This window comes from Dermacentor andersoni, chromosome 8 (assembly GCF_023375885.2).
Source record: "Dermacentor andersoni chromosome 8, qqDerAnde1_hic_scaffold, whole genome shotgun sequence".
Taxonomy (NCBI): Eukaryota; Metazoa; Arthropoda; class Arachnida; order Ixodida; family Ixodidae; genus Dermacentor; species Dermacentor andersoni.
In genome coordinates this window covers 12,398,617-12,459,564 of record NC_092821.1, presented here as the reverse complement: position 1 = coordinate 12,459,564, position 60,948 = coordinate 12,398,617, and the positions used below count along the sequence as shown (strand labels likewise).

Here is a 60,948-nt window from a genome sequence, read left to right as displayed (position 1 = left end):
TTCTTTTTACTTTCTTACGCGCCCTCTTTTGAGCAAACAATGAAAAAGTGTGGTTTTTAGTTGAGTAAGAATAATAACAGAAGAAATTGTGTGGTTTGTAATTGAAAGAGGAACATAATTTCTTAAAGTAAATTAAGCTACGCAAGTTCCAAACCGATATTGGCATAGATACCGGCCAACTTGATGGTTTTTAAGTTGTAATTATTTACCTGAAGTTTATGTAATAAAATTTGATAAAAGTACAGGAAACAAGCCGACTCAGATATGTTACAATTTAAAGTGTAAACAATGGATGCGCTACCAGCACTTTTCAAGACAATTTTAAGATGCTGATTCAGCCGGAGTTGTCACGGGGTCAAAGTCTGAGTCTTCAGTATGTCCGGATAAACTGCTTGCATTTGTAGTTGTAGAGCTCAGGTCGTCAAGCAATGAATCAGAAGCTTTCGGAGGCGTTTCATTTGAGTCTTGCTTGTCAGTGTCGAGCTGGCTGGCGGGGATGATGAGGTCGGAAACATCTGTCACTGGCTCGTCCGTAATCGTTCCGTTTGCAGAGAATGAGTTGGTTTCGCGTCCCGCGATGCTTTCGGCAGCGCTGCAGTCGGGCCACGGGCAGCAGGCAGGAAAATCACCGCTTCGCTTGCGCAGAACGCAACCAGGGGGCGCCTTCTGGTAGAGGCCGTAATGACAGCTGCATCAGATGTGCGAAATTCTGGTGAGTTTAACGACAATACGCCATACCATACAGCTTCTTCAAAACGTATTTTGCAAGAATGCACTATCAGTTGTTTCACCTAGTTTCTCACATTTTTTCACCAGTGTGCAATAAAAGACGTCTGACGTGGTTCTTAAAAGGTCTCAATAGAAGTCATAGCGCTGGATTGAGACGCACTAGAAAGAAGACAGGAAGTGCGTATTGATTATGAAACAGTTATTGCGTCTCTTTGAATGGGTCCTCTCAAAAGTCACTGACTGCTTTGCCTTGCTTATGTGTCATTAGAATGTGTGACCTGGTCTTACATTTACTGCATTGTAATATTATCAGCATTTTCTTTTGGATGTTCTTCCTGTTCGGGGCATGTATAATGTTCGACCATGTTTAACCTTTTTCACAAACACTTGTACCATTCGATACGCAACTAGGTATGAGCCATTGAGTATGTGCCCGAAATGATGATTTGTGCCACTAAAGATGTGTCCGAATAGACAACTTGGGAATACAGACATTGGGTCATTGTCCCACTGGCTGTGTGCCCAAACAGTCTACTTCAAGTGGAAAACTTGGGTCGTCGTGTATGTGCTGTTGGGCACCTGCCACTGTCTATGTGGCCAATTAGACAACTATGGGCACTGATTGCCCGAATTCTCAATTTCAGTCGTTGTGCATGCGCATTTGGGCTGTGTCACTCTGTATATTGCGAAATAGACAATTGTGGCCACTGGATATGTGCAAATGGTCCTCTGACACTCCCAGGTAGCACACAAAGTCTTGAAAACGTCGTATTAAGGGATTGAACGTCTGAAACAGATTTTTGACCAAAATCGACGCATCAAAGACGTTCCAAACAAGATAGCTTAAAAACGAGGGGTGAATACGTTTTGATAACGTTGGAAGCCAGGCAGTTTAAAAACGAGGGGTGAATACGTTTTGAAAACGACTCAAGGCGCCACCGCCACCCCACGGCGCGTCAGCCTCTTAAGCGGCTTCTACAATATTCAACAACCCATCAACGCGATCCAACCTTGCTCAAGGTGGCGATACCGTCGTCAAATCATGTGACCAAGGTGGCCACGTGATTCGTGATGCCGGGCGAGCCGGGCATAGTCGCGTCGTCATGGCGTCGTCGCGTCACCGCACTCGCATTGCGCTGTGGTGTGTTTGCGGTTGTTCTGAATGTGCTGCCGCTGCCCTTTGCTATGTAAGTGTTGCAGTGTTTTGCTCTCAAGAAAACGATATTCTGTGATCAGTTTGGGTTGTGCGATATGTTTGTGTGGTTTTAATTTGGAAATCAGTAGTGTTTTCAATTGTTATGTGACCAAGGCGGCCATGTTATTCGTAAAGCCGGGCATAGTTGCGTTATCGCACTCGCATGGCACTATGGTCTGTTTGCGACTGTTCTGAATGTGCTGCCGCTGCCCTTTGTCATATAAGTGTTGCAGTGCTTTGCTGTCAAGAAAACGACATTCTGTGATTAGTTTGGGTTGTGCGATCTATTTGAGCCGGGCATAATAGCGTTATCGCACTTGCATTGCGCTGTGGTATGATAGCGGCTGTTCTGAATGTGCTGCCGCTGCCCTTTGTCATGTAAGTGTTGCAGGGTTTTTCCGTCAAGAAAACGACGTTCTGTGATTAGTTTGGCTTGTGCGATCTGTTTGTGTAGTTTAATTTGGAAATCAGTAGTGTTTTCAATTGGAGGGCGCGGAGTGGAGGGCACTAATCAGCTCTTAAAGTTCATTGTCATGTTATGTGAGGCGCCTTTTCACTGACGCTGTAATTAAGGCGTTAAGGGCAGTATAAGGACGAAAGTTAGAGGGACGAACTCGTGCCTGTGTGTCCCTAGCGTCGGGATCGGCCGCTATGCGTGATCCTAACAAGAAAGCATTTTGCAGCATGCGAAGAAAGGCGGCAAAATTTCTGTCTGTGCGCACCTTGCCGATCTCCGCAATAGAGCCGTCATCGTGGTATTTTAGTCTCCCGTTTAGCAAGAGTGTTGCAGACAAGGGAACTGGTTCAAACAGGCTTTCTTTTTTAATGATTCAGTATTAGTACGGTATCCCAAAAGGTGAGGTCAAGTGCTCGCCCTATTTTCTTCCCTCGCGCTACAGCGCACTGACAGAATTTTGCGTGCACCATACCGTGCTTTTATCGTTTGCGCTTCAGGTTCTCGATTGTGTTTTCGCCCCCTTTACCCACGTAATGGGTATTTCATGGTATTACCGGGTACCACATGTGTCCATATATTGTGTCCAATATATGAAACGGCCAAATTCGATTTTATTTGACGCCTCAAATGGTAGTAATGTATTGAGTCCCTTGTAGCTTTGTGCTTGTTATCAATTTTACTATTTGGCGAATGGATACAGCATTTACGCTGCATAACTCGCTTGTGGATACTGCATACGTGAGTCGAGTATGCTTTAGGTAGTACGATTGTTTGCACTTTGGGACATGTGTCGGAATGTACGCTGTGCGCGCTTCGCGCTTTACGGCGGCCTGCCGAGTTCGTGCGGGTGCCATGTGTGTGCATGGAGTTCGCGATGCGCTCTCGCAGTTTATATATATATATATATATATATATATATATATATATATATATATATATATACATGTGTTCTGTTCGCGCGCTTCGCACAACAGGGCATGTCGCAGTTCTTTGTCCTTGTGCAACACATTTTCCTAGCGTACGTCTGTGCATTATTTGATACCGGTTTCACACGGGGCTCTTTTAGCCGCTATCCAGTCCGTTACAAATCGAATTTCTCGGTCGTGATCGGCTCCTCTGCGCAAGCTACGAGAGTGAGCCAGTCGCATCGATAATTTCGATCCGGATCGGGCGTGATCGCGATCGAGAGTGGTCGTGTGACACCGGTTTTACACATGGCTCCCACATAGGGAACACTTTAAGTTCAATGCTATTGAGTGAAGAGCAAGTGCATATATATGCCAGTGGTGGTATGTGGGCAAGTCTCTCTGGTGAAGCCAATACTTGTGCATTCAATACATTTCAATTACCAGCGTAGTGCATCAATGTGTCTACTTCGACAAAATGGAGCACCAGTGCAGATATCTGAGCATACCTGTCCAGGGCAGCAAGTGTGTCTACATTGAAACCACTACCAGCATGTGCAGCAGTTCTATTTACAGCAGCGGGACTGCACAATAATCAGTAGGGTGCTCTCAAGCTGTTTATCTATGAAGCTCTGCCTGGACTGTGTGCCAAATATTTTTGGACGTGAAAGTGGGGGTGAATTGGTAAACATCAGTGGAACTGTGAGTGGACTTTGTGGCAAATGTTTTTGGATGTGAAAGTGTGAGTGAACTGGCAAAGAATTTGCTCTGGGCTACATGTGTTAAACGTTTTTCTCATTCAGAGTGCTTTATTTTACTTTAGGAGACTGGAGATGTGCGCAAAGTGTTACATGTCAGTGTGCTAATTAATGTATTTGCTGGTTTGCAAATTATTCGTTACAACTTTGTTTTTGCCAGAGAGGTACAACTTTGCCTCTTGTAAAGGGCTTTTTAGATAAAACACATACTATTTATTATGACCATTGCTTCCTTTGGTACACAAATGCAGCTTCCAGTGCATTCGTTTATTTCCATGTTTATGTAAGTTTCTAATATGAGGCTTGCATATTCATTTCTCACGTTCTGGAGTGGCAAGATGCAGCATTACTGTCTCATCGTTCGCTGTACTACAGTAGTGTTCACTTGTTACACTGAATCTCCCGTTTGAGTATTCTGTACTAATTTCACTTTTTACTTTTTTGTTGTATGGTTATTTTTTCTCGCCATTACCTTCTGTGATATATCCTAAAGGCAATATTTCCAATTTTGCATTGTTCCGATTTTTTTTATTTCTGTCACAGGAATGGTATGCGGTGGTATTTCTTTTTGTGCTCTTTTCAAGCTTCTAGCTGATAGGTAACATTGCTTGGAGGCAGTTACCATCCGATTCATACTCTTGCATTTTTCAGCCTACTTCTTCCATTCGCTCCGATGTCACCTCTGCATAACTCTAGTCCATCTAATAGCACGTGCACTTTACTATGATAAATTAGACACTTTAGTACACTCCAGGTTTTTCTGTTCATGTTTGTATGTGTACTTAGAATTTTGTTTATGTGCTAGTGAATGTTCACTTTCGAGTTCATTACGAATCCTTTCTGCGACTTTTGTCATTGTTGATGTACCTTTACTTCTATTTGCATTTCTCACACAGTTTGTTCAAACCTTGCATAAGCATTACATTTTAATAAAGTGTTTTTGCTTTGTCACAATGTTCTCATTTCATGCGCTCTTGGCATGAAGGGCTTGGTCTGGCCACCTGCCAAGACGTGGCCATTTGTTCTTTGCAGGATGTCATTCCCATTGTGGTTGTAAGCATCGTAGCTTACTAAAGGCGGTATTAAGGATTTATTATTCCTAACAGGCTCATTTTCGTGCGACTTGGTAGAGGATGCGCCGGCCATGCGGGGAACAGTGCTTGGCACTGCGCCGTGACTCTTACAGTAAACGCCGAAGCTTCTACTCATCTGGGGCGCGATTGGAGATCGTTGCTCGAAACGCCCGATCAGTTTCACCTCACGCGATTGGCCTAGGCCGTGCCAACGGGTGCGGCTGACGACGTCTGCGCGGCATAGGCCAGTCGCGTGAGGCGAAACTAAACGCGTGTTTTGAACAACGATGTCTGATCGCGCCCGTCACCCGCGAAAATTAGCTTCAGATTATCGTAAACCTTTCAAGACCGCTTCTAGACCAGCTTTTTGACAACGTCCTAAAACGTTTAGAAATTGGTTGCGAATAGTTTTGCCAAAGGGATTACTTGTGTGTTTCCCAATCCTATTTCTAGACCAGCTTTTCGAATACGTTTTGCAGACCTGTTCTAGATCGTCTCAAGAAAGTAATTAAGCCGGACATTAGCAGAGATATACGACGTTTTCCCGCCGAAGTTCTCTCATTCGTGTCTTCTTTAACCCGTTTTTATCGTCTTGGATAAACGCTACGAAAACGTTACGTATCTCTTTTGTGCTACCTGGGCTAGGGATCGGCCAAAATAGACAACTTGAGTCATTGAGTAAGAAATACGCTCTCCCGCTATGTGATTCAATGCTAATTGCATTAAAGTAGATTGCCTCATTATATATGACGCCGGTTCGATTCCACCCAGCATCTAAAAACACTTAAACGGTATTTTTTGTCATCGAAGAGCGCCACATACCAGTGGCCAATACCCAGAGGCCCAAGTCGGTGTCAAATATTCTGGAGCGGCACATACCCTGTGGCCCAATTCGACTTCAGAAAAGTTATAGTTTCGCCCGAAAGGAGAAGGCATCGATCGCGATAGCAAATTAGTGGACAGCTATACAAAATAAGGATAGTAGTTTTATCGCCCGTATAAACTTGTAAACACAGGCATACTAATTAAATTAACAGGCCTGGTATCACCCGCAAAAGCACACATGAAAACATCGCACTCGATCACCGCGGATACTCACTGTGAAAACGATGCAGTGAGGAAGCGGGGCAGAAGCAGCGAGCGAATTGACCTTCATGTAGCCACTCGCATCAACGCGAAGTACGCTGTGAAAAGACAGCCCAGCTCGGACTATGTACCCATCGGAGATGCTTTTCAAGATACAGCAGCCCAGCCAGCACGTGCGGCCGCCCGGGCCACGTATAAGGCAAACATATCCCTTGGGCATCGGGGGGGGGTCTCAGAGTTGCGCGCTGATTGTCTGTCGCCGTAGGCCACTTCCACTGCCACGGCGGCACCCAGGCCTCGGCCTCCAACGTTGTCTCCAAGATTTAAGTTCGTTTACGTTCCGACACCGGGCTGCCACCGCGGTGAATGAGATGCACCAGTGGGCACTGACGCCCGTTTGATGATAGGAGCAGACATCACTTGCACTGCGGTGTATCCGAGGCACGTGAAGCGCCTTGAAATGCTTCAAGAAGCGCCTGTGCAACGTTGTGCCAGGGTTGCGTGCAGGCCTTTGTCAACGCCACGTCTCGCTGTCGAAATCCGCGTCGCTCCGTTTTCAACGGCGCTGAAAAAGCCTTCATGGAGAACGTGAACACGCTCCACATCGAAAAGGAAGAAGACGGCGGTGGCATGATCAATAAAATTTATTATTGAATCAAACCGAATTCATTGATGACCGTATTATTCTTTTCATTCCTCCTCTGTTGTCTCATTTATATATTATAGATAATTTTTTTTCTCTTCATAGCATGACAGTCTACTGAACCGTTTTGATTTTCCCTCGCTTAAATGTATGTAACAAAATTAGATTTTTACCTCCATTTTCTGAGCACATAAGCAAAGTCTGCCCGACTCTTGGCCAATCCCCGTGAGTGGGTAAGCGCCAAACTCATCAAGGACATCATCATCATCATCATCATCATCATCATGAAGCCATGTGTTGATGCCACAGCAATAACGACGACACGGTACGTTTTTGTTAACGTTCAGATTGCACATTTCTCAGAACGCGTTGAGCGCGAGCGTTCACACACTCACTTCCGCACCTTCATTTCACTGAACACACAGAAAGGAGGGGACGTTCTAGACAGGGGTTGTCACGCTTGACTCAAGCTGGATCATCTTGGTTTCTGAGATGACCCCGCAGTTAGCTTCAGAGTCTGTCAAACGACCATGGCGCTTACTGCGGTCCGTGAGAAAACGGATAAAAACACCCTATTTCCAGTTTTATTGCTCCCATTGGTCCGTGAAGACGACAGTGAACCAGCAAAAATACTCAGTCAGCCACGTGGCTGGAATCGGTGGCGCCGCAAGTCTCTCAGAGGGGCGCGCATTGTTGGCTTCAGAGATTCGTCACAACGAGCAAGGAGAGGTCAGACCCCCGCTGGCTGAACCCCCGCTGGCTGATCGAAACAGCTCCTCCATGACCCGGAAAATATCGACTGGCCTGTGCTGATAACCGCTTGGCCGGGAGAGAATGGCTGATGGCAAGAGTAATGATTTGGCTTGCAGCAACCAGCTGCGAAATGCTGACATACGAGGTATGTTAGAGTAGCGTCCGACCTTTGGCTGAAGCAAAAAACTGGCTTAACTGGAGCGTTGGAAACTTAATCACCCTCAAAGTAGTCTCCTTACCACTCCACACACTTCTCCCAGCGGTGCTACTATTGCTGGTAGCATACCGAGAAGGCCTGTTTCGGAATGGAGTTTAGCTCAGCTTTCTTTGCAGACATAATGTCCTCTCTTGTCTGAAACTGCGCTCCTTTCAATGGCCTCTTGATTTTGGGAAAGAGCCAGAAGTCGCACGGGGTCATATCATGAAAGTAAGGAGTCTGTTGAACTACAGGAGTCTAGTTTTTTGCCAAAAGAGTCTCACTCAAGTGTGAGGAACGTGCAGGAGCATTGTCGTGATGGATGCGCCAATTTCCTTCTGACCACAGCTTCGCTCTCTTGCGCCGCACAGCATCACGTATGCGACGAAGGATATCCCTGTAGTACTCTTTGGTGATTGTTTGACCCTGTGGTGCGTACATGTGGTGTACCGCACCGCGGGAGTCGAAGAAAGCAGTCAGCATCACTATTATGTTGCTGCGCACTTGGTGGGCCTTCTTTGGTCTTGGTGACGTGGAATGCTTCCACTGTGACGACTGGGATTGGGTTTTCGGGTCGTACCCGTACACCCAAGACTCGTCACCAGTGATTATGGTGCTCATGAAGTCGGAGTCACTGTTTGTGGAATCCAGCATCTCCTGTGAGACTTCTACACGAAGTTTATCCGCAACACAGGAACCCCACAAGGTGCTGTTCTATCACCCACCCTTTTCAATATTGCTATGATGAAATTACCTGAAAAACTCAACGCAATACCAGGAACCAGGCATGCAATATACGCCGATGACATCACTATCTGGACCACCGCTGGTTCCGAAGGAGAGAAACAAGACGCCCTTCAACAAGCGACCGACGTCGTCCAGCAATATGCAAAAACAAGTGGTCTCCGGTGCTCCCCTGAGAAGTCACGTTCGACAGAAATCCCGAAGAAAACTCTATGAACTACCAAACATCACACTCACCCTCGACGACAAAGAAATACCCACAGTAAACCGCGTCCGCATTCTCGGACTCCACATACAACAGGACGGCGGAGGCGCATACACCATCCAACGTCTCAAGCAGACCACCTTCCAGATCATGCGAATGGTCAGCCGTATCACTACCAAACAACACGGACTGAAAGAAGACGACATAATACAGCTCGTCCAGGCCCTGATAATCAGCCGCATTGCCTACGCTGCCCCGTACTTGCCCCTCACTCCCAAGGAGATAGATCAATTAGACGTAATTCTTCGGAAAACCTACAAGCAAGCGCTCGGCCTACCCCCGGGAACAGCGACACTCAAGCTTGAAGCCCTAGGAGTCCATAATACTATAAGAGAAATTATAGACGCCCACCTCAAGCCAACGAGAACGACTAGCCCTCACACCAACAGGAAGAACAGTCCTAGCGCGCCTAGGCTACCCCACACACAGCAAAGGCCACGAACAAGCAATCCATCTGGCCCCCAACTTCCGAGAGCACATCAAGGTAGCCCCTATCCCCAGAAGCATGCACCCGGAACATCATGCCGATCGTCGCCAAGCTCGCGCAAAAGCTCTACAGACAAGATATGGCACTCTCCCCACCACACTATACACAGATGCCGCGCAGTACCCCCAAAAAGCAGCCATGATGGCCAGCGTTGTCGACTATAACCTAAAAGAGGTGGTCTCGATGACGGTCCGCACTGCCAGCGCCCTCGTAGCGGAGGAGACAGCCATCGCCTTGGCCATCACCTCTAGTTCGACCAACGAGTACGTCACAATTATTACTGACTCCCAGGCAGCTTGCCGTAGCTACGCGAGAGGCAGAATATCTTCAATCGCCCGCCGACTCCTCAAACAGGCCTCCGCATTCCCGGACGTTGAAATAGTGTGGACTCCAGGACACGACTCCCTCCGTGGAAATCAGCGTGCGCACGCTGTAGCCCGAGCTCATGCCTCCCGGGCGCCACAAGAGAGGGATACGGACGCATCCATGGAGCCCGTACCTTTACAATACAACGCCATACTACAACACCACAGATTGAACAGACGACAATACCCACCTCCACACAAGACCCTCTCACGTGAAGACGCCGTAACATGGAGACAACTACAAACCAATACATACCCACATTTAAGCAGGCTACACGCAATCCACCCTTCACTATATTCATACAAATGTCCCCTTTCTAATGATTAGGCCTCCCTATATCACACCCCATGGGCGTGCCCCAACGTGAAGGCGGCCCCGCACGTACCCAACCCCACACCCGAGCAGTGGGAGGCCGTGCTGACTAGTTCGGACCCTCGTAACCAGCAGCAACTGGTGCGGCGGGGCCGGGAGACAGCGAGAGCCGCTGGAGCCCTGGACTAAGGGCGCCTCCCGCACAAGCAGAAAGACACCTGCTTGTCCTTTCTTTTTTTAATAAATGTTTCTCCTCCTCCTCCTCCTTCTGCTTTGGCTCCACCGTGAGCAGCTTGGGCACACATTTCGCCGCAATTCTCTTCATGGCCAATTTTCGGTCACAATGGAATGTGCAGAAAAAGTGCTGATGCCCACCTCTTCAGCAATTTCTCGGATGGTCACTCGATGGTCCCGCATCACGACAGCGTTCACTTCGGCAATTACCTGGTCATTTCGGCAGGTTGATGGCCGACCGGAGCGAGGCTCGCTCTATCCTGATGGGCGGCCGTCTTTAAACCGGTTGTACCACTCCTTAATCTGTGTACTGCTCATAGCATCGTCACCGAAAGCCGTCTGAATCTTCTGAATGGTTTCCACCTGGCTGTCGCCCAGTTTGTCAAAATCAGATGAAGTAGCGCTGCTCCAGTCGCTCCACCATTTTCCTTGGAATAAAAAACCGACGGGAGCACTGCGCACTACCTCACTCCAACGCTGCGTCCCAACGGCTGGCGCTATCGACCAGGAGGAAAAAATTCGCGCATGCGCACGGACGTTCAAGGTCGGCTGATGCAAGCGCGCTTGTTTCATATCCATCATGTGTTCGCAAAAAGAATAAGGTCGGATACTTTTCTAAGAGACTTTGTACACCCCGAAACGTCTCATAATGACAGGGAACAGCAGAGCGAACCCCAGAACACGGCTCTGCGCAGAAATTAAGTATGTTGGACCTCGCTTTAGACCCACCAGGCTTCAAAGAAAACATGAATGCAAAAAGAAGAAATACTGCATTTCGATTTGCAAATTTCGAAGTAATTTCGTGCCGACCAAATTAGAGATCATAGATGGAGTCCTGCTAAACGAGGGGGGAGCGTCTTGGGTTAACAAAATAAAGAAAAACAATAATAAATTAGTCAGAATCCCTAACCACAGGACGTGTTTCAAATTAGCCTGCTCAAGCAATCTGAAATACTATGCAGCTTTCCGTTCTTATGTCTAACGGAGCAGTACTGTTAGAGGCTGAGGCTTCATCGTAGCAAGCGGTCATTTTTTTGTGACATTTGATTAAGCCGCATCAGAGGGCAGTGGTCGGTCTTGAAGACGAATCTCGCTCGGTGCAAGTTACACGACAACTACTGAGCTGCCCAAACCAAAGAGGTACATTCTTTCTCTGAAGCGCTACAGGTTTGTTTTACAGTTAGTTTACGGCTGGCATAAAGAATAGGATGTTTCTCATTTTCATCGGTGGCCTATCGCAGTACCACGCTCATTCCCCTGTCACTTGCGTCGGAGTGAACTATGAATTCTTTACCGTACGTACGTCTGGCGGAACTGAACCGTAAGTCTGGCGCGCGAAGCACAGAACGGTAAACAATAATGTTTTCAAACCTTGGAAAGTGTCCTTTTTGTTGTTAGCGCACCACCTCCACCAGTTCTAAGAGTTGGGGTCGGGAATGTAAAATGTGGTAGCTAGCCCATGATGTCGTCCGGCTCATCAACGCTAAGGACGTTCTGGGAAGAAGGAACTTATTCTCACCGAGAACGAGGAGTGCTGGGTTTATTTACAACACGTACACGAATAGTGGAGAACGTTACGCATCACCAGTCTAAGATGACATAAATGAATCACACGGAGGAGCTGACAACGGCTGCTTAAAACCCCCTCCGTCCTCTCTGGATCGTGAGGCCAGCAAGAACTGCCGCCCCCCTTCGTCCATTCGGAGCATGCAAAGTCGTCGAAGGACGCGCGTTGGAGGGTGAGCGTACACACACTCACTCCCGCACCTTGCTTTCACTGGACATACAGAAAGGAGGGTGCCTTCGTAGACAGCTGTCTTCAAGCTTGACTCAAGCTGGTGCGTCTTAGTTCCTGAGATAACGCCGCAGTTAGCTGCAGCGTCTGTCAAACGAACACGGCGGTTACCCGGGTGCGGGAGAAATCGCATAAGAACTCCCTTTTCCGCTTGCTTGCTTGCTTGCTCCCTGAAGGCGACAGTGGACCAAAATGTTACACTCGGTCCGCCAAATGTGTTCATCCTTGGTGGCGCCGCAAGCCAATCCGAGGGGAGCGCATTGTTGGCTTCACGAAGGTATTCGTCGCAGCGGGCTAGGAGAGGGTAGAAGGTCACTACCCCCGCTGGCCGATGGTAACACTATTCATAGTTTTGTTGTATTTTTTCGCCGTCACTACTACGTGACACCAGTTTCACAGGAACAGAATTCAAAAAGGGAGAACAGATTTATTTGTCTACAGTGCATACAAGCACCAGAAATGGTTTTGTGTAATTATGACCGTAATTTCGAGGAAACGAATATTTGCTTCTGTGGGCTAAATTTTAGAGGATATTACATGAAATTCCAGTGTTTTACGTGTCAAACCATAATCTCAATATGACGCATGCCATAGCGGGTGACTCAGGATTAGATTTCACCACCTTGAGTTCTTTAACTTGCACCTGAATGGAAGTGAACTAGCGTTTTTATGTTAGGGCGCAATCGCAATGTGTCAACTTCTGCCGCGATCAGACCCGCATCTCCAAGCTCAGCTATCGCCACTGAGCAACCGCGGCGGGTTGTCAGTTCGTGAATTCAATGCTAGCGGTGTCCTGCGAATGGTAAAATGTTAGGAGCCTCTTAAATTAAGAGGAACCATTAGCTCGCGCCCAACTCCGACGCGGCCTTTTCAAATACATGTAAAACGCAAAAACGTTTTTATTAGATAACCCCTGGACCGATTTTGATGAAATTTGTTGCATTTGAAAGAGAAAGCTAAATTCTAGTGACTGTTGGAAGGGGAATTTCGATTTAGGGCTTGAATTTTCTTAAAACGATTTTCAAATATTTGACCATTTGAAAAAAATAGAAGCACGAAGTTTACAAATTCATAGCTCTGCATCAAGAACTGATATGGCGGTTCTGTAAACGGCATCCATTAGATCATTCAAAGCGGACACATTCAATATGTCATTTTGCATCTTACGTGAATTTGTTACGTTGGTTACAACGGTTTTGCAAAAGTTGTATTTCCCTACGACTAATTTTTTTTTATATTAATGTGTAACATATCAATTTTGTCCGCTTTAGATGTAGTATTCGATGCAGTTCACAGAATTGTATTATCATTTTTAGTGATTGAGTTACGGAGTTGTAAACTTGATAGTATTGTTTTTTGAAAATTTTCGATTTTTGCCAATTTTTAATAAAATATTGACCACCTAATTCGAAAATTCAAAACCAACAGTCACTAGATTGTAAGTTTGTCTTTTAAATGCAACAAACTTCGTCAAATTTGGTGCAGTGGTTGCCGAGAAAAACGAATTCTCCTTTTACATGTATTTAGATAGGAGCACTCGAGCTAAAGCTTCCTCTTAAGTCAGAAGAGCTGCAACTCCACAAGAACAAGAACTTATCCACATAGTTTAAAAACAATTAAAAGCTTCTCAGCGACAAGCTCTTCTTGTTTTGTGTTTCAAGGACATAAAAATAAATCATTCAGTACTCGTGATCCACTTGAACCTATTCATATGCTCTGCATCAACAAACAGCGTCTTCGTATTGATTGCATGTACATATGAAATAAAACTATATCAATCGCAAAGAAACATTAAAGGAATGGACGGCATTGAACGTAGACGCTCACAATATTTCTACCTGAGAAAAAATACATGTCCACAATATTATATCTTGAGTTCTATCGTATCATAGATAAAGCTGTACACGAGTTTCCGCAACACGATTTGTTCTGACTTGGCGGCATGCGTCTATCACTTGTTTATTATGGTTTTTATCACTTGTTTTATTGATAAAGCACTGCGGAGTCTGGCCCGGACACTAGTATACTCAACTAGCAAGCTTCTAAAAAGAAATATAGGAAGAAATAAAAGCAAGGTACCATTAGCAGAGGACGAAAAAAACAGAGATCAGAGCATGACAACATCGAAAGAGGCACGAATAGTGTTGCCAATGGATCGCAAGAATAATACCCTGACAATTGATACGAACGGATTGACAGCTCAATAGCTTTCCTTCTGCATTACCTTGCTTCTTTCAATGTTTATCACCGTTGCGAAATAGTTTCAGGTTGTGCCCGCTGCACACACACGCACACACATATATATATATATATATATATATATATATATATATATATATATATATATATATATATATATATATTGTAATGCGGTTTTTTGAGCAGTCAGGAACGCGACCGTCTCAGTCGAGCGTCAGACACCGACAGCGCGAGCCCCTCTTCGTCGGAGGGCCGATGCTGATAGTACGTTCGTAGGGCGCGCCAGTCTTCATCGCTACAACTGCCCCCTGGAGATGAAGGAGCCATCCCGCGACTCAAGGAGAAGCGAGGACAAGGGGGTCGTAATAGGGTTTAAGCCGCTGGGCGTGCACTGTCTCGCGTCCGCGACGCCTCAAATCAGTAGATGGCGTTAGCGTCTCGACGACGTAGTTGACTGGCGTCGTCTGTTGTGCGACGCGGTAGGGACCGTGGTATTGAGCGAGGAGTTTAGAGCATAGACCAGGAGTGTCTGAAGGTATCTAAAGCCAGTCTAGTGAGTCCGGCTGGTAGATGGAGGGAGGCCGCTCACCATCGCGACGGCATTCTTGGAGACTCTGGTCTTCCGCTGTGAACGAACGGGCCAGCTGACGGCATTCCTCGGCATACTTGGAGGCTTCAGATGGAGGCGTGCCCTCTGATGGGTCAGGCCGGTAGGGGAGAATGGTGTCGAGCGCACAGGTAGGTTCACGGCCATATGCGAGAAATAATGGCGAAAATCCCGTTGTGGCCTGTGAAGCGGTGTTAAGGCGTACGTAACATGGCAAAACAAGGTCCCAGTTGGTATGATGCGATGGAGTGTACATGGATAGCATGTCGCCCAAAGTACGATTGAACCGTTCTGTAATTCCTTTCGTTTGCGGATGATAAGCTGTAGTGGTGCGATGGACGGTATGGCACGCGGTCAGAAGGGCGTTAAGAAGTTCGGAAAGAAACGCACGCCCTCTGTCACTCAGAAGTTCCCATGGTGCCCCATGACGCAGTATGAAGTGATGCAGGAGGAAGGACGCAATGTCGCGGGCTGTCGTTGTTTGCAGTGCCGCAGTTTCTGCATAGCGGGTGAGGTAGTCGACAGCGACAATAATTCAGCGATTGCCAGCTGATGTGCAGGGAAGAGGACCATAGAGATCGATGCCAACGTGGTCGAGGGGTCGGGACGGACAAGGAATGGGCTAGAAAGGACCAGAAGGACGAGAGGCAGCAAGTTTATGTCGTTGGCACGCTGTGCATGAGCGAATGTACTTTCACACAAAAGTATACATGCGACGCCAATAAAAGCGGGAGTGAAGCCTGGCGTATGTCTTGAAGAGGCTGACGTGGGCGCATTGCGGGTCTGAATGGAGAGCGGTGCGTACATCTGTGCGCATATGGCGGGGGACGACTAATAACCATTTGCGGCCATCGGAAGCGTAATTTCGACGATAGAGAACACCATCCCGTAACTCAAAATGGGAAGCTTGGCGGCGGATAACGCATGAAGGGCGTGTAGTTGAAGTGTCAGAAGTGTAATCTATAAGTGCCGCAATCCAGCGATCTTTTCGTTGCTCCACAGCCATGTTGACGTGTGCAGGCGACGAAAACGCCGATTCAATGACTGAAATGCCAGTCATGTCACTTGGTGTGGGCGACCGAGAGAGGGCATCCACGTCGGTGTGTTTACGGCCAGACCGGTAAATGGCGCGTATGTCGAAGTCTTGTAACCATAGAGCCCATCGCGCAAGGTGGCCAGGCGGCTCTTTTAATGTCGATAACCAACATGGAGCATGATGATTTGTAACGACGTCGAAGGGGCGGCCGTACAAGTAGTGTCGGAATTTTCCAAGGGCCCAGATGATAGCCAGGCACTCCTTTTCGCTGACGGAGTAGTTGGATTCCGCTTTCGTTAGTGTTCGGCTTGCGTAGGCTACTACGTATTCATCATGCCCATTTTTTCTCTGTGGAAGCACAGCACCAAGTCCTACGCCGCTGGCGTCGGTGTGGACTTTCGTGGGGGCCATGGGGTCGAAATGGCGCAGTACGGGAGGTGAAGTGAGCAAACGCCGCATTGTTTCAAAAGCATCGTCGCAAGCTGCGGCCCAGGTAGAAAGCCATGTGTCGCCGCGAAGCAGCTGAGTCAAGCGAGCAATGATAGAAGCGAAATTGCGGATAAAACGACGAAAGTAGGAGCAGAGCCGGATAAAGCTCCGAAGTTCTTTCAGGAACGTGGGTTTCGGGAATTTGGCGACGGCGCGAAGTTTGGAAGCATCAGGTAGTATACCATCTTTCCATACGACGTGTTCCAGTATTGCAAGCTGCTTGGCTCCAAAGCGACATTTCTTCAAGTTGAGCTGGAGGCCTGCCTCGGTGATGCACTGCAGGACTTGTTCGAGACGGTGCAGATGTGTTGGAAAATCTGGAGAAAAGACGACGACATCGTCAAGGTATCATAGGCATGTCTTCCATTTTTGCCCACGAAGGAGATTGTCCATCATTCGTTCGAATGTAGCAGGGGCGTTGCAAAGCCCAAACGGCATAACGGTGAATTCATATAGGCCGTCCGGGGTCACGAAGGCTGTCTTCGGGTGATCGGCAGGGTTCATAGGCACTTGCCAATAGCCTGAGCGTAAATCGAGCGAAGAAAAATACTCTGCGCCTTGCAAACAATCCACAGCATCGTCGATGCGCGGTAGAGGGTAGACGTTTCTGCGAGTTATGTTAATAAGACAGCGGTAGTCGACGCAAAATTGAATTGAGCCATCTTTTTTCTTAACCAGGACTACATGTGACGCCAAGGGACTATTAGGGGGTCGAACCACTCCACGCTCAAGCATTTCGGTTACTTGATTTTCAATAACACGGTGCTCCGAGGGTGATGCACGATAAGGCCTCTGGCGCAGTGGTGCGTGGTTGTTGGTGTCGATGTCGTGACGTACAGTCGATGTGCAGCCTAGTGGGGCTTGTTTACAGTCGAACGTAGATTGATATTTCAGTAGAAGGCTGAGAAGCTGCGAGGAGGGCATCTACTGAGCAATGGAAGACGTCTTGCGTAGTCTGGGATCAAGGCAAGCTATAAGTAAGCGAGTTCACGTCTCAACAGGTGTTGTCCAGAGGTGCGTCAAAGATGGTGACTGAGTCGGCAGGCTGAAGGCGTCCAAGGCACTCGCCACGACGTAAGACGAGGGGCGTGGGCTTAGTGTTGGAAACGAGCAGTCGCGTGCAGCCACCGCTGACAGTTAGGGCCGCGGAGGGAAGGGAACGCCGTCGGCGAACAAAAATGTGCGATGGGACAAACAGGGCTGTAGTATCAGTGGCGAAATTATAGCAGGCATTCGCAATCACAGAAAAGTGCGGAGGGATCGTGGTGTCTTCTGTAACGGCCAGTTTGTCACCGAAATGGTCAAAGTCATGTAAACGGGTATCGGGAAGCGGAGAAAATTCAACTTCGGCGCGAGAACAATCATGATGGCCTGATGATCGGAAAGGAAGCCCCACACCAAGATGACGTCGTATGAACGGGATGAGAGGACGACGAACTCGACTGTATACGTGTATCCTTGAATGACGATGCGGGTGGTACATGCGGCAACAGGGGTAATGCACTGGGAACTTGCTGTCCGGAGTGACAGCGCAGATAAGGGCGTCATTACTTTTCGAAGCTTGGGGCGAAGTTCTTCCGTAACTACTAAAACGGCAGCGCCTGTGCCGACTAATGCCAGTGTGACGACTCCTTTTACAGATACTTCGATTACGTTCGTCGGAAGAGAGCAAGGCTTTGTGTGGTTCGACTGGAACGCAATTCTCGCCTCTTGAACTGCGGTAGCTAGTTTTCCTGCTCCAATGGGACCGGACGCCGCCGCATGGGGGAAAGGGAGCGGCGACGAGGGGATGGCGAGCGTCAATCACGGGCAGAAGGAATGACGTTGCTTGGAGACGGCAAGTGCGAGTCATTCGGTAGCGAGAAGGACGAAGCTGGCGAAGCGAAGGAGTGGACAGGTTGGTCATTACCTTGAAGCCATAAGCGACGGTGACAGTGCCGTGCCACGTGTCCAGGGATTCCACAGAAGAAGCACATGGGGCGATTGTCGGGTGTACGCCAGGGTCCCGTGCTAGCTGGTGATCTGGTGGTGTACACTGGAGGGATTGGACGTGGCAGTGCAGCAAATGGTGGTGCTGAGAAAGTCGGTGGAGGTGGTCGTGCTGCAACCACGGCGTAGCTTAGAGGTACAAGCAATGGTGGCGCTGTACGAGGGGACTGAATAGCTTCGGACACTTGTTCCTGGAGCATATGACGCAACGTAGGAGCCAAGGGCGGCGTAGGCCCTAGTACGGCGGCGAGTAGGGATAGCTGGCGGGCGACCTCAGAGTGTATAAAGTCCTTGATTTCGCCGAACAGATAGTCGTTGTTAGTCACAGCGGCTAAACTTGCAGTGGAAGTATCGGGGACAGAAGAACGTCGAGTGAGTAGACGTTGCCTCCTGAGTTCGTCGTAGCTTTGATAAAGTTCGGGGACTTCGACCACGGTCCGCGGGCTTTTCGAGAGGAGCATTTAAAATGTATCGTCTTCGATGCCCTTCATTACGTGACGGATCTTGTCAGACTCAGTCATCGATGGATCGACACGCTTGCAAAGGTCCACAACGTCTTCTATATACTTGGTGAAGTTTTCACCGGGTTGCTGGGAACGGCAGCACAAGCGCTCTTCTGCACGGAGCTTCCGCACCTCTGGGCAGCCGAAGACTTGCGTAACGCGCGCCTTGAAACCTGGCCAGGTGCTGAGGCCGGATTCGTGGTTGTGGTACCACACGCTAGCGACACCCGTGAGTAGAAGTTCACATAACTGAGCTTCGCAGCATCGTCCCATTTATTCGGGGCACTCACCCGCTCATATGTCGAGAGCCAATCTTCTTTGTCGTATTCGTCGGAACCACTGAAAATCGGAGGATCGCGTTGACGCACAGAGCCAGGACAAATCAATGTTGGCGATGCCGAAGGAGTTGTTTGGCTGGCGTCGTCAGGCATGACGGCCGGCAGTGTCAGATTAGGTAGTTCCAGGGTGGTTGGGGAAGTACTACCCAGCACAGCTAAACCAAATATGTAATGCGGTTTATTGAGTAGTCAGCAACGCGACCGTCTCAGACGAGCATCAGACACCGAGAGCGCGAGCCCCTCTTCGTCGGTGGGCCGATGAGTATAGTGCGTCCATAGGGCGCGCCAGTCTTCTTCGCTACAATACACCACACACACACACACACACACACACACACACACACAAACACACACACACACATATATATATATATATATATATATATATATATAATGATTTAAGGAACAGTTCTGTAGGCCCGGTGCATAGGTATAAAGAAACGACGGAGCACACTTACGAAAATTGCATCTTCGGCCGTGCCTCGGCCGAAATGTTAGAACATTAACAGATGCAAAGATGCAATTCTCGTAAGTGTGCTCTTTCGTTTCTTCAAATATATATATATATATATATATATATATATATATATATATATTTTTTTTTTTTGTGTCTATGACTTCTTTTTTACAGGACGAGGCACAAGCCCAAACAAGCTGCTTTTTGTTAGCGTTTTATCTGCGCTCCTTAAATATGCATCTACCATGTAAAATAACGATTTAATTTGGTTTCACTTGAAGACAATAACAATAGATTGTAGCGCAAGTTAATCTCCAAGTACTTTCTCAAAATTATGAGCAGCAAAAAGCATCTGCTCCTTGAGGAGAAATAAGGGCAGGAAATAACTCTTGTACAGCGTCTGCCCTGTCAACACGGTTTCTTTCAGCCCTTATCTCTGCTCAATGAAATTACGTGATGGCCCAACCGTCAGCGTTTACATTTGCAAATGCCTCGCCAAAAGCTTGTTGTTTTTGTTTTTTAATCTGTGACACCGCCATAAGTTTAATTCGGAAAAGTCTGTGCTGACGAACGCGTTCCCAAATATGCCAATAAATTTATACACTAGAAGAGATTCCACTGCTGGTTCCACAAGCAAATGCATGAAAGTCATGAAGCTATTAGAACTGATGCATTATTTTTCTGCACGAACGTGATGCACCGCTTCACTACTGCGAAAATAAATGCCCTACGGTAAACCAAACTGAACAGCAAGAACATTTGGAACCAACAAGTACGAAATATGGGTGAATTATCATGCTTGCAACTGTTTAATACATTAAATTCTGTACTTTCACTTCATTTTACCAAATGATTATTCGGTTTTGTAGACGAAAGAAGTTGCCGGCGGACTCCAAAAAAAAGTTTAATATGTATATTGATAAGGCTACTCAGTCACCTACGACCACGGCTACAATAAGATGAAAAATGAGACGCGCGTTCCGATATCGCTCTTTCTTTCCTGCTTGTGTGTGTATAACGACAGCCTCGCAAGTAAAGGTTTATTTAGGAAACAGCAACTGAGATCCTGACTGCCCATATGTAATGCAGGATCTAGTTCGTTAACTTGTGCCCGCCTGGAAGGTAATGGGATGGAAATTATATAACGATTCAAGCAGCGGTGTTAAACGACTCACCGTTATTGCCGTTGTCAGCCGCAGCAAAATCCAGCTGCCGTTTCGATGCAGACCTGTTCCAAATGGCTCACGACCGAAACCCAACTGCCGGGCTTACATGTCCGCTTGCAAACACGTAACTTCACCCCAAGTTAAATAACGCGAGACATCGAAGCGCAAGAAACTAGTTTTAGAAACAAAGAAGCAGCCAGTCTGAGCGTACGAACAAATGAATCCGTGCCGCCGTGCACTCGAAAATACCGGCAAAAATTTTAAATCCAGGCCAGAGGTCACGTGAAAGATCGATGATGCTGAACGCTATTTGCGTTTATAATGACGAAGAAACAATAAACTTACTAACAAAGAGTACAATATCTAATTAGCAATGATAATTTTGCCCTGTTTTTTATGTAACAAAAATGCTTCGGTAATTGTAAAAGAAAGTTTGTAAGATAAAATTGCGCTTATTACGTCGCCTCTACCGGGAAATGTTGAAACTAACGTAAGCATACCGAAGTGATGCTACTACGCTGGCTTTGTTAGCAGCGGCGCGCGGTCGATTTTTTCGCGCTCTGTGGCCATTTGTTGAACTTGAGAGTGTGCTAGCCCTGGGCTCTCCGTGACTGGATTCGAACAAGTTGGTCGCGCCGCAGCTGAGTCGCAGCGATCGGCGCGATGTGGGAGGGGCAATGTGTGACGTAACAAACCGCCGTCAAAATAGGCGCCTATTTTACCGCGCGTTTTGAGCTCTGGTGAGCAATGTCGCGCCAGTTTGAGTTATGCTTTCAGAGAGCGTACCAGCGCCTGCAGCTTAGGAACTTCATAAATACTTCTTTTTTTTCTTCCACTTACACAATTCGTTTAAAAGGAGAAGCTGCACGCTATCCAGGTCGGGAAAAGGACGCGGCTTCAACATAAGGCCCGCACCCACTTGATCGCCTCCGTCGTCAACCTCTTCATCGCTACAAATTGTGCCCTATGCTTATGCATGCACGCTAAATAGTAGCTTTTTCTTCCGCAAAAGCGAATATTCATCCAGTAAGAATGTTTTGCTGCCATAGTAACAACGAAACACTAGAGTGCACTAAACGGAACCACCCACCGACGCCGCAAAACCAGTATATGCAATGTTGTGCAACGTCTCAATCACAGCATCTGCAAGCTGTCGTAACGCTTTTAAACGTAAAAAAATGGTCTAATTATTCTATTATCGAATAATAATTGGAAAAATCGAATATTTGACTCGTTTCCATGTTTTTTTTTATTTAACGATGTAGGCATGAATACTTCGTGAGCAGGGGGCAACCTTGCGCATTGCTGCGACGGAAATCGCGATGCCACAAACGCATGTGAAAACTGTCAGCGAAAATCGCTTTGCGACGTGCGCAGCAGAACGATTTCTCTTGCCCCAATCGCGCCATGTGAAACAACCTTAAGGTCTCTACTAGTAGAGTGTACTAGAAGGGGCGAGTGGGTCCAAGAGAGGCCACGGAAGGCGGTGAGAGTAAAGCAAAAAACGTTTAAATCTGCGGTGGCGCTGCCGTCGCCTTCTTCTGAAGTTCCGGCCAATCCGGTGCCTCGGCGGCCCAGCGGTACGGCACGTACCAGTGATGGTTACGGCGGCGCCAAGCTGTCGTCTGCTCAGCGCTGGATTAAGGGGGGCTACGGATGCTGCAGCCCATGGCCTCACGTCGGACAGTAGGAGAAGGGGGCCCATTTATTCTAACCTACTTAGTATATGGGACCATGGGCAACGGAACTTCGAGCCACATATATGAAGCGAGAAAACCAGAACGAGCAGACGGGGCCCCCCGCCTAATGTAACAGCATGCGTTTAGCCTGACCATTTGGGGAGAGCTTGCCGGGTTGCAAAAACAGGAATTCCCCGCCACCTTGGCGGAGCACTCTTTCTTACGAAGCGAGGTGCGTTTGCTTGTCAGTCCATCTGTCCAGTACTGTCTGGAGAGGAGGGGAAAAGGGAAAACACCTAAAACATGTAATGTGGGATGAGGGCCTAAACTTCCCTTGCCCCTCGTCACAACCACGCCACCCTCCACCTCTCAAATAGTTACGCAGGTGTCCTTCTCAGTGAAAGGATGTGCTGCAGTACCCAACAGTGCCTACTTTTCTTTACCGTGATGGTAATTTGGGCGGGGGAGGATGAGTGCAATATCAGGTGATGATGAGTCTGATGCAGAGTGTAGACAGGAAAGGCAAGAAGAGGTCACAAGCGCTTTTGTCCGCGTGCCGTGGGGCATGGAATGTTAACTGTTCGGGCTAAGGTTGCGGAAGAGTGAAAGGGGAAGTTGGAGAGCTGGACACAAAGGCGTGTCTCCAGGGCCCATTCCTGCCTAGTGGCTGCGCATCCTCGCGCGCGCTCGACGGAAAAAGTAGGTCAGACTGGCCGCCGAACTTTCCAGAGAGGAGTAGAAAAAGATGACTCAGAGGCGACGGAGGGCGCGTAAATTCGCCCGCGCTAGGAGTCGCCCTCTCCCCTTCGTTTTCGCGCTCGGCGTCGACGGGGCGAAATGAAAATCGGGAACCTCCCAGAACAGACACTTGCTCCTAGGCAATAAGAAGACGACACCGGAACGGGAGAAGGAGTGAGTTTGTACGGAGAAGGAGAGGATTTGTACAAGGAACGCTATGCGTATGTGAACGCCTGCTTTGGCGCTAGTAACAGACAGACGCGGCGCGCGTCTATAAAATGAAGTTTATCGCGGGCTGCGATTCAGCCCCGAGCCACCAGTTAAGCTTGCATAAGCCCGCCTGCTGAGGGACGCACCACTCTCGGCCAGACACGGACAATCCAGGCAGCGTGCGCCAGTCATCGGGACGGCCACCGTAGGACACCTGAGGTCGCGTCGGACTGACTAAGTGCCCGGTGAACAATTAGCATCTATTCATGCGAAAATGCTCGGTCGAAAGCATCAAAGTGGTGCGTCTAAACGAAAGGCGAAGTTAGCAAGAGAAGAGCGTGAAAAGAAGTTACCAAAGATGACAAAGTACCTACTGAATGCAACTTCCGCGGAGCAGTATGATTGCTCTACCCAGAGTCCGTGTCATACTCCCAATAGTACCGACTGTACTTCTGTGCAGGACTTGCCAACTCCATCCGCACGGTTTCCTAGCAAGAAGCAAGGTTTGACTCATCTTGGTTGTCTGGATCCTGTGAAAACGGTGCCAACCTCGGTCGTCCATATTTCTGAGCAACCGACGCCAACCGAGCCCTTTCTTATTCCTGAGTCAGCAACGTCTATGCTACTTGGCCGGGCCCCTGCCACAGAGCTCCAAGTGTCCGGTCCGCCAAGCCCGATTTCTACTACTGCTGATCAACAGGTGCCAAACCTCCCGATGAGCCTCCTTCCACTGACGAGCGCCAGGAAACAACACACCAAGAGCCGACTAACTTGTTGCCTGTTAGTTTAGCTTCAAATATTCATATTCCCATCCACAAAGTCTGCCTCGAGAGGACGAATGAGACGGCTCCTCGTTGCGGCAACACACAAGTACTGACACCCCCGCAGCAAGAGATACGTTGCGAGATTATCCGAAGTGACCCTGCTAAGTGGCCGGATGTTTTTACTGACTGCTTTCGGAGTGTATGCTTTCAGAAAGGGCCATTTTATTTTCAAAATCGGGCAGCAAAGTTTCTGTCTTCCGAAAGGCAATACAAAACTCAGAAACGCTATACGTCATCTCATCTTTTCGTGCGAAAGGCTGTAAATGGGGAGGCGTACGAGCGACACTGGTTAATGTACTCGGAGTCCAAAGATTCCGTTTACTGTTCCATGTGGAAACTATTTTCGATTTCAAGCAACCCCAGTGGTTTCACCACGCACGGCTTTTCTGATTGGAAAAGAGCAGAAGAAAAGGTTTGCGCACATGGAAATAGTGTCGAGCACCGGAACTACGTGGTAGCATGGCTCGCCTGCTCTAACTGGAGCAGCACAATTGACAAGGAGCTGGTTAAGCATCTTTTCGCTGAGACCGCTTACTGCACAGAGGTGTTGAAGCCCGTAGTCATTGTAGTTAAGCTTCTAGCTGAGCGCAACCTAGCGTTTAGGGGCAGTGAGGATATTTTTGGTTCACCGAGAAGTGGCAATTATATGGGAGTGCTTGAGGCCATTGCCAAGTTTGATCTCTTTCTAGAGGAGCACATCAAACGCTACGGGAAGAAAGGAAAAGGTCACCAATCGTATCTGTAAAAACAATTTGTGATGTATTTATCGAGCATATGGCAAAGGCTGTCAAGGAACGTCTCGTCGACGAAGTGAAAGGCGCAAAATACTTCTCTTTAATTGTTGATTCGACTGCAGACCTTACTCACGTTGATCAGCTGTCAGTTGTTTTACGATACTACTTAAATGGGAAAGTGTACAAACGCATTCTTGGGTTTGTTCCAATTGAATCGCATATCGGCTTGTATCTTTTCGATACCGTGATGTCCCTCTTGACGACCAATAGCATCTCAATTGATTGTATGGGCAAAGCTTATGATAATGAGAGTCATATGTGAGGAGGAGGAAGGTGAGGAATAAACTTTATTAGTAGAAATGAGCCGACGGTAAAATCGTCCGAGGTGGGCGGCGTCCTTGGTCCAGGATGCCGTGGGCCTGAGCCGATAGCTTGGCCCTGCTCACCAGGCGATGCTAATCTGCAGGGCTCGAGCTTGTCAGCTGGGCCTCCCACTGCTCGACGGTTGGTCCGGTGATGGGCGGTGTCGATGGGTTTTGTTGACATTCCCATATCATGTGGTAGAGGGTATTGGGCGTAGAGCAGAAGGCGCATTTGTGAGTATAGCTTGTAGGACACATGGCGTGTAGCAGGGTGCCGTGCGGGAATGCGCCGGTCTGTAGTTTTCAGAAGGTCACCGCCTCTTCCCTTGTCAGCTTGGGATGCGGCGGTGGATAGATCCTCCTACCCAGTCTGTAGTGGCTCAGGGTATCGGCGTATCTTTTCGGGACGCTATCTTGTTGGTCTACCGGTGCTCGTGAACCTGGTGGGATAGCCAGGAGAATGTGATCTCGGGCAGCGGCATTAGCCGCCACATTACCCGCCAGGGACTCGTGTCCCGGGGCCCACACAATGTACAGTTCTGGAAAATTGTCTCGTTTTTCGAGGATGCTGAGGGCTTGTTTGGAAATGCGGTCCTTTTGGTAATTTCTGCATGCTGTTTGTGAGTGGGTGATAATTGTGATTTGATCTTCCTCTCGCTGGCCAGTAGTGACCGCCAGGGCTATCGCCGTTTCTTCCGCCCAGTCGATATCTGGAGTGCTTACCGAGGCCGCTGCTACCTCTTGTTCTTGGCCATTGATCACGCTGATAGCGTGGGCCGCTCTGTTCTTGTACTTTGCCGCGTCGATGTATCGGACTTCTCCTTGTTTTGGTCCTTCGTAGGCCTTACGTAGAGCTTTCACTCTCGCTCGCCTCCTTTCTCTGTGGTATTCAGAGTGCATGTTTCTCAGGACGCTGGCCACCGTGATCTTCTCCCTCAGGGGTAGAGGAATCCGCCGTTTTGTGGACTCATATTCGACTGGGTAGCCCAGTCTTATTAGCGCGTCCCTACCCATGCTGGTGAGCTTGAGTCGCTCTATCTGGCTCGTCTTGTGGGCCTCTACTAGTTCCTCCCAAGTATTGTGGATGCCCAGGCTGAGTAGCTTCTCCGTCGACGTCGTCGGTGGAAGCCCCAGTGCCAGCTTGTAGGTCTTTCGTATTAGGGTTTTCAATTTGTCTCTCTCGCTGTTCTTGAGACCCAAGTACGGGATGCCGTAAATGACTCTGCTGATTATCAGGACTTGTATTATTCTGATTGAGTCCTGCTCTTTCAGGCCGTGCTTTTCGTTTGTCACTCTTCACACCAAGTGCGCGACTTGGGTATCTGTCGCTTGCAGTTTTTTAATGGCGGCGAGACCGGCACCGTCCTTCTGGAAAGTGAGGCCCAGAATACAGTGTGTGTCCACCTTGGGTATGTTGACTCCATGTAGTGTCAACGTTGGGTCAGGTGTCTCCTGCGGAGGCCGCCCTCTTGCCCTCTTTTTGAGGATCAGGAGCTCCGACGTTTCCGGCGCGCATGAAAGTCCGTAGCGGTGTGGATAATGCTCGGTCCTGTCGATGGCTTCCTGCAGGGCCTCTTGTTGTTCGCCCACCGATCCCGTGCACGTCCACATGGTCAGCTCGTCTGCATACATTGCGTGACGCATACCCCTGATGTTCTCCAAGAGGTTCGGCAATCCCCTCATCGCTATATTGAACAGCAACGGGGAGATCACCGACCCCTGGGGGTTCTTTTCTACGGTATTTGGAACTTCGCAGTCCTGAGTTTCCCCAGGCCTATGGTCGCCGTTCTACTCGTCAGGTAGTCCTGGACGCACTTGTATGTCCGCCGTCCGCAGTTGGTATGTTGTAGGCTGTTTAGCACTGCTTCGTGTAAGACGTTGTCGAAGGCTCCCTTCACGTCGAGTGTCAGGATGGCACTCTTGTGGCATGTGCTGAGGCCGTCGATGACTTCTTTAAGCTGAAGTAGAATGTCCTGGGTGGAGAGGTTAGGCCGGAAACCGAACATAGTGTTCGGCAGGTGCCCACCTTCTTCCAGGTAGGGCGAGAGACGATTGTGGACCATGTGCTCGAAGAGTTTTCCTGCGCATGACGTGAGAGAGATCGGACGCAGGTTCTGTAGGTTGATGTGCTTGCCGGGTTTCGGGATCATCGTTACGTCCGCGTGCTTCCAGGAAGCCGGTATACTGCCGGTCTCCCAGCTTTCATTGATATAGTTTAGTAAACTTTCCGTCGCCCTGTCGTTCAGGTTACGGGTGGTCTTGTTAATTTTATCCCTGCCGGGCATCGTGTTTCTTGTGAGATTTATTAAGGCTGCCACGATCTCCGACTTGGTGAAAGGTTGGTCTAAATCCGGATTGGGTTCCCCCTCGCACTCCGGGTGAATGACTGGCTGCGTCTACCGTTGTTGCTCATCTGCGATGTATTTCCCGGTGATGGCTTCGAGCACTTCTTCGGTTCCCTGGAAATTGTGTATAAGTCTTTGTATGTGTTGGCGTGTTACAGTTTTTGATTCCGTCTTCGCCAGAAGGGTCTTTAGAATGGCCCAGGTCTTTCGGTTGCTGAGGGTTCTCTGTAACTGGTCGCACATTTGATTCCAGTTCTGACGTCCGCGTTTTTGAGCATACTCCTCCGCCTGCCGCGAGACTGGGGCAGGCGGAGTTTGCGGTTTGCGGTTTGACTTTGACTTTGACTTTGACTTTATTGAAATTTGGACAATACACAGTTGTCCGGGTGAAGAGGGCTAAAGGTGACACACGTGGTCACCTGACTAGGCCCTAGACACCCTGAATTCACGCAGGCACAGTTTCGACATGGTAAGTTGCGAAGTACAATTTTTTTTTTTTACGGGAAGATTATAACAATTCACATACAGCAATATACACACTCTGTACAGTCAAATCAATCTAATTAATTATGTATAATACCTACAAACATGTTCACTTGACCAAGAAAAGAAAAAAAACAAAGCAAGGAATCCTAACTGCATCTCCCATACGACAAAAAAAAAATGTTCACATCACAAATATGTTCACTTGCCAAAAAAGGACAAAGGAAACAAATTTCTAACTGGTTTATACACGATTTAAGAAAAATCTCTTTGCCTGGCTTCGGAAAGCAGGCAAAGAGGAACAGTTTTCCATAAAGTCTATCAGAGCAGGATAAAGGTTTAACACATTAGGAATTTGCCAATTTAACAGTTGTGTCCCGTAATTCGTCCTGCATTTAAACTTGGTGAAGTGGGTTCTCCTAAACTCGTAGTGGGATTCATGTTTGCGGTTTCTCTTCTGCTTCTTCCATCTCTTCAAAAGTCCTCGCCTGGCCTCCCAGAGGTGAAGTAGGTGTGGGTCGACTTCGGGATTGTCCGCAGTGAGTTGGATGGTCTTTGTGTACTTGGTAACCAAGTCCATCACGTTCTTGGTCCATTCCTCGATGTACTCTAGGCTTCTGGGGTGTTCATCTTTCCGGAAAGTAGGCCAGTCCATAATTTTGGCCTGACCTAATCTCACGGGGGTTTTGTGGTGCATGCTTTCGGTCTGGATAATATGATGGTCGCTGCCCAGAGTCTCGTCCAGTCTCGACCGCTCGACTTGCCTTAAGCCAGTGGAGAAGGTCAGGTCTGGGCTGGTGTCTCTGGAGACACTGTTGCCGATTCTAGTTGGTATAAGAGGATCGGTCCACAACGTCAGCTGGCGGTGTTGTGCGGCGTTGTGCACGTCCATATCCTTCTTGTTGGTTGATCGGTAGCCCCAAGCCACGTGTGGAGCGTTAAAGTCACCCACCACGAGAAGTTTTTGACCGTTTGTGACTTTCTTCACTTTTCTCAGCAACTTGTCCAAGTCCTTAAGTGTGTCGCGCGGAGGACTGTATACATTCAGGATGTAGAGGCTCTGCAGTGCTTTCTTGGGAGAAACTAGCTGGATCAGAGTGTGTTCAATTCTGTGGTTGATTTGGTGCTGCTGCGTCGTGTAATGCTTCTTGATGAGGACGGCGGTCCGGGTCCTTCCTTGGGCAATGTGCGTTTTGTAGCCACGCATCGTAATATTATTTGTTTCTGTTTCCTGTAACGCGATGACGTTAGGTTGGTGTAGGGTGCATAGGTGAAGTAAATTTTGCCGTTTCCGATTTATTCCTCTGCAATTCCACTGCCAAATTTTGAGTGTTTCTGTCGCCTCTTTCTTCTTTGCTATCTTATTCGGCATCTTGGCTTCCCAGAGTCTCGTTCATCTGGGCTTCTCTGATGGGATATTTTGACTTTTTCCTTGCCTGCTCTTTGTCCCTTACTAGGATGGAGATGCGTTGGCTGAGCTCGTTGCCTATCTGGGTGATCTCCTGGCGGAGCGTTTGTACGGCTGCTTGGACGGTGGCTGCCACAGATTTGCTTATGGTGCCGACGGCCTGAGTCAGTTCGGCTCGGAACTCATTTCTCAGTTCGGCCCTTGTCTTCGGTTCAGGCCTTGTTCATCTTGTACTCTATTCCCGATTCTAGGTCCTCTATCGGCGGAGTATGTTCCCTCGGCGGGGTTGGTGCTGTGGTCGGTTTCTGCTCTTTTTGCAATTGGTCAATGAGATGTTGGAGCTTCCTCTCCAGGCCTTGTTCCATGGCCTGAGCTCTTCTGTCCAGTTCCTCCTGACGTCCTTCTTGCTCTTCTAGATGCTTCATGAGCACTTCATTCCGCTTCATCAGGTAGGGGTTTTGCCTTCTGAGGGAGGAGATGGTTTCCTCGTATCTCGAATTTCGCTCTTGTGTCGGCAGTGAAGGAAATGGGTCGGTTGTCGACTTGGAACTGGCTATCACTTCCGCCCAGCTGATCTTCTGCTGTTCTTGCTGTGGCTTACTTGTTCCATATTCCGAGGAGCTTGAACTTGACTCCCTTGTTATAGATGGTTGTCGGCTTCTTGATTTACTTCGCTCCCTCACGTACACGGGTGGGGGTCCTGGCTTGAGCCTTTTCTCGCACTCCTTGCTTGCCGTCTCGTGAGTTAGTCCGCATAGTTTGCACTGCAACTGGCAATCATGGTCTGCTTGTGGGTTCTGCACCCGCACCGGTTGCAGATATGTTTGTCTGGGTTGGGGCATACGTCCTGCCGGTGGCCGATTTCTCCGCAGGCCTTGCAACACTGTACCGATCTGCGGTATGGGCGTCAACGTGTGTACGAGCCGGCCACCTTCACATGTCACATGTCAGGACTGCAAGCTGAAATGAAACACCTGAACGAATTGGCAGTCTACGTCCCGTGGTGCTGGTCATTCACTGAAGTTAGTTGGCGCGTGTAGCGTTGACAGTGGCCTTGAGGCAGTCAATTTTTTCACTGTAATTCAGAGACTGTATGTGTTCTTTGCTGCTTCACCTAAGCGATGGAGGTATCTTTTGGACAGCATGGGCGGAACTGGCCTGTAGCTTGTTTTGAAAAGTCTCTCTGAGGCACGCTGAAGACACGATGAATCATGTAAGGCTATTCTGAAAAATGTCAATGCAGTCTTGTGTTGCCTTGAAGCTATATCAAAAAACGAGGAAGAAAACGGTGCCACTAGGAACGAAGCGCACTCTCTCTTGAAGAAAATGACAAAACTAGAGACTGCATTCATGGCGATTTCATGGAGTGAAATCTTGAAAGCTTTGACAAAACGAGCGTAGCACTTCAGAAACCAGGCCTAGACATTTCAACTGCTGTAGACCAGCTGAGATCTCTAGAAGGCTGTGTTAATTATTTGCGACCTCTCTTTGATACCTTCGAAGAGAGAGCACGCACGCTAAGTACCAATCAATGTTATCAGGATGAGGGCAAACGCATCGTTTTGAGTAAGCACCCGGACGGAAAAAGCGATAGTGCGCTACAAGGTAGGAAGAAAGTTTATCGTAGAGAGACCTACAATGTTGTACTTGACAGTCTAGGCTCTGCTTTTCGAGTGCGAAAGGCTGCCTACACTGAACTCTGCGAAACGTTCGGATTCTTAAAGTTGCTGACAGAGGTTGGGAGCGACGCCTCTCTGGCACAGCAGGCTGAGAAATTGGTGAAAACCTACAAAAATGATTTGGAGCCAGCATTTCCCGCTGAAATCGTTCAGTTTGCGAACTTTCTGCAGAACTCTGTGTGCCAGGACACGAGTCCCGTGGGAATAATGAGTTGCTGCACGAAAGAAAGCTTATTGATGTGTTTGCGAACCTTTCTATTCCTTTGCGAATGTACTTAAGCATGTCCGTGGCAAACTGTGAGACCTAACGATCGTTTTACAAGTTGTTGCTGATAAAAAATCGCCTTCGTTCGAGCCTCCTTGACGACAAGGTTAACTGGCTTGCTATCATGTCCATTGAAAGTGACCTCCTCCACGATCCACCCTTCGAACAGACTATATCTGATTTCGGCAAAGCGAAGGCGCGAAAGATGCCATTTTAAAAGAGGACTATTTGCGGTATACATGAATAGCTCCAATAAGTTCGTTGTGTCGCCTCCCAGCCCCCACGTTGTAAATGAAACGCTGAGCAGTGTAATTCAATATATACAAATCTTCGTTGTTCGTCTCTTGTTTGTTCTTCTTGCGATATTTAGCGTGCTTATAAAGAACTGTATTTTGTTGTTTTTGATAGTGCCACGTCTATTTGGTGTCGTCCTTGCTTGTCTTACCTCTAACGAAAAAATTTTCAAATAATGCTTTGTAGATACAGTTGGTAATTTTATTCTTTATTCTAGTGCAATTTATGGTGTTTGTATTGCCTTAAGTATTGTATATATCTATTGCACATTTATAGAGTAAGGTGTATGACGATTACTGCAGTCTGGTGCTTGAATTTTAATAAAGAATGTTCTGGATGCAACCATGCGTCTGTTCACGGGATTAAACTTAGTGATGCAAAGAAAGCCTAGCTTCAGAAGAATCGACATCTGAGCTGTGTTGTCTTTTCGACATTCTTGTTCGTCTTGAGTGCACAAAATTTTATCTTAAAGCCTAGCTTTTGCTGAAAACAGAATGCAGAATAATCACAAAGTGAACACATGTGTTGGTGTTTACAACAGCACGTTTTGTTGTTTTTCTAATAATAATAATAATAATAATAATAATAATAATAATAATAATAATCTCGTTGATCGCACTTCGTTCTCTCTAATTTGGTGGAATTAAAATGAAACATGGCATATTTCCAGTAGCGTAGCAGGTGACAAGGGGGGGGGGGGGGGTTGTCAGTATAGGGAAAGGCGGCCTCCGTGAGCATTAGCACAGGGCCCCCACTTCTCTTAATCCGGCCTTGCGTCTGCTCGACGCGCCATCGTCTGCGCGACACACTGTCGTGCTTGTGGTTTTTGGGTCACTTTTGCAGCTAGTATGTGCGAAAAAGAAAAGAATACAATAAATTTACCGATTCGCCATGAATTGAGATTCCTCGCTTCCGTCAAACGATGCCGTCTGTACGATGCATGCGCTCGCAGACGGCCCTCGCATATGTCGATAGTTTGTCTGGTAACTCGGTGACTTGGCAGAGTGTCCAAAGGATGAGAGGATGAGCACACCTTGGTGAAAGGACTACTGTTCTATAGTGGGTTGCGAAACCGTATACATCAGATTGAAAGGTCAGGCTGAGCTCTCTCTCTTCGGAATCCCTAAAGATGAAGAAAGGTGCTGGGTGTGGGAGCTCAATCGTCACCGCACCGATCGGCCCGTTAGAAGCCACCGACTCCATTTGCGAGCTGCGCTTTGACACAAAATATATACTGAGGCATTATGTGTATATCATTGAAGGGCAGGAAGTATCTATATAGCGTGGAAAGCCTGCGCTTTGGTCTGATGTGGTACCCACAATCCTTTGCCGTATCTTCCGGAGTATCTTTACGAGCAGGCCGCACCCGAGCAGCCCACGAATAAAAAAAAAACGGGTTGCAACAGATGAAGGCCGGTCATATGAGAGAACGCCCCGGCTCTTACTTGAATCATAGCTGACATTGGAGGCCTCTGACAATGGAAACCTGCGCGAGCTCGAAGACATAGACAATCGATAACATGCTTCCTAATTCAAGCAAATATAAACAATGAGTTTTGCTTTATTCACACAGGGGAGCCGGAAAATTGACTACGTCTCAGGCGTAGGGCACATAAAAATAGGGAAAAACGGCTATTCAATAAATATTTTCAAAACACACAATTAACCTGCAAAAAAAAAAAAAAAATGGGCTGCACGTAACAAAATATGTGGCCTACATTCTGCCTAAAGGCCAGATTGCTGCCGTTATTAGGGCATTGGGGACATTTTGACAGAATTCAATATATCGCCTTGAGAAAGGCAGGAAAAGACCGTTTAACAATTTTTATTTAACACCTAATTAAACCACACAGTTCATTTATTCCTGTACTTCGTCACATTCCTGTACACTAACCCCGTTTCTTCGCAATATGAGGACTGAATTGCGTTCTCTCACGACACAGTGAAAACACGCACATCAGGTTTAAAAAGGAAAGCAACAAACGCGATCCATATGATTGCAGTCATGCTCGAACGCAACTGCAACGCTGCGTTCGAGCGCGGCACGCTCCGACGCTGCCGGCCGGCGCCTCCGGCATGCGCGGCCGCGACGTTCAAAAGAACGTGGCAGGGGCGCCACCTGGATTTTCCATAAAAAATGCCCCAGCGCGGAGCCCTCGTTGGACCAGAAACTCTATGACTACGGCGTCCACCATTCGCATACCCAACGCCGTAGTAGACGCCGCGGTTGTCTCAACTCTGTACGGAGCGGCGGGCGAGGAGGGCATCGAGGCACCTTAGTAGCCACCGGAGAAGAACGCCCTCCCTCCTTCTCCTGACCGCCGCGCATCGCGCACGACAGGAGAGGGCACGCTCGCAGTCCGCATTCCTCGCTCGCGCATGCGAGAGTGAACCGCGTTCACCGGCTCACCCTCACACGCTCTGGCCAGCACATAACACCATACCGCGCACGGCGACGTTATTCTCGCCCTCGGACTGTATGCGGAACCTCACGGCGACGTGGACGGCGACAGCGACGGCAGAAATGTGCCTCTGTATAACGCTATCGCAATAAAAAGCAGGGAAGAGATTGATATAACCCAGGCCATTGCAAGCGTAGGTAATGGTAAAATATAGTGAGGGAGGTCTGGCATACAGAAGTTAAGATCGAGATCACAAAGACAAAAGGCTATATAAAGATAGATGAAGTGAAACCCGGTTAAATTAAGCAGGCTAGGTCCCGCTTTGTCGTGCCCCGTTTGAAAGGGGATGCCAATAAACAGCATCATCAACTCGTAAATATTAGCAAAAGAATAATAACATTTATGTACTTTTTTATTTATTCAGCCTTGTAGAAATGTCTTCAGACGTAGTCTACATTTATTATCACTTGAATAGACAGGCTGGATGCATTAGCCAGCATCATGAATATTTGTTTCCAGCGTCCAGTTTCTAATGTTGCATAGCGAACTAATTTCGCGTTGTAGCTAGTCTTTCGTATAGTACGTTCTTATTTACATATACAGTCTCCTGCCTCGCCTTCTCCAAGAGCACGCATCCCCTTTGAGCTGCTCCTGGCGCTCCTAGACCTGCCGTAAAGAAACACTTTTTCTTCCAAGGTGATTGCTAACTTTTACCGAAACCATGGTATTCATTAAGTACATTAATTGTACACTTCAAACGTCGCGAACGTTTTTTACTGCGTACATGGTCCCTGACACGATGAGCCACTGTGCTGCAGCACATTGCCCTGTAAACGTACAGGGTCGACATTGTTCCGTCAGACCTCTAACTAATAAGTGCTGTCTCCAGTTGAGGATGGCAAGTCACTCCTTGAAACCTGGGCGCATTAGGCACAGCTTTCTGACGCGACTACCAGTACTTTGGCAGAGCAGATATCTTATGTGCCTGACGTATGTTTATCTATGCAATGTATTGATTCCTTTATTTAGACATAGACACAGATAATAGATTATTCATACCAAACCTTATCTGCGCATGCAATATGGCCATTACTATATGGGCCGGCTGATGTGACCGTCGTCAACGATGATATGATCGTCATTGTTGCTAATACAGTAGCCTAGTAGAAATTAACACACTTCGCAAGCATTACTAAATTTGTTTGCAGCGGTGGTAGCTTTACTTTATATGTCTTCATTTTGCACGTGTGACGAAGCTCTGCAGAAGAAGGCCAACCCATTGCCGAGAATTTGGAAAGCTTTATTCATTCTCACAGCCTTTCTTAAGACTACGACACAGTTTCTCGAGGTCGGCTCGGCTGTCTACTGAACAGAATTTTGTTGTTAAATGCTGCCACTGCATGTTAGGTGTTACTCTATGTGCTGACGAACTTTCATGTGCCAAATGGCTAATATTTAAACAAAATTTTACTCACAGGTCAACCAGCATCGTCTTCCGGTGAGCGTCGCAACGGTACGACTCACAGGGGTCGTCCTTTCTGATGATTTCGTCATGATCCATCAGCTTTCCTTCGTGCATGCATTTTCCTAAAACAAACGAATGTCCGAACACTCAATCAGAAGAAAGAACAAACATTGTTGATAATTTATTCAGCTATAAATCTAAAAAGGAACCAAGAAGATAAGCCGAACGCCGACTATCAACTAAAAGTCCTTACACCGAAGGAAAAAGCTTAAAAAACAGTTTCGAATTTTATGTGCTCAAACTACGATACGATTATGACGCAAGTCGTAGCGGGAGAATACGAATAAACTTCGCTTACTAGGGGTTATTTACCATGCCCCCACTGTTGGGCCTTATTGCATTTCGCCTCCATGAAAATGCTGACGCCGCTGCCGGAATTCGATCTCTCCCCCTTGGACAGAGGCAGAAAAAGAAGGAAGAAACAAAAGGTGTCAGCGAAATGCTCAAGGGAAAGCACAGCCGCCTCGTTCATCATGAACACGCGCGTGCACTGGCGAAAGATAACTTCGAGCATGACGATCGCTCTTTGCGAGTGAATTGCACAGGTGCTACCTCTGGTAATGAATTGCCAGCCTCAGTCATAGGCCACCTCTCTCGCTCTTACGTATAAACAGAAGTATAATGCCTGCACATTGTAAACTGCACTTGCATTGCTAGAACAAAACGAAAGTTTCGACGGTGTGCCGCTGGCGAATGAGCGTTTATGATCAGTTACTACTTTATTGATTCCAGGCTCTGAGTGCCCTGCGTAAAATGAACCGCAGCAAAGCGAAACTTTATAAACTACGTCCGTATTCCATTATGCGCCCATGGTACACCTTACAGAACACCTGTCGGGTCTTTTCTTGCATCTGGTGCAGAAAAAAAATGTACTGAATGTTCAGCGATCTCTCATATACTGGGCACTAATGTTCACTGATGAATGGTGGCTAAGACTTTTAATTAGTAAGCTTGCAGCCCACGGTTGACACTGCGCTCTGCTCTCTTATAATGGTATACATTTAGGTATCAGCGTCAGTAAAAGACATAGCACTAACATCGCAGGGTCGTGTGCACGTGGAGAAATGTTTATGTGATTCAAATTTTACTTCAGTGCAACCAATGCGGCAGGTCATAGTAAGAATTCTATGCGACGATCGATTGATTCGTTGAAACTCACTCCCGCCGTCGGCGTCCGAGACAGACGGTCTGCACAGGTGGCTCAATGGGTGACTTAGGTTCGAGGGACAAAGACGCTACAGTAAGGAACGAACAATACTTGCATTTACGGATAAAATTACGAAGTTCAGTTACAAGATTGCATAATTTCAACAGTACATCGGTTGGAAAGAGTTACACTGGTTGTCGACTTGGCTTCGGTGCTAAGCGCCATGGCCTCTGCCGAGATAGGGTCGCCCTATGTGGTCCTAACCAGCGTAACTTTTTGCAACCGATGTACTGTTGAAATTATGCAATCTTGTAACTAAACTTCGTAATTTTATCTATAAATACAAGTTTTGTTCGTTCGTTACTGCAGCGTCTTTGTCCCTCGAGCCTAAGTCACCCATTGAGCAACCTGTGCAGACCGTCTCTGATGCGTCTCGGACGCCGACGGTGGGGTTGAATTTCAACGAATCAATCGATCCTCGCATCGAATTCTTACTGGCGCAGTCGACAGGATGCTTTAGTTGTTAATGATGAGGCACACGACCTCAGGCCAGCGGGGGAAAATATCTATGATGCACAAGGCGTAACGATGGCCGCGACTGTTCGGGCGATCGAACGACCCTATAACGTCTAGGTTTACGTTCTAAAAAGGGTACTGCGGCCTTACTAGAGTCGGGATGGGCACTCGGTCTGATTGTCTTTTGTCTGCTATGATTTGATACCCGTGGCAGCTCTTGCAGAATACCTGAACGTATTTTTCGGCGCTTGGCCAAAATAAACTTAGCCTAGTCCTCGCTTTGGTCTTGCGGCAGCCAAGGCGGTCCCCCAGCATGACTCGTGGGCGAGACTGAGTACCTCACCGCGCCGCGTCGTTGGTAACACCAGCTGTTTTATCGGTTATCCCAATACGTGGTCACGGTGGTAAAGGAGTCCATCAATCACGACCCTGACACCCCTGTCGCATTTTTCCAGGCCCTGCTGAGAGTCGCGTCACTCTTTTGTTCCTCACGCAACGTCCCGGCATCACCCCTCAGTGTATCGGAGCTAGTGGGGGATTCTTCTTCGGCCCCTTTCTCGTTCGGATGCAGCATTTCGACGCCGCTCGCCCCGGTAACCGGCTGTTCAGGATTAACCCGTTCCCCATCTAGGCCTACGGCTGTAATCAGCTCTTCGCTGGTGCTCGGCGGAGGATTGTTTGCGGGCGGCTCGCAAGCCTCGTCCCGACCCTGCTGGAGCGCGCTCCAGTCCTCTGCTGAGAGCAGGCAGTCCGCGCTCACGCTCAGCCTATCACTGAGTGCGCACTATACTGGTGTCGCCTACTCCACCTTGGGAAACACGGGTTGTCCCTGTTTTAGCGTCAGCGGTAGCGCTACGAGTTTCGCTTCAACTCGTTCGCCAAATGCTGCGCGGAGGTTGACGCTACCGTGCGACTGTGGTAAGCCCTGTGATGCAGCGCTTTCGCGAACTACAGTTACCTCTGCGCCCGTATCCACTATTGCCTTCATTGTTCGGCCCCTACAATTGCGAGCTACACGCAACAAGCGGGCACCCGCGGATGTGTTCTCTAGCGAGACCCGAGCGGTGAGCCTCTCCGGCTGTTCCTGCTGGGCGGCCGTCTGCGGCAGCCTCTCGTGGATGCGCGGACAACATGGCCTAATGTGCCCGGACAACCCACACTCAAAGCAGATTGTTGGCCTCTGCAGTACTGCGGGTGGATACGGGGATTTTCGTTTTGTCCTCTGTCGTTGGTGCGAAACCAAATTACTGCTGTTGCGATTCTCAGTTGTCTTTTCCGGGCCCTTATCGCTGGCGTCCCCAGGTTGTCCCTTAGGTATGTATACGCGGCTGCGAGCGTCCTCAAAAGTTTGCAAAAGTCTAGCAATTTCCGAGGCCTTGTACCACCCTGCACCCTCTCGCAGCCTGACGTATCGGAGCGCCTCTTCCGTCAACACTGTCTTCAGCTGGTCAGCCACCAAGAGTTCTAGCAGCTTCGCAATGTTTTACACGTTCCTAGATGCCACATAAAAATTTCGGTAACTGGCAAGACGAGTCGTGAAACGCTTCCACGTGTCGGTCTTCCGCTTCCGTACCCCAAGAAACCTCTTTTGATATTCAAGGTGGGACAACTGCAGCTCATCAAGGACAACTTCCTTTAAAGCTTCATAGTCACGGTGTTGTGCAGGAGTCAAACTTGTTGACTGGTACACAATGCGCTGCGCTAGGAGCGAAAAAACGATTTGACCCCAATAGCTTCGCGGCACCTCGTGGGCCTCCAAGGTGTGCTCTACAGATTCGAGCCATACGGGGACCTCGGCGTCTGTGGAAAATTCAGGGAAAGCACCTTTCGGCAGAGCCGATGATTCTTAGCACCGAAGCCAGGACCAGAACCAGTGTAACTCTTTGCAACCGCAGTACTGTTGAAATCATGCAATCTTGTGACTGAGCTTTGTAATTTTATCTGTAAATACAAGTTTTTGTTCGTTCGTACTTCAGCGTCTTTGTCCTTCAAGCCTAACTCACCCATTGAGCTACCTGTGCTGACCGTATCTGACGCTGCGTCTCGGAAGCCGACGGTGGGGGTGAATTTCAACGAATCAATCGATCGATCGTGGCATCGAATTCTTACTGTCACATTCATTTCATTTCATTTAAACTTGGACGAAGAAGCTCTAAGCCTGTTATATATACACTGCACATGATCATTCCGTGTTATGTGATCATCAAATATTATTCCGAGATACTTTATCGCATCACAATGTGAGTCATTTATTTATTTACAATACCCCTAAAGGCCCTCGAAGGACGGTATTACAGAGGAGGTGTGGGGGGGGGTGGGGCTACAAGGAACAACACAAGTGTACATTCAGGTACAGCATACATAAAAAGAAAAACATTTACAAGAAATATTTACCGCTCAACAAGGCAGTGTAGTTATCATATGTGAAATTGAACCAAGAAACAACGTATATAGAAACGTGTGGAGCAAGCAACAGCTCACAAAGTATCAAACATTTCAAAAAAACACACTTAATAAGAAAACACAAAATTTTTAACATCACGTCACAGTAGTGCAAATCATTTCCTTAAATTTGGCTCTGCCAGTTTCCATGACTATGTATGACGGTAAATCGTTCCAATCGATGATAGTGCGTGGTGTGAAGGATTGAGTGAAAGTTGATGACCGACACAAAATGCGTTTCACTTTGTTAGGGTGATTGCGGCGAGGAAAGATAATCGGCGGTGGCTGAAAAAAAAATCATCACGAAGTGAGGAGTGCTGGAAAATTTTTATGAAATAGTGATAACCGAGAGTGTTTGCGACGAAGGATCAAGGATTGCAAATAGGCACGTTTCTTTAATGATGTAATGCTGGTGATTGTTGAATAATCTGAAAAAATAAATCGAGCAGCACGGTTCTGCAGGGCTTCAAGGTCAGAGGCTAGGTATACCTGATGGGGATCCCAAATTGCCGCAGCATATTCAATTTTTGGACGAATGATTGTGATATATGCCTGTTATCGTACGAGTGGTGGCGCTTGCTTGAGTGTTCGTTAATGTATTCCACCATATTAATATGGTGATGCCATGTTAGGTCAGACTAGAAATGAAGACCAAGGTATTTGTAGGAAGTGGAAGACTCAATCGTGCTGTTATTAATGAAGTAAGTGTTATCAATTCGAGACTCTCGGCCGTTAAATGCCATTAACCTGGTTTTAGAGATATTAAGCGACATTAGCCATTTGGAGCACCATAAGGTAATTGCATCAAGGTCAGATAGCAAGCATTGTCGATCGATATCAGAGGAAATTGTGCGGTAAATTACCACATCATCGGCAAAGTTACGAACCCGGGACGTTACGCAAGAAGGAAGATCGTTAATATAGATTAAGAAAAGTAAAGGACCTAGCACACTGCCCTGGGGAACAGCGGAAGTAACGTGGGCAAAAGAAGAATTGTAGTTGTTAGCGGAAGTAAACTGGAGCCTGGAAGAAAGAAAAGCTTTAACCCATGCGAGGACGTTAGGGGGAATGTTTAGGCACCCAAGTTTGAGAAGTAGTCTGTGGTGCGGAACGTGATCGAAAGCTTAGATAAATCAAGGAAAACTGCATCTACTTGTAAGCCAGTGTCAACGGATGAGTGTAGGTCATGAACAAACCCTGCAAGTTGCGTTTCACAAGACTAGCCCTTGCGGAAACCGTGCTAGTACTGGTATATTATGTTGTGGCTTTCTAAGTATTTGGCAATTTGGTAGTGAATTGCGTGTTCCATGACCTTGCATATGGCACTTGTTAGCGAAATAGGTCTGTAGTTGCACGGTGACGAACGGTCATGTAAAACCAATGACTTATTTAGGAGTATTCCTTTGTGGGGATTTCTAAAATGGATAACCTTTGTTTTTTGCGAATTTCAATATATTGAATTTTGCGTCAGCCAGTCTATTACGCTGCATATATCCTGTCAACACCTTTTGCACCCGAGATCAAAATCAGTGAATTCTAGTGCTAATGCTAGGTCTTTGGCATATCAGATGACTCTTGTGCTTAAAGAAAAACTAGTTCATAGACATAGATATTAAATAGTCATGGGGCCAGAGTAATTTCTTGCGGAACATCGAATTTTATTGGTTTACCTTCATTGTGTTTGTCCTCAATTCTGACACACTGTGATGCATCTGTGAAATATCTCTCGAGGAATCGATGAAATTGGCTCATGAAACCCATGTTTCCCAACTTTTGGAACATTAAGGCGTGTTAAATCATATCAGAGGCCTTTGATAGGTCTAATAACAGTGCTAGTATAAGGTGATTGTTTTGAATTACGGTGTTAAGGTAATCAGATAATTCCTCTTAACGCGTAGTTGTCTTCCAGTCATTCATGAACCCATATTGCGCCGGGTTGTTTAATGAATACTTCTCGTAGAAAGACTGCATAGCGGATGCCACGTGTTTTTCCAAATATCTGCTGGAGCAAGTTTAACAGAAATCAGTACGTAGTTCGCGCAGTCACTTTTCTTTCCAATTCTGTGCACAGCCTTCACTATCGAAATTTTTTCTTCTCTGGGCATTATTCCGGTTTCTAATGCTCCGTTCAGTAGAATCATATGTTTTAGTTTGTTAAAGTTGCAGTACAGATCGCGTACACGGATCTTATCAAAACCTGGCGGTTAGAACGTCGTCATTCTGCCTATGACATTGCATAGCTCTTCTTCTGTTGTCTCGGGAAGGTACGCTGCCTGCGCGCATGAAAGTATCGGCTTTTATTAAACACGATTGGTACCATGAGCAATGCGCTGCTCATCTGTTGCCTGAACGAAAGTCTCGTTAAACAGTTCATAATGACTGCGTTTCTTCCTTCGGAGTGTTCTTGTCGACGACCTCCCCAATCGTAGCCTGTATGACTCGTCGCATTAAACTGTGGGCCAATTTTTATGTATTTTATTTCTTCCAAACGGCTGGTATAGGTGTCTTCTTTTAGCCTGATGCGTTCTTGCGGTTACAAGATTTCGCAATATGCGGAATTCCTGCCAAAGCGCTGTATTTTTGGGTGCTCTCTACAGTTCTGCCAAGCTTTATCCTTTAAGTAACACAACTCCATTATATCCGGCGTTATCCAATTGTCTGGCTTTCTTTGCTTAGTTCTAACAGCTTTAAACGACGTCGCTTATATGAGGTGGAATTTTTCGAGAAATTTATTATGTACCCTCATGTGATCCAGAGATAACATAGCATTCCAGTTTGTTTTTTGAATAGCTTTGTCTGCATTCCTTTTGTACAAAATGTTCCCGATTCGAGGTCTGATACTCGCATTGTCTTCGTGGTTGCAAGTTTTTTTCGTGGTTACTATAGCCACAGAGTAGTGATTTGCAAGTTGCAACTGAATGACTCATGATGAACAGTTTGGCAGGCGTTCTCAGATCATGAACAGCAGGTTGCCATTATCCCTCAAGATAAAAGTGTTTAACAGCTGTGCTTTACCAGTACTAACCTACAGGGCAGAAACCTGCAGGCTTACGAAAAGGGTTCTACTTAAATTGAGGACGACGCAACGAGCTATGGAAAGAAGAATGATAGGTGTAACGTTAAAGGAATAAGAAGAGAGTAGATTGGGTGAGGGAACAAATGCGAGGTAATTACACCTTTGTTGAAATCAAGAAAGAGAAATAGGCATGGGCAGGGCACGTAATGAGGAGGGAAGATAAAGGATGTTTATTAAAGGTTATGGACTGTATTCCTAGAGAAGGGAAGCGTAGTAGGGGGTGGCAGAAAGTTAGGTGGACCGATGAGATTAAGCAGTTTGCAGGAACAACATGGCCACATTTAGCACATGACTGGAGTAGTTGGAGAAGTATTGGAGAGGCCTTTCCCCTGCAGCCGGCGTAGCCGGGATGATGATGATGATGATGACGACGAACATTGATTGCTATGCGGACAATTATATGGACGATGCACGATGGAGTTATTTTGGAACCCAAGAATTCCTTTCTTGTACGGTTGTTCATAAGCTTAACTCAGCAAGTACGTCGAAGTAGTCTCTAACTACCCTTGCTCCACAGCAATAGAAAACAGTGCTTCAATAGAATAGCAATAGAAAACAGTGGACTCAGCTGTGTTATCAGCCGTATTGCGATTTCTTCTGTTCCTGATGCCGTGTTACTTGGGCGTTTCCTTTACTTTGCTCCCAGAAAACATTCTCTAGGTTAAATTTTCATCTGTAGGGCTTTTCTGTTTCCGGAAGAATTTGTATATGGGATGCGTTTGCTTTCTTGCCGAAGTTATTCCTCATACCTTCCGCGATGTGCTGCAGTGCGTCGTCTTCTTCGAAAATGTCACCGTCGTCATCCCTTATATAGTTTGCGAATTTTCGTTTAGATCTCTGAGTGCTCGTACGTGATTCCATAACGTTTTCGCTGCTCCTTTGTATCTTTAACGTATCATATACACCCAACATTCACTTATACGTTTAGTTGTTTTTTGCACGGGCTCACTCGGCAGGTTACCTTTCAGGGTGCTCAATTCATGTAGAGAGGACCCCTTTGTGTAGTTCCGACTTTTTGCTACTCCATGGTCCCTAAACGCCTGCTCAGGTTCTTCTATAGGTCATTTTAATTCCCTAATCCATCACTTACGTGGTCTTCTCTTTCCATTCCACCATTTTTGCGTACCTTATCTCCTGCTGCATTAGGTCTACAAGTTCCTTCTATTCCGCGACTGTTGTAGGAAGTGCTTCCAGTTCCTTCTCGACGCTTTTTGTGATCTCTGCTATTTCGTTGTTATTTACTTTTAATCATTCTGCTGCTAATTATTCGTCTCTTGGATTAGTATCCCCTATTCTAAGAATATACGTTAATGTCGCCACCCAAACATTTATTTTACATGTGCATCTATCTTCCTTTCGTCTAGTTATTCGTAGACCGCTTCAGGAACTACGCCGTCGCCTATTCATGACTGCCTGCTTCCGCATTACCCCGTTATCTGTCGATGACACTTATTGTTGCTGTTACCTACTATTTGGTTCGGTAGATCCATTATTAGAGAACCATTGCGATCTGTATGTCAATGTAAATGCTTTATTCTCGCATTCATATCTCCTGCTATACCACCTGACCCGATATTCTGAGCTCCTTAATATCGCTTCTAATGCAATCAATCAATTCTTTATATTTATCTCTGCTATCCCTAACATTCCTTAGGCAAGACAAAGCAAAACGAGCACAAGGTGAAAGCAGGAGCCAACGTTTCGAGAAGTGGGCTTGTCTTCTTCAAGGCGACATATGCTTTCCTTACCACAGTATATATAGGTGGGGTTCTTCTAAAGCGGATAGGGCGTAAGGTGGCTGGGTACGGCAACGGGCGAAGGCGTGTTGGCGACGAGGGTGTCCTAAATGAGAATAAAGGAGTGCTGCGCACAAGGCCAGTTACACGGCCGTCTGTCAATCACGTCTCAACGGCCGTGTATCGGCCAGCGCTTAAAAGGCGTGCACAGCAGCCCTCTATTGTTTCGCTGGTAGTCGCAGGCTACCGTGTCTCTGAAAGAGCTCATAGAAGGAGCGCCACAAACCGGTGCTAGTTAAAAAAATAAAGAAAAAATAAAAGTAAAGTTTTCAATGGAATAAATAAATAAATAAAAGAAAAAAAGGGGGGAAAAGGCCGCTTAATTCTCGATAATTTGGGTGGTATTTTCGTAGGAAGTTTATGTTTGGGAGTGCCTTAGAATATTTTGTTATAAAGGCTGGTAGTCTGTCATATTCTGGTGTAGACTGTTTCCTAGCTAATTCCGACTGTCTCTCCAATAGGAAGTCAGCCAACATCATTCCTCCGTAAATAAAGCATGTTGTCGCGCCAAGTGCAACACTTGCAGGCACCTTCAAAGTGACATTAAAATTAAAAGCACCGCAAATAGTTATACACACGAAGTCAGATCTAGCTTGTACAAGTTCGGATGTGATTCAAACGCTTGAATGATCTTTCTGTAAGAAACAATGTATTGGTGAAACGGGACAATCAATGAACGTCACATTGAATGGACATCGCGCGGACACAGCTAAAAAGCTTCCCAAAGCCGTCGCTGAGCATCTCAACCAATCAGTACATAACTTTCATGAACTTAAACTCTACATCTTGCAGTCAAATTTCCTTTCTGAACGAGCAAAAAATATAGAGAATCATACCTTATCCATACGTTCAAGACATTGCAACCAATAGGCATGAACATTTCAAAGAGAGCTTTAGAATCTATTCGCTATGCTAAATTTCAAGGTATAAGCAACAGTACTTAGTTTGCTTGCTTAGCGTTTAGGTTCCATCTTTTTTCTTTTATTTATTTATTTTCCATGTCAGTATTTCATTTTATTTGTTTCCTTTCTTTTTTTCACGAGCACCGGTTTCTGCCGCTCCTTGTATAATCTCTTTCAGAGACACGATAGCCCACGACCACCAGCGAAACAGGTAATAGAGGGCTGCAGTGCACGCCTTTGGCACGGCGGCTGAGAAACGGCCATTCATCCGTGATTGACAGACGGCCGTGTCATTGGCCTTGTGCACAGCACTCCTTTGCTCTCAATTGGGCACCCTCGACGCTAACAGACCTTCGCTCGTTGCCGTACCCACCCGTCTTACGCAATCTCCCCTTTACAAGAACCACACCTATATATACTGTGGCGAGGAAAGCACGCATTGTCTTGAAGAACACAAGTCCATTTGTCAAAACGTTGGCACCTGCTTTTACGTTTTTCTCGTTTTGCTCATCGTCTTGATTATCCATCTCCAGCCTTCCCCGCATGTTTCCTAGATTCCTTAGGTAAGATACTCCAAAGCCGCGTCTTTTTGCCTTCCCTTGGACCGCGAATCCATAAAAGCTGCACACATGTCTTTTTTACCAATGTCCCTTTTTACTTCGCCTAATGAGCATGCTTCCTCCGCCACGTTTCATTTGCCCAGTCATACTGTTTCATCCTTCTCATATAATATTGTCAAAAGCAGGCAGTTGCTCCAAATCTCGTAGACAGGTTTCACTCATGGCGTACACGCTAACAGCTTTGTCATCCAGCTGCGTTTCAATTTCTAGCTTATTATTGCGCATGCGACCACCCTGCTTGTTTATGTTCTAAAATTTACGGTCTCTACACTCTTAAAGGAAGCTAATATTGACTACCTAAAGTAAGACCATTTGATAGCTTAGCATGCCTGCATTTGGTAACTATAAAATTAAGATTACCAACTAAACAGGGTCGCCATGGTTACTAATGGTTCCGCGCTACCAATTCCAGATGCAGTTCCCCCCGCCCCCGATACAAAAGTTCTTGCCTGTGCTGCATATATCGGACCAGCTTCTGTGCATTCCCTAGTGGCCACGATATATGTTTTTCAGATTAGAAACTATGAATCTGGTGGTACTAACTGCATTCGGAATGCGGCCCATTAGTGACAATGTCTACCTTGTTTGATTAGTATTATTAATCACTCTAGCGTTACCAGAGTTGTACACGCTGCAGAAAAGTAACCGATGGCAAGTACAACTAAGCTTATCAAAAATGCAATTGGCTGCAGTTACTAATTGCTTCCCCATGAAAGTAATACATGGATGGATGGATACAACTTTCTTGTACGTCCGGCAAGGTTTAACGCGACCCGGGCTCAGGTCTCCCACGGAGGAACATCAAGGGCCTGCCTCAACGCCGCCTCACGGGCTAGCTGGACTGCCCACATCTGGATTCTGAGGTCTGAGCTGCGCAGAGCGGCGGCCCACCTCGACGACAGGGTCTCCGGAGTAACTGCCATCCCTCCTATAACTACATTGCACTCCCACAGCATGTGTTTGAGTGTTGCTGGTCCTTCCTGGCACAATTTGCACGTGTCGTCCTGATGCTTATCTGGGAAGATACGTTTGAGACGAAATGGATTAGGGAACGTGTTTGTCTGGAGTTGTCGCCAGGCGACGGCCTGCCTCCTGGTCAATTTGGGACTCGGCGGGGTGGGCGGTGGGTAATTAATAAAAGTAATTGATAACATTCAAGCTAATTTCCTCCCAACTTTTATCAACATTGCACAAATACAGCAAATGGAACGAGCTGGCCTAGTCTTTCAATGGGTCCCCTGCAACCATTGGCATGTTGTTCGTCTTCAGTAAGAACTGCTTTTTCAAAAGTTGCTTCGATAATCGGATATCCTTTATTTATGAAGATATGTGAGGCTACACTGAAGACTCGTTCAATGGACACTCTGAAGAGAAGGGCTGTGTTGTAACGTATGAGCACCTTGCTCTCAAGAATGTGGTTACTCAAAATGCAGCGATGCTCGGGTCTAAGTTATCTAAAGCATAGCGCTTTATTGTTGGAGCTAGGGGAAGGCGTTTTCAATACGGCCAGTGAAGAAAAAAAAATCTTTCGTAGGTATTCTCCAGGAATCAGCGTTCAAAGTGTCCATCGCATCGTTTCAATTTCTTGACCACCACCTAGTGGACCTCCTGCAGGAACCGGTTACTGGTTAGCCATTTACACTAAATGACACATTGTAAACGACAACAGCACACATTCACGCTGCCTAAAAAGGTAGCCAAATTGGCTATCTACTTTAATATAAAGCCGCGTAATATTCAGCCGTGAAAGTACTGCTCGTATTTTAATATCACAGAAATAGGCCTACAGAGTCGGATATTTCTCAGACACCAAGAGACATATGCGTCCAACGGCGTCTAATATGCGTCAGAAAAGTCATAAATGGCACTCAGCGAAGAACTGAGCAGCAGGTCTTACCGCCTATAAGCGTTTCCACGAGACAGAGAAAGAGAGAAATTTATTGAAAGAGAAAAGCTCAGAGGTGGGGCTTCCAGGACAGGTGTGCAAATCTGCAAGCGTGTCGTGCTCGGGGGAACGAGGCGTAGTTGAAGGACGCTTATTTTGGGAAGTAGTTCACCAATCCGGAAGTTTTCAGCTCTTTAGGTAGACACGTAGTTCCCACGAAGTTAGGTGCTAATATCTCCATCGGCAGTTATGGCTTGTTTCGAAAAAATGTAACTAGTTACACGTAACTGCTTCTTGAAATAACTCATTGAAATAAATTAAATGTTACCAAGTCAACAAAGTTATCGTTAAATTCGAAAATTACCAAAAGAACGTAGCTGATTAAAATTAATTAATTGCATGCAATTTGTTCCGTAGAAGTCTCATCGTCACCAAATGCAGGTATGCTAAGGTAGCGAATTGTGTGACACATCTTTAAGAGTGCATCCAGATAGTTATCCTTTGAGCGTCTTCTCTTAACTGAACGTTTTTTTGTTCTGCCGATTACTGGTGTGTCGCTACATGAAATACATAATCTCTGCGTCTGATTGCCTGCGGCGCCTCTAAAGATGCTGGTGAGCGCGCTGCGAATCAAGGTTCTACTGGTGCTCTTACACACTTGCTAAACAGTTTTCCGTCACGCATAATAGCGCCGTCACGGCAGGTGCGGTGCAATTCTTGGTTGTTGTCATTGAATGTAAAATATATTGCCTTATAGCTTCAAAATGTGCCTCTTTACTCTAAGCACTGCTCTTTCAATTTCGCACTCCGGCCTTGCGACCTCGCGCATCGTGAACATGGTGACTTCTACTTCTTTGGAGGTGTTGCTGAGATCGGGGATCGGTTTGGCTGTTTGCTTCCCGATCCCGGCGACCTGTTTATGCAGTACGTCAACTACGCCCCCCACCCCTTCCCATTATCTGAATGGTGCTGCTCCTTCAGTGCATCTCATGTGTGTCGCTTGGTCTTCGCTATCACTTCCCTGATCGATTTACCCGGAAGCGCACTAGGTAATCTGGACTCGCTCACGAGGACCTGCCTTCTCATTACCAGCCCTACTTTACGAATGTTGGAATCCTCAACAAAGACAATTTGATGGTGTTCCTGTAGCTCGCCACCGGAAGCTCTACATGAGGCTGCGAAGCCTTCACCTCCTCACGTCTTATCCTGACCTTTCACTTTTTGTTCTCGACTTGTGCTGCCGGCACTTTAGTGGTAGCCCCTCCGTGCCCATCACTGACGTGCCCACCACCGCCTTGCCATGTGACAGTTTTCGCTTCCCGTCCTCATCCCACTTCAGAGCAAGCCTCGTTCATGGAGTGCCGTCGAGCGGAAATACGGGCTTCTGCTCAACGGCACTACATGATGCACCCACTGGCCCAACAGTCTTCGCTTCTGAACCCCGTTCATGGTGCTCGCCTTGGAGGTCCACCATTGCTTTGTGAAATGGTGGCCCTGAGCCTAATTTCTAGCTTGACTAGTTGACCATCTAACACCTTCCTCTGCTTCTGCTGGCTGTTCAGGCTTTTTTATAGTTTCCCGACCTGCTTCACAAACGTATTCTTGACAATCGTAGACGGCCTTGTCGCGATCCTAGCACAAACATCCTAAAGACGAAATCCGCACCATTTGCTTCGCCCAGCGACTAAAACCGTGTATCAGCCAACGTGCAGGGACGCTTTCACTCCCTACGACACATGTTAGGGCCGCTCGCGAGAAACATTCTCTAGTGGCGCTGCCGAAAAGTCTGCGTGTTGCCTCCGAGACAAGAAGCGTGGGTGCCGGTGCCTACAGACGCTGAGGATTGTTCCCTCGCTGGCCGTTCACTCAGCGGGACGTGCTGAATGATCCAAGTTGACAAGAGGTTCGTTGAAGAGCGGCACATACTCAGTGGATTTGTGGTGAAGCCTGCCAGAACGTCGGGTTGCTGTTCGTGAGCAAACCTTGTTAGGTGAGCTCGATTCCGCTCTGCATCGGTGAATCTAGTCTCGTCATTCTGGAGCTGCAGATTCCTAGTGGCACATACCGAGTTACGAGAAGTCCGTCGAAGATGTTCATTCAAGAGCAGCACAGACCTGGTGACACGTACCCAGGGAAATGAGTCCGCATCAAATGCGGTCACTGAAAGCCAGCACTGACCGAGAGGCACATACCCAGTACAACCAGGCGGTTTACTTAAAAGCGGCACTTACACAATCCCGCATCTACAGTGACCCATGTCGACGTGGAGAGGTTCATTGAAGAGTGTCACATATAAACGCGTTCCAACATTTTTAGCAACCAAACTTGGTCTGACGGTTGATTTCGAATCTTACTTCCTCGGCACAGCAGCTAGATGTGCTACCCATTGGACTATGAACAAAACAGTAACCCAGGTGGGCCATGAAATGGTTATATACAGACATACAGAGTCTTCGTAAAGTAAGTGAAGTATCCTAAGAATGCTAACGCATAATTTTTTGTGTACCTAAACCTTAAAAATATACAAAGAAAAATAAATAAATCTTGCACAACTCACCTGGCGATGAGCGTTGACGTTTCTTCCATAAGCATTGAAGCATATATCTACCACAGTATTACAATAGCCGAAACGCACCATGTGTAAGGCGTGTTCACAGCCAGGATGCTCTCTCGCTCTTCCCTAATGCTGTCGTAGTAAAGTTGCCGCGTAGCATGTGCGTGATTGTATTTTAGGACAAGATTGTCTGAGTGTTTATGACGTAGATTCGACTCGGCCTACGATCGGAGAAATTGAAATAATTTTTCTCATTGAAGATTGGCGCACAATCTGTAGCACGTTAAGATGATCCAAGTTATCGTCAAATACATTCCGTAAAGAGTGGCACATACAATGAAAGGAAGTAAACCCCCAGAGGCTGCACCAAATCTCTACTGGACATTTCTGTCTGGCTGTAGAAATTAACAGTACCAAACTTAGTTATGCATCACTCCATAACCATACGTATGTCATGGTGCGAAAAAATATAAAACAATCTTTGACGTGAGCTGACTGACTAGTAGCGAGTACTGGGCTGCCTAAGTTAACAAAATCGATGACCTCCTCAGAACACAGTACTAAGAATGGACCATCCACTTTAAACGAACAAAGGGCCATCTGTAAGAAAGCCGCAACGCGGTTCAGTCAGATGACACCAATCAATTGACCTCAAATCACCGCCTTCAATAGTTTTACCTCCAACTAACGCTCAGTGCTAGGCATGCTTGCTACCAGCCGTGGTGGCGTAGTGGCTTGGGCGTTGCACCGCTAAGCCCGGGGACGCGGGATCGAATCCCAGCCATAGCAGCGGCGTTTCAATGCGAACGAAGTGCAAACACGCTTGGTACCGTGAATTGGGTGTACAGTAAAGAACCCCAGGTGGTCAATATTAGTTCAGAGTTCCACTCCCTACGACGTCCATTATAATAATATCCTTGCTTTGGTGCGTAAGACACCAAGATTTAAATACGCATACTTGTTGGATGTGCAGTACTCGAAGCGTACAGTTAATTCTGACCCATGATTCTTGTAACTGCAGGTTCACTAGAAGGAACAACGCTTGAATGATGTATGATGCATGCAGGCATTCAAGTCGTGATCATAAGACGAACCGTACCTTGTCGCTACAGCTTGTACGCCTCAAGGAAAGCGGTAACACGCACCGGGTTACAATTTCTGTTGCAGAAAGGTCCATAAAAAGTAGCAGAGCAACGTAACAAGAAAACAAGAAACTGAGCGACTATCAACGGGCGTGGTTCCTTGGACACACAGACTTACTCCAAAAAAAGATTCCAAGCACACACTCAGTGCGGGTAGCATTTCGAGATCCATCGAAGCGTTTATCTACTTATAAGAAGTTAATGGCGGCAGGCCTCATGCACAAGGAGAAAACACGTGCCATGCTCCTAAATGTGTGCACCGCAAAGAGTTCACCTCTCTCCAAAATCCGTTTTTCCTTCCATGCTGTGTACATGAACGAAACTCGGCGATGCGTAAGCATCGCCGACAACACAACTATCTGCGCAGAAAATTGCCGACACCCGAGAGCCATGCTGCATGTTCCGATGGATGCGGTTGAATGGCATTATTTGAACTGAATACAGAGCTGTTAAACAAAATTAAGGGAAGGAAGCCATAGATACATGAGGCTCGTAGCGTGTTGTCTCGTGCATTTGGCACGTGCATCAGCCCTCCATCCATTGCAGTCTCTGAGAAGAACGTTTCACTTGTAAAGGCAGGTAAATCAACCAGTAAGCGCCACTCATTGTAATGGAGGATGCGTCTCTTTTTTTTAAATTTCGATTGTTCTTTCTAGAAATAAGGGCCTATGGCCTCGTGTGTTGCCTTACGTGTGTGAATACACAGTTGTTAGTATATGCTTCACCTTGTGTGCAGCCATGTATTTCTTTGCATGTTTCCTATGAACTATATACCGCAATTTGGCCGCCATGTTAAATGTGGAACTTTTCCGTGGAAGTGACGCCATTTCGCCATATCGGAAATAAAAAGAAGTTTCGCCCTATAGAATTAAGCGCATCAAAATAAACATTTAATTCGAGGAGCAGAAAGAAACATACACTGACCTTCAACAATTTGCGTCGACTCCAGCAGCGTGTAACCATACGCAATTCTTGTCACGGCTAAGAGGCCGAAACACAATAGACAATCTGCGGTACCCATCGCGTGCTTGTGAGATGAAGGAAGCGCGAATAGCGTGCCCCGAAATGCCCAAGCCGGACGCTGAGTATTAGGAGTTATATACTGCCACCAGAGATTGGTTGCGCTGAGATGCTGATTTCTAAGAAGCCTTATGACTCAACACCGCCAACTTGCATGCGTGACACCACTCGCGAAGGCGGAGCGCCGGTATAGCGTGGAACTTGATCTTTCCGGATGTTTAAATTGGGCATTATATTTTGCTTCACGCCAGCTAGTGCTGCCCGTGCTTCTTGTTGCTCCGAACACATTAGCGCGCTGTGTGAGGCCTTGAAATACGGAAGCGGTAGCCTTATATTACGTGCCAGAAAAAGAACGCCGCAATGCTTCCCAAGGAGTCTCAGACTACGAGCTGCGCGACGTGAGCGAAATAGCCAAGCACCGCCAAAGCTTTCAGGAGGCGCGTGTCAGGAAGTGCGCGTGTAGAGGTGTCGGAGGTCGCCACCTACAACCTCCGTTTCTTTATGGTCTCTTACGCATTTTTCCCTCTGCTAGTAATATACAGGCAAAGGCGCCGCTGGGAGACGTCAGCTAACGCTGCTGTCTGACTCTACTGAAATATTCGCTAGTTTGACGGGTGCCGCTGTGGTATGAGAAATGTTATGAAAATATCGCTTTGTGGTAACCTATGTTGCACGACACAATTTCTGTAGATAGCTGGCTGTGAACCACCTTTCGCGGTTCTGCAAAGTGTTACCATATGGACCAACATTTTTTGATGTGCGTGACGTGGGCATCTGTAAGAATCTGAAGCAAGGCGACGGCGAGGATGGTATGAACAATATTTTGTTATACTCTGGGAAAAAAACATCACAGCCTGTTCCGCTATGACCTGGGCGGATCGCGAACGTAATACAATATCGCGCAAAAGTTACTCGTCGCAGTGTGACGTAATGCCACTGCCACCGATCTCAAAGTGCTAGTTGTGTTTCGTAGGAAAATGCCCAATACCTAATGGATAGTGCGTTGGTAGCTTTTGATGGAAGAGTGGTTTGAGCGGACCCTGGTTTGATCCCACTATTGGACATTTAATTTTTATTTTTTGAAGAGGCTGCGAATGAGGCGAGATGGGTGCCTATTTAGCGCAAGGGTCTGGTTTGCGGCAAAGAATGAATCGATATAAATCAAATAACAGTAGGCTTTTGCAACCTTGCACAGTCAGCCTAGTTTCTTGTCAGCCTGCTTCTTTTTGGAAGATGAATTAGGAATTTCACTTACGTGTAATGAGTTTTCAAAGTGCCTAGCAAATAAAGGTTCCGAACACTTGCTTAAGAAATTTTTAGCCAAAACCAAACTTAATAAAGAGAAAAGGAGACATCCACCCAAACGTAGCTAAGTTCTACAAAGGAAACACATACTCGTCCCTCTACAGGATAGATTCGCAGCTGAGGAAAAATTCGTTCTGGTCCGGGTCTAGAACCCGCGACCACCTCCTTTCCGGACCGGGACCAATTTTCCTCAACCGCTAAGCTTTCCTTTCGAGGGACCCGTATTGGTTTCCCTTGTAGCACTTAGCTACGTTTTAATTTGGGTGGATGTCAGAAGAGAACGAAACGTATAACATGCGCAAGCCAGTGGTTCAACAAAGCAAACAAGAATAATAATAAACTGCGTTTATTTTCAACATATATATACAGAGAGGTATTTGTGACGCAATCCCTGCCTCCTCCTCTGATTTGAGATGGTTCCAAAAGTTCATGCGCACTGGTTGCTTTCCTTCTGTTTAGATTCTTATATGCGTATTTTAGAACGTTTCTCTACACAGCCCTCCACCTCTGCTCTAGGAGTAGTGCCCTTGCTTCTTATGTGCTTCCAAAAGGAGCAGAGTTGCGCCTACCTTTTCTTTTCGCCGTTTGGACCCCTACTTGCCGAGCGCTATCACGTGGTTGAAAATTACGCCATATGCTTCTCCCCGCTGCGGAGTAGTCAACTTCACGGACGTGACGCCGTAAAAGGCACGACATAACACGAGCTACAATTTTGTCATGAATAGCCTAACGTGACATGAGTGGCGTACACGCATGACGTAGGTAGCACGACACGTGTGGCATGACATCATGAATGACATGCACGACATTCTCATGGCGTGAATGATATATGAAATCTAATGACATCACATGACCCACGCGACATGAACATGATTTGAAAATTGTAACAGCGCTAACGCATGCATCCACAAAGTAACTAGGACGAGACACAAGCATGTGTAAGCGCTGTTACAATTTTCAAATCAAGTATGCACCAACTCGCCCAGAAAGAAGTTTTGATGACATGAACAGAATGACATTGCATGAATTACATGTATATGACATGCACGCATGTCATGTCGTCATGTCCTGATATACATAATATGCCAAGACATGAAAACACATGACAAGCATGTGTGACATGAATGACCTGGTTTGTTTTGACACTATAAGAGTAACATGCATGGCATGTCATAAACATGAATTACATGTATGACTTGCATGCATGGCATATGACATGTAATGCCGAGCATATACGCGAATGACATGTAATGCACGAGCATATTGACGCGTCTATTCTTCTATGCAGACGACAACGAAGATAGGGACATAACGGACTTCGTCTAGTGGGTCGGTAGGATTTCGGCGAGGACGAAGAAGACGTGTCTCTGGCCTGTTTTGTATTTGAACAAGTTGTCTTGCGGCTCTTGAACGTCTCCCTGTCTACTGTCCGCGTTGTACTTCGACACTGGTGGAGGTGCGGGGTACTGACCGCGCCTGATGCTCGGGAGTCCTTCTGAGAGCCGTTCATCTAGCCCGGACGCGTTATCACCAGTTACAACACCCGTGCATCGCTTTAGTCGTCGACTGCTAGGCCTTGCCCCGGAGTTCTCCGCTCTTCAACCACCTCTCTCTAGGAGCTCCACACATCTCGCAATGGCCGAAAACAGCCCAACGCAAGCACCCCAAAGCAGCCGGTTTTCCAGTCCACAGCAAGTAATCGTTCTGCATCCTTCGGTTCCCGATCGCTATCGCGGAGCAGTCTTCGAAGACATTGAAGACTGGCTTGACAAATGTGAACGCGTCTCACAAATTAATCAGTGGACTGAGCAGCAAAAGCTCTCCCACGCCTATTTCGCCCTTGACGACAGCGGCCGTACTTGGTACGAAAACCGCGAAGCTAGCCTAACGACATGGAATGACTTTTGTCAGAAAATCACATATACTTTTGCGAGTGCCGACCGATGCGACTGTGCCCAGCAGATGATGGAGCTACGGGTACAACAACCTAATGAGTCGGTCACAATGTTCGCCCAGGACATGGCCCGCCTCTTTCGTACAGTCGACCGAACATGACTGAAGAAAGACAGTTGCGCTACCTCATGCGAGGTGTAAAAGAGCAGTTGTTCGCGGGACTTGTGCGGAATCCACCAGTCACCGTCGCTGACTTTATCAAAGAGGCTACGGCTATTGAGCGGGCCCATCATCAGAGATGCAGACAGTACGATAGACTGTCCACCAGCACCACAATTAATGCCGCCGCAGTGACTGGCGAGTAACAGAACCCCTTGCGGGAAATGATCAGGGAACTCGTCAGAGAAGAAATTCAAAAGATTCTGACACCGACAGTGGATAGACCCGTAACGTCAATCGCCGGAGTGGTGCGTGACGAACTCAAGCTGGCGTTACCGGCAGCCGATCTTCAAGATCACCAGCGTCCCATGGCCTACGCAGCCGCTGTCCGATGTCCACTACCCGTTACAACCACACCGCCGTACCACCAGCCTCCGACAGTCGCTCCTTGGTCGCCGCCGCAAGAGGAGGCTTCGAGGCGCGCACCCATCACGCAGCTACAGTCATACCACCAGCCGCCGTTCACAGCGCCTTGTTCAACACCGCAAAACGACACAACTGGACGGCCGCAATTACGGAGAACCGACGCATGGCGCACCGTCGATAGGCGCCCACTCTGTTTTGACTGCGGAGGCGCCGGCCACATTTCGCGTCATTGCTGGCATCGCGACACATCATTTCGACCTTTTCGTCCGTGGTCTTATGGTGGACGTGCAAATGACGACTCCATGCTACGCTGCGACGAAACTGCTTTTCAGGGACCTCCAATAGCGCACCCGAATGACGAATCTGTGCCGCATGTTCAGTCCGATTTCGGCCGTCGGTCGCGCTCTCCAACCCCTCTATGTCAGATGTTTTCCCCTACTGGACGTACTTTTGCTGACCCCCGAGGATGAATGTCGTCCAGCCCACGCCGGGGAAACTGAAGGCGGCGGCCTCTGGGGGTAAGGTTGCAGGCCCACCGCAAGACAATAAAAAGCCCCCGACACTCTCGCCGCAGAACGACGTGAAGCCGATAAACCCCGACACCTAAGAAATTGTGAGCGCCGACATTGATGTTTTGGTGGATGGACAGCCGGTGACAGCGTTAGTCGACACTGGTGCCGAGCTCTGTATAATGAGTCAGGAACTAGTCCTCCGTCTGAAGAAAGTCAAGACGCCATGGACGGGACCGCACATAAGGACGGCAGGCGGGCAATTACTGATGCCTATTGGAAGATGTACTGCTAGAATTAGCATCCAGGATTCTTCTTTCGTGGCCACTTTCATCGTTCTTCCTGTGCTGTAAAGATTTCATTGTTGGAAGGGATTTCCTGAAAGAATACGGCCCCGTAATTAGCATTCCGGACCGCATGGTGACGTTTTATAAGAGCCCTGGTTTAGTCCATTGCTTATCGCCGCAACGCAACTCCTTTCGTCTAGCAGAAGACGACGTCGTCATCCCGCCTCGATCATGCACCCTTGTTACGGTAGCATGTGACGCACCGTTTCATTGCGAGGGAGTTGCCGACAAAATAACCACGTTGTTGTTACTCACAGTATCTCGGTTGCACGAGGAATCGTAAATGTCACCGACGGGCGCACTAACTTGTTACTAACCAATTTTAGCACAGAGCGATGGTACCTTCCAAAGGGCACGGCTGTGGCTTATTTTGATGGTGTAGCGGATGTTCGAGGCTGCTGTTCGCTACTCGAAGAAGCACCTACGCAAGACCCAGCTTCTGCACTCGACGTCAGTACTGCTTGGTCGCAGCACGAAGGAGAGCGGCTTCTCACGCTATTGTCGAAGTTCAATGACTGCTTTGCGCCGACGTACAGAGTCGCACGGACGCCTCTAACAAAGCATCGGATAATTACAGAGAATACGGCAAGACCGATTCACCAAAATCCTTATCGTGTGGCTCCCAGAGAATGTGTAGCCATACAACAAGTTACAAAAACGCTGGAAGACGACGTGATTCAATCATCAACGAGTCCCTGGGCATCTCCTGTAGTTCTAGTTAAGAAAAAAGACGGCAGCTTGCGTTTTTGCGTGGGCTACCGAAAACTAAATCAAGTGACAAAGAAAGACGTGTACCCGCTTCCCCGTATAGATGATTCACTCGACAGGCTTCGTCACGCGCGTTACTTCTCTTCAATAGACTCAAAGAGCGGATATTGGCAAATCGAGGTAGATCCGAGAGACCATGAAAAAACTGCTTTTGTGACGCCAGACGGCCTGTATGAATTTAAAGTCCTGCCTTTCGGCTTGTGCTCTGCCCCTGCTACATTCCAACGCCTCATGGATACTGTGCTTACGGGTCTGAAGTGGAAAACCTGCTTAGTGTACCTGGACGACGTAATCGTGTTCTCCGCAACTTTTGAAGAACACCTCGAACGGCTTGATGCGGTTCTGCAGTCCATCCGGTCCACCGGCCTCACCCTTAGGCCGGAGAAGTGCCACTTTGGCTTCGGGGAACTACAGTTTCTCAGTCACGTCGTCAGCCACGTAGGTGTTCGCCCAGATCCTGAGAAAATTGCGGCCGTAGCACAGTTTCCAGTACCCACCGATAAAAAAGGCTGTCAGGCGCTTTCTGGGCCTCTCTGCCAATTACCGGCGGTTTATTGCGGACTTTGATCGCATTGCGTCGCCGTTAACTCGCCTGACGAGAGATGGCGTTGCTTTTGTATGGGGCGACGAAGAACAAGGTGCATTCACTGACTTGCGGGAATGTCTCCAGACACCTCCAGTGCTTGCTCACTTTGATGAGACCGCTTCTACATTGCTCCACACTGACGCCAGCAATGTTGGCTTGGGAGCTGTTTTTGTACAGTGGCAGGAGGGCACAGAAAGAGTACTTGCCTATGCAAGCAGAACACTCCCACGCACAGAGGCTAATTACTCCACAACTGAGAAGGAGTGCCTCGCCGTAGTATGGGCTGTTATGAAATTTCGGCCATATTTGTATGGCCGCCACTTCACAGTTATCAGCGACCACCATTCACTGTGTTGGTTGACAAACCTTAAAGACCATTCGGGACGACTGGCGCGTTGGAGCCTACGGCTGCAAGAGTTTGACATGAGTGTCAAGTACAAGTCGGGGAAACGACATACAGATGCTGACTGCCTGTCTCGATCACCCATAGAATCGTCTGCTCCACCCGAAAAAGACTCGGCATTTCTTTGTGTTCTGGACACATCCACCATCGCCCAACAACAACGAGACGACCCTGAGTTGCTTGAGCTCATCAATTACTTAGAGGGCAGATCTGCGAAACCGCCCAGAGTTTTCGCAAGAGGCCTGTTGTCGTTTTGTTTGCGGGCCAAAGTCCTCTACAAAAGAAACTTTTCTTCGCCCAGGTCCCCCTATCTACTCGTCATTCCTGCAGCTCTTCGTACGGAAGTACTTCAAACCTGTCACAACGAGTTGACTTCTCGTCGCTTAGGCTACACGAGAACGTTGGCCAGAGTGCAGCAGAGGTACTACTGGCCGAGACTTAACACCACCGTGAAACATCACGTCCGCACTTGCCTCAACTGCCAGAGGCGCAAGTCGCCTCCGTCGAAACCAGCCAGCCTCCTGCAACCCGTCCAGGTCCCTCGAAGACCATTTGACCAAATCGGAATGGATATATTGGGTCCGCTTCCTAATTCTACTGCAGGGAATCGCTTTGTTATCGTAGCAACCGACTATCTCACACGTTACGCTGAAACAAAGGCAATCCAGAGAAGCACAGCGGCAGAGGTGGCGCGCTTTTTCATTGAGCACATTGTGTTGCGACACGGCGCACCAACCGCCGTAATAACAGACCGAGGAACCGCATTCACGGCTGCGCTTTTAGATCACGTCTTGCTGCTAAGTGGAACGGCGCATCGGAAATCAACCGCCTACCATCCACAAACCAACGGATTAACAGAACGCCTAAACAAAACAATTGAAGACATGCTCTCCATGTACGTGGATGTTGAACATAAAAATTGGGACGGCATCCTACCGTATATCACCTTTGCATACAACACGGCGAAACAAGAAACGACGCGCATGACTCCGTTCACCCTTGTTCATGGGCGGGATGTACAAACGATGTTGGACGCAATGCTTCCACATGACTTTGACGACACTGATACGGACGCCGCTGAGTTTACGCAACGCGCAGAAGAGGCTCGACAACTCGCGCGCTTGCGGATCTGCCAGCAGCAAGACAACGACGCAGGGCGCTATGATCTTCACCGTCGAGTAGTAATCTATGACGCCGGCGACAGAGTGTGGGTTTGGACACCCATACGAAAGTGAGGCCTCTCCGAGAAGCTGTTAAGGCGATACTTCGGACCATATCGAGTATTGCGCCGACTAAGTGACGTCACGTACGAGGTCGTCCCTGATAGCGCCAATTGTACGCGGCGCCGCATGCACCGTCCTGAACCTGTGCACGTTGTCCGCGTGAAGCTGTATGTGAGCGAATAGCTATTCCGCAAGTGACAATTCTGGCCTAGCATCGGGACGATGCTCTCTTAGGGAGCGACAAATGACGCGTCTATTTTTCTATGCAGACGACAACGAAGTTAGGGACATTAACGGACTTCGTCTAGTGGGTCAGTGGGATTTCCGCGAGGATGAAGAAGACGTGTCTCTGTCCTGTTTTGTATTTGAACACGCTGTCCTGTGGCTCTTGAACGTCTCCCTGTCTACTGTCCGCGTTGTACTGCGACAGTATATACATAGTGGCCTAAGCATCATGATGCATGACGTGTTATTAATGACTTAATATATATGCCACGAT

The 60,948-nt window shown here is 47.5% G+C and overlaps 1 long non-coding RNA gene across 1 annotated transcript; it reads right to left on the bottom strand.

The window, feature by feature from the left end:
- Positions 1-258: 258 nt before the first annotated feature.
- LOC126526665 (uncharacterized) lies at positions 259-35,786 on the bottom strand. The gene is made up of 2 exons (XR_011896226.1): positions 35,681-35,786; positions 259-688 (listed from the first exon to the last, which is right to left on the bottom strand). It is a non-coding gene; the product is annotated as an uncharacterized lncRNA (long non-coding RNA).
- Between the last annotated feature and the right edge of the window lie 25,162 nt (positions 35,787-60,948).